Here is a 72,089-nt window from a genome sequence, read left to right on the forward strand (position 1 = left end):
CCAAAAACTGCCCACTTTGCGACAGTCTCCCCAGGTTTTAGAAGTGTATTTATAATTCATTGTTTATAATTAGTCAAAAGATACTAAGTTTAAAATCATTAGGAACCAAATCCTAAAGATGAAATTGAAAGCCTTTCCACTAGAGCAGTGTTTCCCAAACTTGGGACGCCGCTTGTTCAGGGAAAGCCCCTGGCGGGCCGGGCCGGTTTGCCCCAGGGACGCGGCAGGTAAACAAACCGGCCCGGCCCGCCAGGGGCTTTCCCTGAAGAAGCGGCGTCCCAAGTTTGGGAAACACTGCTGTATAAGAGTGACGCTCACAACACTGACATATCCCCTTCTACCTTTAATCCCTACCAACGAAAAAGATAAATTAATAAAATCTTTATATACCTACAGAGAGAGAGAGAGAAAGGGAGAGAAAGTAACATCCCCAAAGCAGAGTTTACGCAAAAAGGGAAACATGCCAGAGACTCCATGATGATCCCTCATGACCTTGCTATTGCTATTGATTCTATGTAGAAGGCACTCAGATGGTGGTGGCTGGCAACATAAAATGCTAACTCATAAAATGCTAACTCATAAAATCAAACCCAACTTTTTGTAAATAAATAAAAATAAAACTTGTTCCTGTGTTTTATTCATTCAAATATATAATATTTAATGTCTAAAACCCCGTTCCAGTGCATGGAGTCTTAATGAGACCTAGCAACATTGGGAGTGCTGAGAGCACTCGCCCTTCAGCCTCATGCCTCCAAACGCTCTCGAGGCATGCATATATTTCATTATGACCGCACACCCTGTCATGTGTTATTCCTTACTTATTGACAATTTGTCACTGTCACCCTTGACATGTCACTCCACCGCAGAAGAATTGGACTTCAGTGTGAAATGTGACAGTCAGATGAGAGAATTTTGTAATCTGAACTGAAATACTGGACTGAGAGGGACTAATTTCATTCGAACACAAATCTAATGTAACATAAAGGGGAGAGATGTTTGCATTTAAAGAGGGTTTTTTAAAAGATTCTTCCCCCATCTAGTATTTATTCTTCAGCATAACGCTTTTATTTTTTGAAGGATGGAGCCTTGCATTTTAATACCATGCATTTTCAATTAAGTGCACTAAGATCCATGGATATAACTATTACTTAAACTGTAAGTAATGGTTACATGTAAAAATTAGGAAACATATTGTGCTTTAGATAAATTACATTCAAATTACTTCTTATTATAAATGGGATAGAAAATGGATTTTTAGCTCTAGCTGGCCAAAGAGGCAACATTTGTATCTACTTCATTTGTTTAAATATATTTCAAGCCAGATTGAAATCCATATTGCCTGACGTTAATTGAGTACTTGAAGCATCAGTATACTCAAGTTTCATAAACCACTGATGAGCAAGTTTTTACAGGCTCGATTTAAAAATATACCATCCCTTTTATATGAAAATCATATTCTGTTTATGGAATAATTCTTAAAACGCATTAAATGGTATAAAGCTTAATAATGAAATTAATGTAAATATAACATTTGTACTGTTGAGCTGACGTCTTGTTTGCTTAGAAAATTATATTTTCCCCACTTGATTTGTTTTCTAAAAAGATCTTTCTACACCATATTCTAAGCAAAAATTTTTTACTTCTCAATAGAGAGAACTAGTATCAGGAAATAATCAGCTATAATATTGAAGTTTTCCCATACAGTCTGTCTGCGTACTTCAGTCTGGATGTGATATTCCAGTCCTGGGCCCATCTTGAGCAGAGACTATCAATCATACCAAATTAGCTAGTAGTTTACTAGCTTTGTGGCACTGACAAATAATTATCCAGTCGTTTCACTAGTGATCTATAGAAAGCCAGGTCTGAACCTAAGTTCAGAGGTGAAAGGCCAGGACATTAACCCATCTTTTCATAACCGGATAATTCTTCTGACAAAAACAGAGAATTGAAAATCATTAATTGGACTAGAAAGCACTACATTAAAGTTAACATTCTGGCCTTAGTAACACTTGAAAGCAAAGAATTTGAAGGCCATGATTTTTGCCCCAAGCCTCATTAAATTTTCTAGCATAAAATAAATAAATAAATTTTAAAAAACAAACTAATCTCTCAGTCAAACAGCTTTTACTGGCTGAACTGAGCTGAATGTCCCATGGCTTTCTGCACATCATGTTCTATCTGAGGAGACTGACTATAGTTAGGCTAAAGCATTATGAAGTATCATCTGCACTGTGTCATTGGTTTATTGGACCAATAAAAGGTATTACCTCACCCACCTTGTCTCTCTAATAACCTGGGACCAACACAGCTACAACACCACTACATACAAGTTCTCCTATATGGCTTTTAACAGTACTAACATAACTGTCCGGATGTCATACAATGAACATCAGATAATTTGTACACTTGATTTTTTTTCTAGATTCTCCATGCTGTAATTTCTGAGGAGGGGAATGGTGGCTTTGCACTGTACAAGCCTTTTGCTGTTTTCTTATTGTATTTACTGAATTTTATTTAAAATCTGTAATGATAAAATTATGTTTAATAATAAAAGCCCTTCTCTGAGGGAAAGCAGCATATGTCGAATACCCAAGCCCTCTGAGAGGAAATCTGCATGATTGGATTCTTTGATGCCGAATTGTACCATTATTCTTTGATGCCTCATTAGCAGCTCCACTGGGGGTTCAAGAGTCAGGAGGAGCAACTTTTTCTGTTTATTGTTTGACTACAGGCATTCCTATTTATTGTTTGTATTACTGTAGCTCCCAGACAAAGGACGAGTCCAGTGTTTGAGTGCTAGCCTAGGGCTTGGAAGAGCTACGTTCAAGTCCCTGCTTTGTCACAGACTTCCCATGTGACCTTGGGTAAGTCACTTAGCCTGCCTGTCCATTCTCATGGGAGTGTTGTCAGGATAAATACATGAAAGACTGAGATGCTCAGATAATATAGTGAGGGGGGGCCCTGTAAATACCTTAGATGGAGGCCCCCAACCAAGATCAGCATTCAGCAGTTTAGTAAGAGAAGCTCACAATATAAACAAGACAGACAAAGGCAGTATTATCAAAGGTTAACATAACAGAGGGAGTAAGTGTGTAGGGTATCTCTCATTGCTAAAAACAAGAAAGCTCCTCTCCCCCATTGGGATAGCAGTGCTCCCACACAGCTTTCCCTCTTCAGTCAGTGTTTCAACCTATGCTAACAACTGAGTATTACTCCCATTTCATAGATAGGGAACCTAGGCACAGAGCACGTCTAGATTAAAGCACCCATGGGCCCTAGGAAACCCCTCCATGGCTCTTCCCCCCCCATGAGTTGGAATTTTCCAGCCACCTGCATGAGCCATTTTTTGGGTTGGTGGAGGAGCCACTACCACTTCTCATTGGTGAAGCTGTGCATTCCCCTCCCAGCCCCAGAACTACTTGTTTTCAGGCAGGCTGCACTTTGCACAGGGTCCCTGCTGACACCTCCCAGCAAAGCTGTAACCGGAGTGGTGACGTTGAGCCCCTGAGCGCTTTACTGGCATGCTGGCATCTCAGAGCCGTGGATTTCAGAGTTAACCCGTTCAGATGAATGGGGACAGTCACAGCTGAGAACTATTGTTTCAGGCTGTCTGCAGACTCAGGACGGCACCCTGCATCAAGTTATACTTGGGATGTGTTTTCAAGCTTTTTCTTCACCATGGTGGGATGTAAAAACAGATATACACCCCACACATAGATTCTGAAGTCACCATATGTCTCCAGGAGCAGAGCCCTGTGCACAATAGTACCACATACTGCCAATTCCTTAAACTTGCCCTGGCAAAGAGAGATTGAGTGACTTGCCCAAAATCGCACAGGAAGCTTGTGGAATTGACCTGAGATCTCCTGAGTCCTAGGCTAGTGCCTCAGCCAGAATGCCATTCTTCCCCTCTCCTTAATGTAGGACAGGTAGAGCTAATCAAACATTTTTTGCCTAAAAATCTCTCTAACCAAATCAAAAATTTGGTTTAATTTTTTGACTAAAGTATTCTACACGAAACACATGTTCATTTTCTCTAAAATGTTTAATGGGAACTAATTTGGATTTTTCAAGCGGTTCTAACAATGGGTGAAATGCCAATTTCTCTGTGCAGTGGGACCTGCTAGGGTGATCTTAGAGGCACAGCTGCAGAGGCTGTGTCTCTTCCCTGGCTCTAGGATCACTGTGATATGTGATCAGTGATAGCGCTGAATTTGCTGGTCCCCCATGTACTTAGCTTTCATATGGGACTTTTCAAACGTTTCCTGAGGAAGGGAGTTCTCATTATCATTTTACAAATGGGGAAGTTGAGGCACAGAGCAGTAATGGGGCTACCCCAACATCACACACCATTGCAGTGGCAGGGCTGGGATTAGAAGGCATTGAGGAAACTGACTTATCCTAGTCCATGGGATCTTGAATCTGATCCCAATCAACATTTTTCAGCACTCTGTCCTGCGGGGAAAATCCATATGCAGTGCTCTCCAAAGCCAGTAAATCACTGCATGACATCTCCTTTACAGGCAATTCTGGCTGCAAGGGAGGGCTTTCTACTTCTGCGCTCCCCTGCACGTGTGGTCCATGTTCCATCCATAGACTAGTCCCATATGTGGAGTTAGGTCTGTGTATGTGTGCTGCTGTGACAGGGGGCCATATTTCAATCAGCAAATGCAGACCTCACTTCTTTGTTCTTCGCTTTCTTCAGTACAGTTGGAACATGAGCCTATCTGGCAAAAACTGACTCTGTGACACACACGTGTGTGTGTGTTGGGCGGGGGGAGGGTTTAAATAATTGGTCTATAGGGATAGTCCAATATGAGGTGGATGATCTCATTCGAAAACAAACTCACCCTAATCATAGTCCCCCAATATTGAGTGGGAGACCCCCTTGCACAGTGGTAATGCTGCAAGGTGAGAATGGACAGTGAACTAGACATGAAGCTGCAATGCAAGAGGGCAGCAAATTTTGGTCTTTGTGTACAGAGGGATCATATCACAGAGCTGGGAACTAGTAATACTTATATATATGAGCCTGATATGGACACATCTCTGGTTCTGGGCACAGCATTGCACCAAAGATATTGAGAAATTAGTGAAAATTCAAAAAAGAAGAAAAGTAACTGGGAAGCTGGAGGAATTTGATTTCTGAGGAGAGATGAAAAGAGCCAAATATACTTTGATTGAATGACTTAAAGGGCTGACCAAATGTGGTTTTAAAATAGTTTCGAGGGGAGAATCTGTATGAATGTAGCAGGCCGAAAATGCTCCTTTGGGGCTTTACCACCATCCCTTTTGGAAATCCCCTGGGGTGGCACAAATGTGTTGTGCAAGCTTCAGAAATTCCTTTCTTGAACATGAAAACATGTCAGTGCCATCTCTCCGCACTGCAGCTGAGATAAGAGAATTTATCATCTGCTTATCTCGCAGCCACCCTACAGACTCATGGGAAGAGCTGTACTCTGTTACTATTGCAATGGCTCAAACTTCATAAGAACTCGTGTATTCTCTTTAAAATTGCCAATAATATGAACTCCGTGATACAATCAAGGTCAATTTCAGTATCCTAATGCCTTGAAACTGATACTTGTGGGTATAGAAATCTGTTAGCCTGGTCACAGCAGTGCATAAAGTCAACTATTAGTATTACATGCAAGCTGGTCTTTGCATATGGACATATTTGCATTAGGGGACAATTAAATCATATCAGTTTAGACCAGGGACCTTCCTAAGGAGATAGCCTTTAAAGCTATCATGCCACTATGTTTTTTAAACATCAGGTTAATTGAGGACTGCTGTATATTTAATAGGGGGAGCCTCTGGGACAAGACTACAAGGACTCTTTGTTGTTCAGCAGTCCATTAGGCAGTAACTGCAGTGCTGAAATGGTCATATAAATCCCAGGAGATGCAATCGTTAATGGGACACTAAGCTCCAATTAAGGACATGGCCCAAAAGACCAAGGTGAAAAACATGGTCCTTAGCACCTATCCCAGGGGATCTTTCTAATCCAGTTGCTTGATTTCAGCTTCAGAAACACACCTGCAAACAACAAAATATTTACTCTGGAAAATCCTATTCCTTGTTGTCCAAAATGTAAATAGGAAAACAAATCACACCCAAGCTATTGAGGGGGTAAAAAACAACTTGTTCTCCTTTTAAATTAATTTTATCCTCTTCCAAAAACACCAACAAAAAACCTCCTGAGTGCCTTAGCGGCATTTCCCAGTTCCTTTCCACATATTTAAGAGTGAGGATTTCATATGCACATGTTGTCCGCTCCCTCCAAACCTGAGATTAAGGTTGTATAATGCTAAACTATGCAGTGGAGAACTGCCATCATCCCACCTTTATGTTCTCAGGATGCAAAAGCCTTTTTACTATGAATCCCTTAATGTTATGACCCTATTCTTTCTATTCAGAGTTTCATGACTCAAAGGTTTACCCAAGGCTGTTTAATACACTGAACTATTGTGATATTTGTTTTCTAAATCATCTAGCAGCTAAATAAATTATTTTTGGTTGTATAATGGCAAAAGTTCTGCTGTTCTCCATCAAGCTAAAATTACATAGACAACCCTGGAAGTTCTAGGAGCTTAACATCTCAGAAAACTGGGTGTTAAATGTCTCAAGCTGGGCACCCAAACTTTGTGGAGACTTTTGGAAATTCTAGCTTTTAACTTTGAAGAGACTGGGATTCTAGGAGATAAATTGGCAAATGATTTGCTACAGCATTTAAGTATACTCTATTCTCCTTCTTTGCTTGTGATATAATACTTTCTATCATGCTCTCAGATATAACTTCACTGTCTCCCAACTACATAACCCTCAGGGCGGACAGTGAATTCCAGTGTGTCATATTAATATTATGTTTAGTGAGGAGGCACCAGAAAAAGAAAATTAATTTCACTCATTGACAAGTTTGTCAATTTACTGATATTGACTTTTTGATGCCTATAGTGCACATGACAAAGTTCATATGCCATAAAATACACCATTATTATTAGTTCAATATATATATTGGCTCTAAAAGAGGGCTGTTTAATTTTTGAATAAAATGACATTCCTTAAGTGTATAAAAAAGCAAAATTATGTAAGTGGCTTTCATTGTTACTTTTAAAACAGTATCATTTTACTTGTCTTTAGTAGTGGTTTTCAACCAGTGAGTTATTCCTAAGCAGTAGAAGCTAGCGGGATGTTGGATCAATCTGAAAATGCAATTTCTTGTCTTGACAAAGTTAAATGGAAGAAAAGCTGGCTAAGCCACCCTTAACAAACTTGGCCTTGATCTTGCAATTGGATACATGTAGATGGACCCTTGTGTGAAGCTAGGACTCTGGCCCTGGGTCCACTGGCATGGATCTGATTGCAGGATCAGGGCCCTTGAATAAAAATTTTTGCTCATAGCTAGTGTTAAACTCTCTGCAATCTTCATCTTTAATGCTGTGGTATTAAATAAACAAGCAGGCCACTGTTTAAAAAACACAGACTAATTCACACAGTGCCGACTCAAAATAGTGTTAGAGATGGGCCTAGAAATCTGTGTTGTGTTTTGTTTTCAGGTTTTGCTGTGCCCTGCTTTATCAAAAATGCTGAAGTTTGTGGTTCGGCTAAAAGGTTCTGATTTTGGTCTTTCTTTACATAGCACACAGTGCAATAAAAGTCCACATTTGGATTCATTCCTTGAGTTTCTTGCTTTTTAAATGCAATACTCTCATATTCCCACCTGAGGTCATTAGCCACAAGGTAGGTTTAAAAAAAACAAACAAAGCATTTACCTCCATCCTTCAATTGTGCAAAAAATCTCATCAAATCCTCATTACTGTTTAGGCTAATTATTTTGATATCTAGCATGTTACCTTGTTAAATAATTCTCAGTTCTACAGAATGTAATGTTGACTTGTTTACAGCTTGCAGATAAAGCCCTTATACTGAGGGCAGCCTGTGATGCTTGGTAAGGAAAGCATATCTTTCTGATGAGGTTTAATCACTGTGAACTTTAACGTACAACACAGATATCAGCAGCTGAATTATTTTTTTTGGAACCCTATTGTTTTAAAGTCAGTAATATGCACAGCCACATCTCGGACAGACGTAATATATAGAAGAAGAGTCCATTAAAGAAGTGGATTCTAAATATCAAAGACTAAACAAGAAGTTTTTTCCAACATGAAATATTTGACTGAATTGATAAACATAGGCAGATACAATTAGGTGCTAATTAGAGCTGTTCACAAAACAGAATTTTTATCCTGGAGTAAAAGTGGGAGAGCGTCTCCCGCCGACAAAGTGCTGTCTACACCGGTGCTTTTTGTCAGTATAATTTTTGTCGGTCGGGGTGTGTTTTTCACACCCCTGACCAACAAAAGTTTCATGGACAAAAGTGCAGTGTAGACATAGCCTTAGTTTTTCCATTTTACTTATGGAGAAACTGAAATAGAGAGGTGAAGTGAATTGTGTAGAGAGTGTCAGCACTAGGATCAGAACTGGAGTTTCTGCTCTTCATATGGGTGTCTACTAATCTGTCCTTAAACATTGTATGACAACCTTTTAGAGTGACAAAAGACTATATTTTGTGGTCCTTTTCTGCACTAACAACAAAATAAAATGAAAAGACTGAAATGTGGTGAAATTCTATGTTACCCCAGCCATAAATAAAAGTAGACTTTGGCCATAATGTCTAGATGATGCTTTAAAAATGTTAATTTTATTATCAAGATCTGTGCTCCATTGTGCTAAGTACTGTATTAACACAAGGGCATAGTCCTCATCCTGGACAGCTTTTCAGTCTCAGACCTCAATATACTGCAAGTGGCTCCTCAGAGATGGATCCATGTGCAGCCCCAATGAAGTTTGCACCAAGTAGCTTGCAGGATCGGGGCCTAAGGTGACTGACATAAGAAAGGGGAAGGGATGGAAAGGGATGCAATCAGATATAGACCACATATATATGTGCAATTGTTTGATAGTAATTATAAATATTGAAAGTTAGTGCTAGCTACCCCATTTGCCTTCCAGCTATTATTACATATTGCCATAAAATAAAGAAAAATCTGGTCATCTAGCCCACTCTGACGCAATGGCATTGTGCAGTTATCAGGGAATGAAGGACTTCCTAAAAGCACATGTTCAATACATGGTGCTTTGTCAGAGGGTTTTTGTACTGTAGCAAGGATTTTTTTTTTAAAAGGAGCATTAAATTAATTTTGTGCCAGTGCATATTATATATGGACAAGGGATTAGATGAAATGATTAGAATAATAGCCTAAGAAAAGATCACATCTCCCTACTGTGCTAATGTATTTGACTACATATAGCAACCCTTTTAGGCCACTGTTCACAGTGAATTGTAACAACTTCCTGCAAAGATCTAAGTTCTGCATCTTTTGAATGGCAAATTATTAGAACTAGGTCAGGTCTAAGAAGAAATAACCATTTGAAAGCCACTTTTGGTAGTTCACATTAATAAAGCTCTGCAAGTAATATATATATTCCCTGGTTCTAATTACAAACCCACAACAAAGGCATAACACATCCTATTCCATTGCCTAATATTACAGGTAAACTAGCTCCTGGCCTTAGGAAGTCTCCCAGGGATTTTCTCAAAGGCTCTTCATTAATTCTACACTTTGAACTGAGCAAAGGAAAGTACAAAATCCCGAACTAAACCAGAACATTTCACAACGTTTACATAGCAATTTTCACATGTAAACCTCAAAGAATTTTGCAAAGGAGGGTGGTAAGTATCATCGTGACAAGATAGGGCAACTGAGACAGAGATTAAGTGCCTGATTCAGCTCCCATTACAGTCCCACAGGAGTCTGTCTGTCCGTTGACTTCAATGGGAGTGGGATCAGGCAGTACAGGACTTGCCCCAGATTATAAAGCTGGCTAATGGCAGAGTCAGGACTAGCATGCAGGTCTCCTGGCTCAAAGGCCTGTTCCCTGACCACTGGACCACACTGGCTTCCTGGTATCTTTCACTTTTTAATTACCTTTCTATAGTACTGTTAATCCCTAAGGACCTGAAAGCAATGTGTAAACTATGGGACTAGTCCTGAGAGGCACCGTATATTGGCCTTGTTGGTTTTTAAAGCTCCTAAACATTTTAGGCTATGGCTACATTTTGACATCACCACCTTTTCCTTCTCCTACTGGGTATTGGTCCTTGGATGCCTCTAGCATTTAGAGATTGGGTTGCAACCTTTACGCTGCTCTGTATTACATTTTAGTTCAGAAGTGCTTTTGCTGTCATGAGCATTGGGGAGCAGGCCTCATGCTTAACATCCATCTCAGCTCACCAAGGGATTTTTATTTCAGGGTTTATTATAGTGATCTCATTTATTACTTTTTCCGCTTCCCTCCCCCACCAAATACTTTCCCTTCTGTTTCTCCCGGATTGCCTTTATATGGATAAGTGTGGAGTGAGTTGTCACCCACTCTGCCTGAGCTGTACAATCTGAGTGCCTTGGTTGGGGCGTGCTTGATTAGGAAAAACTACAATTTTCAAAGGAGCCTGAGAAAATGAGAGGCTCAACTCTCATTGCATTTCAATGGGCTCTGCGTGCCTAACTCCCTTAGACACCTTTGAAAATCCAAGCCAACATTATTATTAGTGCCTTCAGAAGGTCAGTCTGTGTTCTATGCAATTCATACTATTTGAAAGGCTGCCTACCATATTTTGGCTCCCAGCTACAAGAGTGTCTGCTGTAACTCATTGTCCTTTGTAAAATGCCAGTGCTGTTGGAAACTTGCAGTAGCTTCCTTGTTAGAGCTATGATGAAACACAGTGTAAATGCACTGAATTCTTTGCGGGTTATGTGGAATTCTATGAATAACCGATCCAACTAACCTTTTTATAAGATTGCCTATCTCTCTGGTATCTGATCAGTGGCAAAAGACTGAGCTGCGTATCTAAATAGTCAAATGTTTTTGTTTTAGACAAGGAGGGAATAGTCTTCTACTATACATGAATGGAGAGAGCAGCTGTAGCAGCAAAATGGGTAGGAAATACTTGTATATTCACTTAGACTCTCCAGCCAAACGGAGGAGTCAAACTGTATTGAGGTACAGTAAATATACATACACCAAAAAAAAGATTTTTGTTTCAAAATAATCTTCATTACATGAGGATTATCATAATTGTCGTTTCAATTATGACTTATTCTAGTCTTTTAAAGGGGGTATAATAGCATTCACTGTCTGCGACTGAATTACTGTCATTATGTTAAAGTTGCACTTTATCACTTAGCTTTCCTCCTTCATAAATGCTCCTAGATGCACGCCATTTTTTTCGCCATTACAAAATTTTAAAACCTAACGTGACAAAGTTTTGTATCCAGACTCCTTGTCACTAAAACTGTTCAGAGCAAAGGACTACAGAAGACAATCTACCATTGCTAATCCTGCTCTTTAGCAAAAGCAAGAGAAGATATTACGCGATTGCAAATCCCTATATTCCAATGGAGGAGCGCACATTGTGGCCACCAAAAAGGTAATTTTGGATAATTTTGAAAAGATGTGAGCTATTATGTGATTGTTAGTAATTACAACAAGGTTTAAAAGAGGCAGAGATTGTAGTTACCAAACAATGCAAAATCATTTCAGGTAGAAATAGTTCTCCACACAACAGCACAAATGAGGGAAGTGGTCGTTCCAAACTAATGATGTGGGTAAAAATCTGGAACTCTTCTTGATAAAAATCAATGAGTGTTTGGATAACATTTGGATAACATTTTGTTCTATATTTTAAAGCATGTTATAAGCATTAGTTAATTAGACACTCAATACCTCTGGGAGGTCAATAGATGTTGGGTCCATTTTACTAATTGGAAAGTATAGGCACAGAGGGATCAATTCTGATACCTTTACACAGTATAGCACCTTACTCCAGAAGTCCCACTGACATCAGTGCGACTACACCTGGAGTAAGGTGCTATAAAACATGAATAAGGATATCAGAATCTGGCGCAGAGATATTGAGACCAATATTTTCAAAAGGGGCTAAAGTTTTCGGGCTCACAATTAGAGAATTTAAAGAGGTCTGGTTTTCAGAGGATGGGTCCTCAGTACTTTCTGAAAGGCAGGCCCCATTAAGGTATCTAGTGCTGGGCACCTAAAATACTGAGGCACTTAAAACCACTTTTGAAAATCTCATCCGAAGTGACTTGTCCAAAGGCAAAGCAGGGAATGGAACCTCTGAGTGCTGATTCTTAGTCTACTGCTCTAATCTTGACAGGATTATAGAGCCATTTTTTCAAAAGCTATTCCCTAGTGATTTTGAATATCTCAGTTTTTGAGTGTCCAACTTTGAGATAAGTTAAAACGCCAGATTTTGAGGCCGTAATGAGCACCTACCTCTGAAAATGAGGCACCATAGGGTGCTTCAGCAACAAAAATGGCTATTCACTTCTGAAAATCAAAGCCTAGATTATCCCACTCCATTCAGAGGTATTTTTATTCTTGTTTATTTCCTCCTCCTCCTCCTAAATCTCAATTACCACCACCAAGTTTTTTAAGCCTGAAAGATTAGTAAGAGGCCGCCTCATGCCAGCACCACTGCACTTTGGCCAGGCAACCAGCAGCAACTCGGATTGTGTGTGTGTTGACTTCTTCCCTTGTTTGCACATAGAGAAGTCCTTAAGAAACCTAAGGATGGGCTCAGATCTAGTTTAATCACTGATTCATGGACTGATGAGTAGATTCTGGGCTAGACAGATTTATTGCACAAAGATTTTGGAGATTCCCCTATTTCATTAATTTTTTTAATCAAAGGACCTAAATTAGAATATTACAAGAATTAATGGGCGCTTTGAAATATTCATCTCATAAAAAGAGTTTGTGGCATAATATGAAATGTTTCTCCAGTGATCTTTTTTTTTTTTTAATGCTTCATAATGGGACCGTAAAAATGCCAACAGCCAAAATCAATAGTTTCCCCTTATAGAAGGCTCTCAGAAAAAGACTACAGTGGGTGTTGGGCTCACAGGTAGTCAGTTCTGTCTGAATGCAAATGAATGAAATAGAGAAATGATGTCATTGATTCGGCATTGTTTCCATCATTCCATGGTGTACCCCAGCACAACACATTTAACTCATCTAAACTTAAGCCAACTTTGCAAGGTGTGGAGTTAGTTCAGTTCAGATGGATATCTAAGGGTTGGGATGCTGAACTAATCTATCTGTACTCCCTGAACCTGAAAAAGTGGACTCATTTCACAAGAACAGACTTTCTCCTGTGTAATTTTTGACATTTTCAGTTCTGGGTAGAAATTCTGTAAACACAATCTGTTTTGTGGTATTTGGGCATTTCTGGTGCTAGTCCTAGAAATAATGGGGGATGAGAGAGAACCTTCAAACAACCTTCTCATTTCTCTGACAATTTTGAGGCTCCAGGAGAAGATTTTATTCAAGTTCCGTTATTAAAGGTCCAATGGTTCATGGGGATTCTCATTTAATCTAAATCAGTTCCTCTATCCCCAGTCTGGAACTCTAACAGCTTTATTCAAGAATCTTGTTTTGGTGATGTAAGAATGGCCAAATCCTCTTTGTGTTTGCTTCTAACAAGTCGAATTCCACTTTAAGGGTGAAATCCTGCCCTTTTTTCTCAGTTCTTCTGTTCTTACTCAGGGAAAATACACATTGACTTAAAATAAGTAAGTACTTGGATTCTTGACCCTAAATGTGGGCCTATGTGTAGTATGAAAATTATGGGAATGTGAGAGCACATCTGGTAATTGAAAAGATGAAAAAAGGTAATAATAAAATGCTCATTCTGAGGCAACAGTGATGAAGATAATGGATGATAGCTAAGCAAGCCATATGCACTTGGCTAACAGAATTAATCATGGACTGTACAATGCAAAACAAGAAAGAGAAGAACAATAAAACATTTAAAGACAAGAATGGATTTTAATTTTAGGAGGAGTATAAAACAATATGATAATGATGATAGCCAAGTTAGCCCTGTGCATGTATAATCCAAACAGGACACAAATTAAAGCTATAAATAATATTTAATTTGCAATACCAGTATAGTCTAAAAAGTAATATTGACTAAAAAAAATTATCAGAATGAATCAAATGAAGAACCCTACATGTCTGGAATATTCAGAAGGGTTGAGGCAAAGCTGAAAAAAATCTCTCTGATAGGAGGGCAGGGGTGGGAAATTGGAATAGCATGTTGTGATTTCCCAACCTGTGTTTAACAAAGGAAACCTTTGAAAACACTTACAGAGCCACTTAGCTGGATTGGAACTAATAAGGTAGGACTTAGACTTGTGATGAACGGCACAAAATTCTTGTAAAGTGGGTTTGTAAATACTCCATCTTGAAGACATTTTGCAGTATCATCTGCCATTAAGCTTCTAGCTATGGTACCTAAGGGATCTTCTTTGCTGTCTCTCACTGTCATATTTATTTGCTTTGTTTTTATAGCCTTGTATTTTAAATATACAGTTGGTGTACATTGTGCCCAACACTAAAGCATTCACTTTGTCTGCTCTGGAATTTCATGCAGCTCCCCAAAGTTGTGAGCAGGCCAGGCTAGCAAATGGATGTATTTGTCCAACGGCATTAGGGCCTGGTTGGTTCACTGAGTTTTTTCTGACTATTTCTGTGGCTTTGAGGAAGCGGGGGCTGGAGGCTTGGTTACTCTGACTCTTGAAGTTTAACATTACATATACTGTACTTAAGGACTGGTGAGATCATCGGTTGTGCTGCTTTGGAGCCTGATGCTGTGAAATGCTACGCGCTCACAAATCACATTAAAATCACTAGGAGTTCTGGGCGTTCAGCACATCACAAGACTGGGCCCTTTAACACAACAGCTTGAAACAAAACTTGAGAGGCCGTGTGTATATTGAAGGATAGGCTGATGCTAGCTTGATAGAGCAAACATTCCTGTGGGTTCTGTGTTGAATCAAAGTGGTGTGAATCTTGCCTTAGGCCAAGTTATCCAGTGAGTTACAGAGTGACCTCTGTTCCCACTGTATCAATGGTACTCTTCGGCCTTTATGGAGACTAACGAGTTCTACAGAGTAACTAGAGAATTCTCTGTTGGGAAGACTAAATGCTGAAAGCCTTTTTGTATTGGGTTGGCAAGGTTTGTTACATTGGCAATAAAAGGTGCAAAAGAAGTAATAATCACAAGTGAGTGACTATTAATTTGAACAATATTAGGTATGATTATGGCTATATTCTGAGCAGTCACATGCATTTATAAAGGAGACTGAATGCATAAATGTAAGAACAAAGAAATCACAAAAAAGTGAAAGTGGAGAGTAATTACTGATTTGAATAAAAATAATAACAAAAAGTAATAACCCTAAATAATGGAGGGGGAGGATGACAGTCAAGTTAAATCAATGTGCTTGCATGACAGGGTAACACCATTTCAGATGTAAGAACAAGGAGGGAACACAAGTGCTTCTAAAAATATTGTTTTCTGTCTCTACAAACGGAATAATACTGTACTTAATACAATGGTGGAATATGACAGTACAAAAGGTACTTCTGTTCTGAGTGCTTTCTTTGCCTTAAAGCTTTGTCTAATCACACTGTGCACAAACATCGCCAAAAGCTACAGCTTAACAACCTGCATTTTGCAAGCATGAAGGGTCATAATAAAAATGTTATATATTCTTATCTTTTTCTGGGGGGTGGGGATGAGGGTGGGGAGAACATTTAGCAAGATTTACATTAAATAGTGGTAGTGGTTTTTTTTTTTAATGGACAAGTTTGTTGTAGTTTATTTTTAATTTGATATGGCCAACTTACTTTTGTATTCCTAACTATTTCCTTTGCTTGCAGTAGCATCTCCTGATCATGGTAAGGGCAAAGCAGATCAGCTGGAGATAGCTCATAGTTGAACTTGGGCAATAAGCCAGCCATGTTGCCAGCAGATGTTTCATGGTATGTGGGTCACTGGGAATATTATTAGCCATTTTCCCCCTCTTCAGCACAGTCGAAACTCTCAAGCTGACAATTTGATACTTGGAGCACAACTCTTCCACCCGAAAACTATTTGTTATAAAAATATACTTAATTGTTTGGTTCCCTTGGGATTGATGTAGCAGACTGAGTGAGCCACTGTTTTGTTGGAAAGGTGCACATCGTATATTTTCCTCTAGCGTTCCCTTGCTAGCACACTGACCTGGATTGAAACCATGTTTATGCTTCTGTGAGAGAGGCTGATTTATATCAAACAAAGTGGTAACACATTTACATGGAACTGAAACCTTCACTTGAGATCTCATGATCACAACCCATAATACTGGGGAAAGGACACCGTTTGGAACAAGTCATTTGTTCTACAAGAGCTATTGCAATTGTTTGCAAATGGGAGACAAGTGAGGTGATGCCAGAATTTTAACCACCACCCCCTCCAAAATTATCCACCTCAGTCAGATATGTGACATTCTCTGGGTAAGACGATTGCTTATACAACCACTAGTTGTGGTGGCTGGAAGATGCGAGAGAGGACCTCCCTGTGCAGCTGCTGCCTCAGGCTGTGGTTCAGGAAGTGCTTAAGTCCATTCCTATATAAGGCCACTTCTGCTCCCCTCCCTCACCCGATGAGCTAAAAGCACAAGCTGCTTCAGCAAGCTGCAATAACTCATATCCTCTGTGGATCGGCACAGAGGCGAACCACACAGTCACCAGTGGGTTACTCAAGCAGTTTGCCCAGGAAGCGCTGTGGCCGGAGGCATTAGGTACTGTCTTGGAGGCAACCTATGTTCTTCTCAAATGGTACCCTACTTTTCCTCTATGCAAAGGGGGCTGTGCTGCAGTTTCCTTGTGCTGACTGAGTAGCTCAGCCATCTGGGTAAACCAAAAACTGCCCTTTCTGGAGTAAACAAAAGTCCAAGTCCTTTATCCAGTCTCTTCCCTGGTCACAGCCCTCCCTCAAGGATCTGTCGGTTTCTGCCCCCTGCTGGTCTCTTGGAGTTAGATGGGAGCTCCAGCCTGGAAGTCTTAAAGTCTGTCTACACTGCATTTTAAAACCTAGGGCAGCAATTCCCAGAGCCTGAGTATACAGAATTGGGCTCACACTATGGTGCTAAAAACAGCCATGTAGACATTGTGGCTCAGGGTCTGAAACCCACATCCTTCCTCGGCTTTAGAGCATCTACAATGTTGTGGGCCCTAAGATTCCCTGCTGCAGGTTTTAAAATGTAGTGTAGATGTACTCTTCGACAAGAAAGCCACCATCGTTCTGATCAACAACTTTCCCTGTTTCTCTTCCACTAAGACTACTTCCTGTGCTCTGTCAAAGTCCACTGATTTCCCCTCTTGGAACCTGGCTCTCTCTCTAGCAAAAGCAACATCCCCTCTTTGGACTCCTTTATCCAGCCATCTGACTCTCTTTTTAGGCCTCTTTCTAGGCCCTTTCTCTGGCTTCTTTAAAAGCTTTCCCAGGTTTTCTGAGGTCCTTGTCCTGAAGAGTCCCAGAGCTCTTATCCTTTTTCTTAGCCCTGCTGCCTCTCTCTGTTCTGATGGAATAGCTGCTTGTATACCCTGGCAGTCTTTCTCAGCGTCCCTTGCTGAAAGGCCTTCCACGCCCATCAGTCTGGGGAACTACACCTCCCAGAATTCCCCTGTTCTGAATTGAAACCTGGAACAGAGCCATGCTAGGTTAATGCCTCTCTTAAAGGATCAGAATATCCTGTTCAGCAAGTCACTTAACACCCCCACTCTGTTTCTTCATCTGTAAAATTCAGCAGCTGCAATTGTCCTACTTAAAAACTAATTAATGAACATAAGTACCAAGCAGCATTAGGGCCAGCCAGAGCTTAGGATCTCCTGGCTCCTAACGTTATTCACTTTCCTCATCTAGTGTAGCATTTTGGAGAACCCACCTGTCTCTCCTCAACTCCCTCTCAAGTTTGATATTTTTTTCAATAGAAGGGCTTTTCAAGTTGCAGCAAGCGATCTGCTACTTTGAAATTTTGTACAAATTGCTTTCCTTTTGCAGCTGTTCCCCCACCTCTAGGACAGGTACACTGAGTCTAGCACCATCCTCCACAATTTTCATAGTGGATTTGCTCAGCTCTGCTTATAGCTCCCCATTTTCCCGTTCACCAAGATAAGAAAAATAAATGAAAAAGATGAGGTTTAAAGTGGTAATGGTTACATGCAGGACAGGTGCCTGTGACTGGGGGAGGGGAAATAATTTCCATCTGATGGAGAGAGGACTGTGCAATATCCACTGAAATAATCTTGTAAGGTAGGGAAACCTACCTTGAAGGCAATCTGACTTCTTGCAGGGTTTTTCACAGGCTCCTCCCTTGCACAGCATTATTCCGACTGCAGTTTTATCACCATAAACTGTTTAGACTGATACTGTGGGCATTTAGCTGAGAAACAGGCTTTAGTGTCAACAGTAGCATGATCCCATATATCCTGTACCTTGAAATAGATGGGAGATGGCAGCAGGTTCAGCAGCATCATGCTATCAAAGCGCAGGGATCAGGCGAGCTTCCCCAACACTTACATGACTCAGCCCGAGGTGGTAACACTTATTAAGCGGACTGCGAAACACTCGTGTGCAGGTTTCTGTGGTAACCATGGTGCTCTGTGTACAAAACTTGCCTTGGCAATAGAAAGAGTTGAAAATTAAACTCCCCTATTGCCATGAAAAAAAGGAGAGAGAGAGAATTTACTTCCTTAAGAACTTTGGATAACACTCCATTACTTCTCCTTCCCACCTCACCTCTTCTCAGTGGATCCTCCTCCTAATGCCCCATACCTCCAAACAGGTGTAAAGCTGAATTATCAGCAGGCTCTGCCAAATTTAACAAGTTCAGACCGAGACAGCACTTCCCTGACTGGGTCAAATTCTATTCTTTGTTTAACTCCAGGGAAATTCTATTTGACTTCAGAGTTTGATCCACTTTATTTCTTACCAAAAAATGCCACTTTTTATTCTGTTGTGTTGCAGATCTAGCCATTTTCTGTTTGGGGAATGTGGAATCTATTTGGGTCATGGAAGATGGGGTGGGAGGAATACTCGGACATACCTGTTTCAGCACAATCTTGTTTCTTGGCCATGATAACATGAGAGAGATGTTGTTGAACACTGGCTGCTCACGGTGCATTCCTTCCTGGTTGTTTTTCTTATTAAGTGGGAGTTGTGCTGAGTTACAGAAGCCTGGCCTACATCTAAAATTTAGGTCAACCTAGCTAAGTTGCTTAAGGTTATAAAAAATTTCCCACCCTGAGCACTGTAGTTAGGTCAGCCTAACTGCTGGTGTAGATGTGGGTAGGTAGATGGAAGGATTGTTCCATTGACCTAGATTCTGCCTCCGAGAGAGGTGGGTTACTTGCTTCAATGGAAATACCCCTTCTGTCAACGTAGGAAGTGTTACAACAGTGCTACAGCAGCCCAGCTGCCATGTTGTTGGTGTGCTGCTTTAGTGGTTGTAGTGTAGATGTACCCTCAGAGGACCCTGGATAAGGGGAAGGGAGAAAGAAGGGGCTGGCTCGGGAGTGGTGGCCTCTTTGCTTAAGGTGGTAGAGGGTGCTAGTGTAGGGATCAGCACTGGATATGAAGATGAAGGTTCTGGGTTGCATTTTATTTCTTGTGTTTGCTCATTTCTTCTCACCTCGACCTACTATCACAGTGAGAATTAATCTCAGGGAAGGTGATACAGGAGCAGGCAAGCTGCTCCCCGTTCTGCATAAAAAATAAAACCCAGAGATGAATGATCTGGAGATGTAGCATTTTTATCAGAGTTAAAGGTGTTTCTCCCCCCACCTCTTCCCCTTTTAGTGTGTGCGCAGGCTGTAAGAATAAAAATTTCAAATGTTATGGTGCTGTGTAGCCTCTGTGTATGTAGAAAAATTGGAGAATTAGGGGAGAGAATGAGGGAGTGGTGAAGCCTTGTATAAAAATGACAGATGCCCTGGTTTAAAAGGTGACAATTTACCTATGCAGTGAAATGGTTCTGTCAAGGCATCAGGAAATTTGGGGACTTGAATTCAGAAGGGATGCATTTGAAAATGCCGGCTGCCTTGAGCTCCTGAAGTAGCCTCCGAGCTCCAGAACTGACGTTTTATAATTTTGCCTTATCTGCTTGGGTTTATCATGGTGGTAATAGGGATAATGACAGAGAGTCAGTCATTTCCACTTAGATGCCAGTTTTTAAGTAATAATAAGCTCACAGCGGGTTCGATTTGGTCTGCGCTGAGAGTACCTGGGGTTATTTTCCCTTTGCTTTCTTATGGTAAATTATCTCAGCCCACCAGGGCCAAGCTGATTTTCTAGCTGTAAAAACAGAGGAGACGAGCATGCAGCACCGCACTGCACACTTAGCTACTTCCCCCTTTGTTGTTTTCTATATGATATTTAGGAAGAGAAAATTCCCTAAACTGTCCATTGCAGTTGGAAGCCAGGTCATAACAGAAAATGTAAACTCATAGTGGACTATCTCCCCCATACCCTTACCCCACACAGCCCTCCTCTGTAGTGCAGTCCCTAATGGGGACATTTAAAACCAGTGCTTATGATAATGCCCTTGTTCCCATGGACACCACAGCACTGCAGAACCAAGATTAATGGAGGACCATTGAGACCGGTCCTAAAAGATTGTCCCTCTTGTGTATTATGGTCTGTCATGCTGCATCCATTAGCAGAGGAGCAGAGGGGTCCTCATCGTGTTGGTATCTCTGGGACCAAATCGAGCTACTGCAAGATGGCATTTCCGTAGCACATCAACAGATCATTTCACCACTGCTTAAGGCATCGTAAATTGGACTTATAGCTCAGCTGTTGGCATAAATAAGTCCCTTTGATAATTAGTGGAAGACGTTATGACACTCCAGGGTACAGGAGGGGACATTGGTACTGTCATTTTTTTCTCCAGCCCTGGCACCCTGGTGCCTCTGATCTTTCTGAAGATTCAGGGCACGCGCTCTTCATTACGGTTTGGGCACCAGGGACTTGTTTTTTTTGCAAGATTAATGAGCGCCACGGAAATTCTCCAGCGCATCTCGATAATTAAGTCTTTGTTTATCAAAAAACAAGTTATATTAGGAGCAGAAAATTCGCAGTAATTATTCATAATTCTAACAATTCAAGTATAGCTACCTCATTTGCCTGGGTAATTCTGCTTTTTAATTTCTTGCATACATTTGCATATTAATTTTGCCCGTCGGCTGCAGCAGGCTTTGACAGTTTGTTACTATGTGATGGTTTTCGCAGGGGTGCGACTCAGTTGGGTGGCATTTCGACTGGGTGCAATGATAAATTATGAATTTTCTAATTTGCTGCATAATGAAGTAACCCTTTCCAACCCAATTAAAAATAAAAAAGCAAAGACAGTATCTTTTAAAAAATATTTCCCAGGTATTTCATCTCTCCTTTTGTTGTTGTTGTTCTGAAGGCTGCTGCTGCTTTTTTTTTTTTTTTTTTTTTTTACTTAAAAAGCAGATGACTGCATTTGCAGCCTTTCAGAATGACTGTGCCTTTCCATACATCAAACATGATTCATGATTCATGTATCCCCAGACTGTATGCATGCTTTAAATTGGCCACTCCTCAACCCACAGGGCAATCAGGGATGATAGGAAAGAAGTCCACGCTTCTTTTCTGAAGTCCAATTTGGGCTGGAGTGATCTGTGTCTGTGTGTCTGTCTGTGTGTCAGGGAAGAGGGATTTCAAATGAGGGAAATAAATGCTGTGTATTTCTATTACATACTTACTCAAGAGGCTATGCTCCTATAAATTAACTGCTGAACTATAGTGTGGGCTCCTTCCGCATTTCTTAAAATGGTTATTGAAATAAAAGATATATATTTATTACCTCAGCATTGTAAAAAAGAAAACAATCTGTAGTGTCTTAATTTGTGGGTGAGAGGTAAGAGATTTTAGTTCACTGTTGGTAAGTGCATCAGTACATTTGGTAATTTTATGCCCCTAATGCGGTACTTAGAAAAACACAAGTATTGCTGGGTAGAATTTGTGGTGTTTCATTATACAACTGGAGACATGCAAAACGGTTTAGAAATACCATAGGCCTGATGCCATCCCGACTTTAAAGAATGTGAAATAACCCAGCCAATCTGTTTAGCATGATGCAAATACTGTAATTATACAATTATGCTGTATTTTTAATGTAAAGATTCCTATATATTTTGCTGTTCTTTTAAAATTCTACATTATGAAGGGATGAAGCTGTCATTGTATCAGAGGCTACACCACAACCATACAGCAACAGATCACAAAAGATTTTGACACTAATACACCACAACCAAAAGTAGAGAGCCCACAACACTAATGCAAAATAACAACAAAAGTGCAGATCACATTGCATTAATTCAGTACATTCACGCAGCACATAACCATACGCAATACAAACATAGTCGTCTGTGCTCTTACAGCAAGCCTGGCAACACGTCACACAAGAAACTGACACCACATTGCACTAATATAATAAACAGCACAGCTACTCAAGCGCAATTTAGACAACATTACTATAATACACAGCACACAATATAAATCCAGCACAACCTCTCAACACAGAGTGCACAATGATATAACATTAGCATACCAGCTGAAACCAGACAACATTAATGTAACACATCCCTACACTACAGCGCAAATGACAATAATAATGAACAACTCTACAGCACAGTCACAAAAATATGCCAAACCACTATTGTACAGTGGTGCACAATACATTTATACAACACCGTATCCTGCCCAGTGTTCTCACAGTACATTTCATAGCTGTACAGAACAAAGGCTACAATGTTAATACAACTTACCATGATCACACAAAATTAATACAGCCCAAACACCTACAATAAAGCTAACACAGCAAAATGCAGACCATCGCACAGAGTGCACACCCTTACTATGCAATGCAGGCCAACAGTACACAATGGTGGTAATGAGTGAATAAGTGCACAGCACACAAAATCAGCATCATACAACCACAATGTGTTGAGCGGTACAACAGCAAAATCACACAACATGTTGCCACAACAGTTCACTAAAAGGAATAAATTGCAACACAAATGTGAGCACACAGTGTTGATATGTACAATTTACTAGAACTGGTCAAAAATGTTCCGGTGGATCCTTTTTCCATTGGAAAATGCTGTTTTATCAAAATCTAAATCTTCCATGTGTCAATTTCAATGAACCTTTGTGTGTTAAAAAAAACCAAAATGAATAAAATTGAATGGAACATTTTGATATTACATAGCGAAATTATTTTTGTTTAGACATATATTTTATATTATAAAGAAATTAAAAAGTCAACATTGCAAGAAAACTTAGATTTTATTGAAACAAAGCATTTTAATAGATCTGAAATATTTTTTTTGCAGAAAATTTCAAAATTTTGGGTTTTTTTCCCTGATTTGGAATATTTTTTTTTAAATGTTGGAGTTTCCCATGGCACAGAAGTTCCAATTTCTGACAAGATCTTCTAATTACACTGCAAAAGGCCAGACACAGTAATGCAGCACAACCCATGCTACAGCACCAGCAAAAATAATAAAGTACATCAACACAGCAAAGAATGCATGGTACTAATACAGCCCATCACAGCCTGCCCATTGCTAACACCACTCAGAGCTCGGAACAGTAAACTACAGACTTATGCAGCAGAGCACTACTACGTAAGAGTTGTACTCCATAATATAGCTATGCCAATATTCACAGCAGAAAATGTAACAATATTAATAAGGTAAAAATGTAGTAATAGTGAGTATAGCATACCGAACATAGTAATGATAGACAGAGGAGCATATCCAGCATAGATAGCACAGCTGCACTTCAGTGGGGAGACACGAATATTGAGGGGTGCTGCAGCGTGGCGCACACCACGTTAATATATAATGGTTCCATGTTGCACACAGTATACAATCCCACCACACTGAAGAGCTGATGCCAAAGTGCATGAGGTGTACAGCAATAATGCTGCACCACTGGGTGCCATACGCAGAAGCCTTCAGAGACATGACAATCACACTATACAAACTAGACACCTGGTGAAACAAGATAACAACCATATAAAGTAAGGTGAATGAGCACCAAATGCATGCTAATAATGTGAGCTTGAGACCGAAAACATCACTATAACCTGGTAAAGAGCACGCTTAGTTCAGGACATTAATATTAATTTAAGCTGATGCATGTTAGGGTTTTCTTTAGTGCCCATCACAGTAGAATCTAAAGTGCTGCTCAGGTACCATAGGTGTGCATAGCAAGGTACCCTAGCAGATTTCAGTGAGTTGTCTCTATTTCCCTGGTTTTACAAAGTTCTGCTATTTATTATTCAAATGAATATAACACTAAACAAAGGAGAACTCATCCCAATCCATGGACAAACTCTTAAAAACACATCTCCTATAATAAACAGACTCCAGCAATTACTCACAGGAAAACTATCTCAGCAGCCCCGAGACTAAACCCAAATTTAATAGACTCCACTAACAAAATCACCACCACAGTCCCTACCTCACCCATTGTCCTGCGGGCTAGAGAGAAGATGTGCCTTGCAGCAAGCTTTAAAGATTGTCATGCACCAAAAGAGGAAGTGAATGTCAAAGGTACAAGGCCCAAATTGAGGAACCCCTGCCATAGCCCTTTCTTTTTTATATTAATGGGGCTCTAGCTGAGGGGACTGCAGGCTGCAACAGTGCCAGCATCACATTGGGGAAAGGGGTGGGTGGGTCTTTGTCTTTGCTGCAAGGTTAACTTGAGTTATAACTCAGTTGTTGTCCCTAACTTGAACCCTGACCACCCTTAATTTGGGTGTGGTGGTACATTTAACTCAAGTTGGCTGGCTCCTCAGAAGTATAGGCTAATGCTCAAGTGAGCACAATTTGTTAGCTGCTAATGTTACTGCTCTGTGGTATGGATGCAGACTAGTCCTTCAGTGCCTTCCCATAATTTCTCTCATGTATGCCAAAAAGACAGACTGGTTTTCCCATGATTCACTGGGAAAGAATTCATAGAGAGGCTCATCTTAATCCATCTCAAAGAACCATGAGCTGTACCCTGTGAATTCTTAGCGCCAAACATGAGTGAATATAGTCCCAGTGTGGAGGCAGCAGCTCAAATGTTATTTTGTAGCATGGTCACACTCTCACTTGCACTAGACTAACTCAAGAGAAATAACTTGAGTGTAGATAACCTGAGTTAACTCTGCAGTGAAGACATGCCCTGTGAAGCACTAGTCGCATGCCACCTAGGATCAAACCAGCAGACAGGGTGGCGCTTTTCCCCACCCCCATCTATGGATAACCAAGAAGTTGCAATAATTTCTTTCAGGTGAGGCCCTTACACCTATTCCTTTGTCACCTTGAGGTTAGATTGCTACAACAGTCTTTACGTGGAGTTATTTCAACACTTGACTCGGTGCTTCCTTGTTTGGAAAGCCTTTCACCCACCTAATTCCCTGCCTCTCTGTCTGTACTACAGCTGGGCAAAATTTTCTGTCCAAAACATTTTTGGCAAAATATGCAGATTCAATGACACTTTGTGACTTCTTGTCAGTTTTCAGCTAATTGTTTCAGCTGGAAAAAAACAAAACAAATAAAAAAAAATGAAAAACCAAAACCAAAAAAACTCTGAAAACGCTGAAACATTTCATTTTGATACTTTTGAAACAAAATGTTCCGATTTTTGGGGGGGCCCAGAATGACTTTGTTTATAAATTTCCTTCAATTTTATTTTTTTTAATAGAAACATCACTAACCCCCCACCCCAGGATTGAAATCAGACTAAAACATTTTTTGGGGGGTCAAACTAAACATAGCCCCAAACTATTTTTTCAACTTTTTGATTTACCAAAATCTGGAAAAATTTAATTTTCTGGTTGACCTAAAATATTTTTTTCCCAATTTTGTGGAAATGCCAGAGAACCAAATAATAATAATAATAAATAATAAAAATCTGCTATTTGAAGAGCTCTAATCTTGATTGCTATAGCAGCTTCTCTGCTCTGTGAATCAATGTGTGTGTTTCAAAGAAGCTAAGTACATCATATTCCATTCATTTGAGAGAAAACTGTAACTTCTTTTGTCATTTGTCTGTTACCTCAATGTGCCTGTGTTTTACCTTATATAAGAACTACATTTTAAAGTTTCATACTGGAGTCAAAACAAATAAGCTCTAGAGATGCAGCTGAAAAAAAAGCTGGCAAGAGCTTGTGTGTGCGTAAACTGAGGCATAGCATTGAAATGACTTGCCCAAGGTTGCCCAGAAAGACTGTGACAGAGCCAGGATTAGACTACAGGTCTCCTAACTCTTTCTTTCCTCCTCTAACCACAGTATGCTTGGCTTGATTCTTAACCACAAGACCATATTTCTCCTCTGGAGGGTGGGCAGTCAGTAATTATTTTCTGGCCATTCAGCAATTCACTGAAGGGGCTAGAAGGATTGAGTTGCTCACCTATCAGAGTGAGCAATGGTGAGGTTTCTGATATTTTCAAATCAAGCTTTTTCCCTGTAAAATTGCCTAGGTACATCTTAAAAATTAAAATAAATCTTTCTTTAAAGGAAAGAATCCATTTCTTGTCTAGGGAGAGGGAGATCTGCCCATAACAGTCCAGGGATCTGCATGTAAGACTTCAAATCAGACATAGTCACAAGTTCTTCTCCTAACTCTCTATGGGTAAGTTCCTGAGGGCTTAGCCCTTGAGATGCTGAGTGCCTCCTGCCAAATGCTGAGCATCTTTGATGTCCACTGATTTCAATTAGAGGTGAAGTTTCCATGCAAGAGGAGCCCACCATCTTGCCCATGTGGGCATTTCACCTTCTGTCTCAGTTTAGACATCAGTAAAAGGGGGGAAATACTCACCTTTCAGGGCTGTGGTAAGGGTTAGTTAAGCAAACCCGACGAGATAATTTGTGACACAAATGAAATTTTTTGTGGTCAAAATTTTTGGGGGGGTTGCTGAAAAACCAAGAATTCTTTTTTATGAAAAGAGATTTTTTTCACAAAAAAATCCATTCAGTTAAAAAAAGCCATTTTCCCATCAAAAAAACATTTTGATAGAAAATTTTCCACCAGCTCTATTAACTAGAGTGTGTGTTTGTAAAGCAATTTCAATATGACAAGCAATGCATACATATTAATTATTATTAATAAAAGTATCAATCCTATGAGATCATTTCAAAATGATCAGGTGAAAAATATATGAGATGGTAAGAAGTTCAGAACTTAAAGCTACAAATATGCAAAGAAATATTTATTATTTAACATGGACCAGTTATTTTTCACTATTTAGTATTAGAGCTGCAGATTTTACATCTCAAATCTAGAATTTCTTTAGAGCTTTGGCAGTATATTGATAAAAATGGTCACTTCTACATGTTATGAAAGAGATTGTACTGGGTTTTATAGGAAATAAGGTCGTGCATGTTACCTGTGATGTTTTTCACTTTTTGACTAGCTCTGTTTCCATAAGGAAAAAGATGGTCTGTTTTCCTTATTTGATAAAGACAAACTGCATTTAATTTTCTATAATGATCTGCAAAGACTGGCAACACTCAGTAAAGTTTGTCAAAAGGATAATATGTGTTGACTTAACCCCCCTGTTAACAGGCTCAAGCCAGTTAATATGTTTGTGACATGGATGAAAATAATCATTTTATGCTGTTTAGGGGATCCATGAATAAAATATAGGGTACACAGTTAAAGGAATCAAGGAGAGGGACTGGGAAAAAAAAAATCAAATCTGGTGTTTAAATAATTTCAGACTGAAAGCAAAGGGATTTGACTGCAGCTTCCCACTTCCCCAGCCGTATTTGTATATTGTGGTTCAAAGTTTAAGATTCAGATAACACTCAGTATTCAAATTTGTCTTAAGCCATATGTGCAGGTGAGAAATTACAACATTTTGCACTAGTTAACATTCATTTTATTTGAAACTTCAAAAGCAGAACTGGTCTGCTAACATTCTGATCTTCACTTGACTCTTTAATAATATTACTTGAGATATTTTGAGTGGAGCTGATTTTAAAGTACAGGTAGTTAACCAGATTTTAGACACCTTCCGAAACTAAACAAAACTTGTGTCACCCTCATGCCAAAGTCAGTCATGGTTAGGTTCTTTTTGCGGCATCCAGAGATCTTGTGTGTAGGAACAACATTAATTTTTATTACACTGGTAATTAGAATGCAATACAAATAATTGAATAGCAAGTAGGAAATATGATGTTCTAAATGTATCTGTAACAATGCCCTGCTATGGTGATCAGATTTTGTTGATGTATTAGTGTATAAAAAGAATTGAGCACAAGGCTAGAAATAGACAATCCTATTATGCCATTTTTATATAAGATATAAACCTGAGCCTATGTACTAGCATCATGGGGCTAGCTTATTTCATGGCCTTATATTCTCAATGACCAATTCTGGAGGTAGTTATAAACCAGGGGAGTTATGTATTGAAGTTAAAGCTCAATAGGAATCTGAGCCGTTGGGAACTAGACATCCCCACGCTGTGTAACTTCAGTATATTATCTTTCTTTCCCACCCAGTTTGCTAAAAGTTTTGGAAGCCTATTGTTTCCTAGCCACTGATGATGTATTTTGAAGTAACCCTGTAATTTAGTACCCTGTCTTTATCAGCCCACAGTGCTTTTTGTTCTCTGCAAAAGCAAACTAGTGTTACTTGTTCACTAACCTAAAAGTAGTGGCAATATTGAGAGGAGAAACCAAGACAAACAAAACTGATTAGGGAGAGACTTGCTTTCAGGAAACCTTTTCCTGTCACAGGGGGATGGATAACTAAAATAATGTTTCAATAATTTATGCAGTGTGCACATGAAAAAACATTGGAATTGTGAAATGAAGACAACGTATAAAGAGCAACTGAAGTTGATAACTGCTTTAATCAGTTCAGATGATAATTCTAAAATAAATTGGGAAATCACTCTTTCTCTCAGCTCATGAATGGCGATGGGACTTGAATGTATGTTCTTATATTGTTCCCCAGAATTTCACTTCAGCTCCTGTCCTGGTGAGATTAAACCCACTGATGTTGGTGCTGGCTTTCTTTGGGGGGAAAAGTAGCCTGCAGAACTGGCTATATAAAGACACTTATCACCAGGAATCTATGTGGTCTAGTGGTTAAAATGGAGTTTGAGGAGTCTTGTGTCCCATTCCCAGCTCTGCTACTGACTATGGGTAAGTCATTTAACCTTTCTGTGCCTCAGTTTACACATCTATAAAATGGGAATATTTAGCCAGTTCACAAGAATGTCATGTGACATAAAGTGAATGTGTGTAAAGCACTTTAAAATCTTTGGATGAAAACTGCTACATACCGTTAAATGACTTTTCAGACTTAAAGCATCAGCACCTTCTGTATCATGCTATTCTCTCTCATATTCCCATTTCATCTGAATATGAAAACAAATATATTCTGTAACAAGGTAATAAAATATTGATTCTGTCCTAGGCGGCACTCGGGGGAGGGGGGAGAGAGGAACAGAGCAGGGTCACTTAAGGGCTGGCTAATTTCCAGAGTCTTTTGTGTGGGAGGCTTGCTGTGCTGGGGGCAAGAGGCTGTTGGGACTTTTGAAACTGCAGTGTCTCTAATCCTCTCTTCAAGGGTTAAATTACAGACTGTTTCTGTCTCTGGAGTTCTCTCTTCAATGCAAACTCAGGGCTCCAAGATCTTGCAGGACTAATATCTGGGTCAAGAAGTGCAGTTCTATTTTTTTTTTTTTTTTTTTTTTTAGAAATTCTGTTCTGGCTTCTCTGTTCTGTGGTCCTGCTACGGGCAGGGGCACATCTTCTGTGTCTCGTTCCCAGTGCTTTGAAGAGATCCCAGAGCAGCAGCAGCAGGCTCTGGGCATGTTGTGGGCTTGGGGAAGACGGGGCCCCAAAGCACAGGGCCCATGGAGGTGCATGTTCTCCACTATTCATAGATATTTAGGTCAGAAGGGACCATTATGATCATCTAGTCTGACCTCCTGCACAACGCAGGCCACAGAATTTCACCCACCACTCCCACAAAAAAACCTCACACCTATATCTGTGCTATTGAAGTCCTCAAATTGTAGTTTAAAGACCTCAAGGAGCAGAGAATCCTCCAGCAAGTGATCCGTGCCCCTATCTTAGAGACTGCAGAGGAAGTTGAAGCTTTTCTGTTTCTCTCCTCTCTCCCTGTCCTCTTCTCTTTGCTCCCTCCCCCTCCACCAGCCCCTTTGTCGACACTTGATCATTTACATCAAGTTGACATTCGCAGAGTTTACTCAGGGGTCTGTAATTGTATTCTTTCACCGGTTCTGCATTACCAACCATGAAAATGGAATCTTATCATCCCTGACCAATTTTTAATGTACAAAATGATTTGGCCGAGGTTCAAAGGGAGTCACAATTGAAATCAGGTGAATGATACATGTAGGGTTTTTTTCAGTTTCTCTGTGCCTTGATTTGATTTTTCTCGTATGGCATACAGGGAGAAGTAGCTTATTTTTTTTGTCTCTGCAAGCTATATAAATGTGTATATATACTGTGTGCATTATCTATCTATCTATCTATCTAATCATTTAAATTTACTTATTCACTGTGCGATGGATGACAGTGAAGTTTCCTATAATCTCTAAAAAGCAGTCAAACAATTGGAACAAAAAGCCTGCTGATAGTGCTCTGGGATTAAGAGGACATTATTAAATGAACCTCCTTTGCCACATGAAAAGGGACCTCTAAGACAAAAATAAAAAATCAGGGCAGAGTAAATCACCAAGTTGGCACCATAAGAAATGGGGGTTGGGGGTGGCAGGGAACAATAGGGAATCCTCCTTACTGAAATACATACCATCGCCAAAGGAACAGAGCCCTCCTGCTATGAAGAGATGAAAGGGGAGTTCCTGATATCACATGTTGTTTGAATTTTTTTTTATCCTTTGGAAGTTTAGTGTTGTGAATAATATGGACACCAATAACTCAGTCATGCCCCTTCTTTTAAGAATAGTTACTGAAGATGAGGGAATCTGTGTCCTTGTGTAGCTCCTATAGCTGTATTATTGAAGTGCCTCACGAATGAATGAATTTATGCTTGTGACACCTGTCTGAGGTAGGGGAGTATTGTTGTCCCTATTTTATGGATTGCAATAGAGTGACAGAAAGATGAAAGATGAAATTTTCAGACGTGGCCACTGATTTTGAGTGTTTGAGGTGAGAAACCTTGGGCCTCTCTTTTTTGCAGGTGCTGCTCACCCACTGCTCCTGTTGGGTACAATTGGATTTGTGAGTACTCAGAACTTCTGAAAATCAAGCCCAAGAGAAGTCAAGTTCCACTTCCAGTACCAGTGTTCACTTTTGGACCAAGTGACTTGTCCAAGTGCATTCAAGGAGTCTGTGGTCATGCTGGGAGTTGAACCTAGATCTTCCCAGTCAAATACTTTGCTAGAAGGCCATCTTTCCTACCAAGTCAGAGAATGCCAAATGGTGTAATAAAATGACTATATGCTTTGTGCGTGTGTATATGTTTGATGGGAACACCTATAGGACAGGGTGCCATAAAGGGGGATTTTTTCCTTAATATTCAGGGCAGATTGATGGAGGGCTGATGTCTTACCCTCAGTGAGAGTATGGGGTGGGGGGGGGGGGGGGAAGAGGAGATTTCTAATGGGGGTCACACTAATCTTGAAGTGGTTTAGGTTTTTTTTTGGATGCGGGGAAGGAATCACTAAGGGATGCTCTCTAACTATGCTAGTGCAAAGGGGCTCAAGGTGTCCCCTTTGAATAAGCCTTTCCTGGGGTGAGAGTGGTGTAAACAGCAAGATGCCATATCTGGTGCTGTCCATTTAATAAAAGGAAAAAAGGGATGTAGGATTAGAAGGTTCTGAGGCTGTTGGGAGAACAGTCCTTCTAAGATACCCTTAAGGTATCTTGGGAATCCAAGCCAAAGACAGAATAAAGAGAAATGCTCTCCAGGACCTGGTTTCCCTAGAGGCTCTGATGAGCAGGCAAAAGACTCTGAGCTAGGTTTGGTGTTGTCTCCTACAGCATAGCCCAGGAGGAGCGGAGGCAGTTTTACACCTTATTTGTGCTGCCCAGATTCTGGTTGGCTGCAGGGCCTGAAACAAGGCTGCTCTATCTTGCAGTGACCTTACTTGTGCCCTGTGTGAACTGCTCTGCAGCTCAGAATTCCCAGAGTGCCAAGAACAGCAAACGCATCTATATACTAGGAGCTGCGAAGGTGCAGCATTGGGCTGCTTACATTGTCCCAGTCACTGGCTTACGCTCCCATGTCTGTTGCTGCCTCCATACAGCTCTGATATGCCACTGCAGTTGCATATAGGGTCAGGAGCAGGGGCCAGAATGTGATCCACTGAGCGGAGAGAAGTGCAAATATGTCACAGGAGCATCCTTGGGGTCTGTCAGAGTTAGGATTTATCCTGGGGCAAGATGTGAAAAGTCACAGGCAGAAACAGCTCTGAGTAAACCAACTTGGCATTACCTGAGCCAGCCAATCAGAAATCAAATAAATAAAAATGCCGGACTGCCCCAGTCCCCAAAAATGTACTCTCTTTAAAAAATGAAAGTTGAGACTCAACCCTAATCACTTGCCTCCAGGGGCTGGAGCTTTATAAAAATATCAAATATTGCAAGGCTTGCAATAAAATTGTGCAGATTGTGAACGCTGAAATGTATACAATGAATGCCAAAAAATAATTGCTGGGAATGCAACATTAAAAGCCAGAACAAAAACCACCACCTCAGCTACATTCCTCAAAACTCTGAGGGGCAACGGGAGAGTGAGACTCCTGTGTAGCGATATCTTCAAAGAAGCAGAATTCCGGGTAAATAATTTCCCTCCTTTGAGCTACCAGATACCATCATCACAGGATTCCCACTTTTGGAGAGTAAGTAGCTTGAGGGATATCCTAAAATAAGAAGTAATGAGAGCTCAGAGTAAAGACAGTGGCAAACATCAGTTAAAGTGCAGTTGATGGAGCTAAGAGAGATAATTTCTACCCAAGCGGTTCAATATGTGAACGGAATTTCATTGTTTGACTCCTGTATGTGTGGCTGTAGAACATATTATAGCTGAGTAGAGCCAGCATAGGAGGGAATGGTATCTGTTTATTAGAGCTGATAAGAAACAGAATTTCTTTCCTGCAACATCCAAATTGGGATAAAAGAAATATCATTTGTGTGTGTGTGTGTGTAATAAAAATTCAGAAAAATTGTATTTTGAAATGTTGAAATGTTTCATTTTGGGTCAGTTCAGCATTAATTTGTCTGCCTGAAATGCCCCATTACAGAGAGACAAGGCAGGTGAGGTGATATCTTTTACTGGACCAGCTTCAGTTGGCAAAAGAGACAGGCTTTCCAGCTTACACAGAGCTCTTCTTCAGGTCTCATGGGAATGGTAGTTTGGGTGCTTCGTGACCCCATTCAGCCTTGTGGGCACACTACTTCTTCCCCCACACTGTCAGAGGGGCCTGGTCAGAACCCTGACTGGCTCTCAGCTCCCAAACAATCAGCCAGCGGGGAGGTAGTAACTGGCACTGAATGGCATGAGGTGGAATCGGAGCCTGTGTTGAGGGGAAGTGGAGTGGCGCGGTATGAGGCAGCAGCATCTTTACTAAAAGACTGCCCCCCGGCCAGTGACCGGGCTTATTCTTTAATTTTTTTTTCTGGGGGTGTGACCTTGGGGCTCAGATTTGGGTGGGCCTAGGTGCCAACCCACCCAGTCCCATCCATGGCTCCGCCCTTAGGGGGAGAGAGATTTGGGGGGCTGAGCCCCCACTAGCCCTAGCCACCCTGTCACATATCTATATAACCAGATGACGTCAGTTAGTTTTGCACAGGTGTCATTGACTGGAATTTAGTAAACAACTCCGCTGATAATGTAAAAGAAGGAATAGAATCTCACTCTCCTAGATGTGTTGACTATGCAGTACTAAGAGGAATAAAAAACAACAAAAATTTAATTTTGTCAGGAAAGTAGGCAGATGTGACACTAATTACACACTGGGAGATGATCTGCTTAAGAGGCTGCTAGTCATACACAGTCACTTTTCAGTCTAGAACCACACGTTAATCATGCGCTGTGTAATGGTGTCTGAGGAATGGCATGGAAGAAAGTGCATGGTGGCACTCAACTTCCAGGTTCCAGTCAGGTTTGTGTCTGCACGCCAAGAATAGAATTCATTATTGCTTTTTAATCTTACTCCTTATGTGAGACACTGTCAATTCAATTTAAGATCAGAATATAGAATTTTGTAAATCAACTTTATATAATGAAATTGAAAAGCTTCCATGATGTTTAAAAAATTGTCCATGGGAAGCTTAATTTTAAAGGAACAGCATTTCCCTGCATTGTTTGTAGTCCAAACATTGCAGCATCCTGCTAATGTATGAGAAACTGAGTAGAAGCAGGCAATAAATACAAATGAAATTGACTCCTCTCTCTTTCATTCTCTGCCTGATGTGCAAAAAGTAAACAAACTACGTATGTGGTGTTGAGTGTCTTTGTTGTGACAATCTAGTGTGTTTTTAGTATAACTAGATATAATATTTTTCAATGAAATCAGCCACTTGAAGAGTTCACCAAGCTTTATTGTACCAGCATTTTCTATTAATATATCATTTCTCTATCATGTATTCCTATATCATTTCCCCAGTCCTTGCATTTTTGAAACTGAAAAGTAACTTTTAATCTGAAATTCTTGCAAATATTTGATATGAGGGAGGCATGGAAGGAGGCAGTGATGGTGCCCTGTACAGGCCACTTATTTAGAGGACAGAGCAGAAAGTTGGTAGCTAGGAACCCCTGAGTTCTGTTTCTACCTTTCCGAGTGAATGACCTTAGTAACACTTTGCAGTTTATAGATAATGTTTAGTTAGCTAAACTTCATGTGAAATTAGGGGCATGCATGTAGGGCCGTGGTTTTGGACAGACCTATGCCATCCATTTAAAAACAATGATCTCAGTAAATCTCCATATGCAGGTCCAATGTTCCCTCTAATTTTTGACAGGCCGTGTGAGCAAAAAATTTCTTCTGTGCAAATTGTGCTTCTGTGCAAATTTTTGTGCACACGGTGTTGCACTGTGTGCATGGGGTTTAGGATCTGTGTGTGCGCGCACATGCACACAGCTTAGAGGGAACAGTGTGCAGGTCCATTTATTACAGCAAATGGGTTTTAAAGGGATAGTTGATGGCCTCTAGAGAGATATTTATAAAATCAGAGACAGTCTTTGTATGGATTCCTCATCAAGCACAAATAGACAAGTCACAACAAATTTTGTTTGCTTTTCCAAACTTATAGCAACCTTTTGAGATTTCCCCTCCCTCAAACCTTCCTCTCTCTCCTAGCTCCATCTTCCTCTTTCCATTGCCTTTCTCACTCTCCCATTCTTTTAATAGGACTACTTACTTCTCACGTCTATCTCCCTTGCCCCAACTCCTTTACCATGATCCCTAACTCACTCTTTCCAACAGTTTTCTCATCATTGCTGGTGTTTCTACTGGTCTGGCCATCTAGGTCCTAATGGACCTAGAAGGAGGCTGCATTCAAATTTAGGTTTCTCTGAGACCTTCCCATATCAGAAGCATCTCATGTCTGTTTCAGGGGAACCTTCTGAGAACATGAGCTACGCCATGAAGAAAGACCACTGATTGGAGATTGGAGGGAAGACTATTTGAACCTACTTAAAGTAATAGCTTGGGATGAGATTATGGTAAATCTTTATTTTTGAAACAACTTTGCTCAGCACTATTTTGATATCTACTGCTCAAGCCAAGATGGGAAAAACTAGGTTTGCAGAAACACAAGAGTCAAATATTTTTGGCTCTAGGTTCTAATTTATCTGGCCCCCATGTTTGGGGCAGCTTGAGTATGGGCAGGTAAATGGTTCTGGTGTTTTTCCCATCTTGAGAGAATACCATCCTGTTTACCCAGAAAATGCAGACAGCCAAACAAGAAATTATAGGGTTTGAACGCTCTTAAATAAATTCTTCCTGTTAGCAAATACTGGTGACATCAGACTGTTGTACCATGTTTAATTGAAAGTGGCAAGCAAACACTACACTACTGCTTCTAAACTGCCTGAAAGCTGTTGAAAGCTTTAGCATGTTAAAAGGAAAATGGCTAGATTCCATCTCCCTTTCTTTTAAATAGTAATAATAATAACCTTCCTATGGCTCTATAATTCCACGTTGTATTTATCAGCCTGTGCTTCAGAATACCTTGATTTTTGATCAACTGTATTTCTACTGATAATCCCTATGTGAGGCGATTAGCAAAACATTCAACTACTTGCTAAATGAAAATATGACAATGAGTTTGTTCAGGTGTAATTTATTTTTAATTGATTATAAGAATTCAAGTGTGTCTGTGTTATAAAATAATATGCTATGTGAGAAATACAGGCAATAACCTGGGCGTTACAACAGATTTAGGAAAGGGTACTCCTTGGTCTATATGCTGAGAGCTAAATGGCAGTCTGGTGCCAACAGTAGGGGATGACATTTGTAGAGTCTAATAGTTGCAAACCCTTCAGATAAGTCACCCTTACTTTTCCCTGGTCGGAGTCCTTCTGGAAAGGAAGATCACCTTTAAGGGAATGAGATTCCATAGAATAGGTTCAAAACTGATTGATTCTTTTCATATTGAGTCAATACGAGCTCCATAGTTTCTAAATACTATTTAACTATATTTGAATAACATGTTTTTAACTGGCTGGTACATTTTTTCTCTTATCCACATGAACTTGCACTTTTGCCAGTTAAAATTCATTGATATCATCTCTACTGTATGTCAAGTCTCCTAACACAAGCTGAGGGCTTACCCAACAGTTGATTAAATCTATTAAGAGAACTGTACTTGTTTAGCTAACTATTGCGGTTTTAGAATTCCATGATGAGCCTGTAATTAATCCTGTGCTGCAATTTCCAGAACATCATTCCACATGGGAAAAGGTGGCAAGGTTACTGTGTGGCACCAAAGACTACTGATTTAAATACTTTTAGCACTTCTATATGGTAGGGCTTATAGCTCCATTTCATACATAAATGACATAGCTAAATATTCCATTAGCCCCATTAACATCAAATTAAAGCTTTTTTCCTAGGAGATAATTAGTCAATACCCCATTGAAGTTCTTAATTTATTTCCTCAGAAAAGCCTATAATTGGACATTGTTCCCACCCAATACAGAAGAAATCATATGCGGAAGTGGTTGTTTTTATCCAGGCCCAGCTAGGCTCTTCCTAATGTGAGTCTGCTTTTACTGTAAGGCAGTCTGATTTCTGTTTATTATGTTGAACCCATGGCCTGTATGCGCAGAGGCATCCAGTCATGGACCAGAGGTGAGAGCTCAACTACAATACTACAAACTGTTCTAGGAGCTTCCGTGCCACAACAGAGGTCAGTAAGCTGAAGGGAGTGCAGAGAAGAATAACAGAGATGGAGAGAAGGATGGGGCTGGAAGAATTACTGAAAAGAAAAGAGCAAAATTATCTACAATAATTTGGGGATCTTAGTACTAAACAGTTGGTTAGGTTGCTCCAAGAGGGTATTATTGGGAGTGACCTGGAAGAAAATTTTAATTAGCTATCGGGAGAGACTTCCTAAAGTTGAAATCTATTATGGACTGACCCCACAACCCTATGCTCAGGTGAGTAGTTTCATTGGAGACAATTAGACTATTTGTTTGAACAAGGCCTGATCATGTGGTAAGAATTTGCAGGATCAGGCCTCTTACACTGTGAAACAGTCTTGCAAGAAAAGTGGTAGGGGTCTGTAACTTAAGTTATTTAAAACTAGAATGGACGAAGCCCTGGAGAATAAACTGTAGAAGAGACAATTTTGATGGTGGAAGAATGGCTTAGATTTCTTTTTCCCCAGCTGTAACTGTCTATGAGTAGAACATGTGGGAATCTCAGATCAAACATGGCTAAAAGCTATAAATGACAGTAATGGTTATTTAATTTCATAGAAAGTAGGTTACCTTTAACATGGAATTCTAAACTTGTGAAATATTAGTGACCAATAAGAGCCCTCATTTCATTTTTATCAGGAGAAAATTCTGTTATTACTCAGTTTTGAAAAACTTTAATTTTTTTTTATTTTTTGGGTGGGCAGGACATAGGGAGAATTGAATTTTTTGCTTCCTAAATGTATTTGTAAGTTCTTTAAGAAGTTAGGTTTAGTGGGAGGTAAATGACAAAGCAGGCAAATGCACTAACCGTTCATCTTTGTAGACCAAATTTCAACTCCCAAGTGAAATGCATTGGATGTCTCATTCCGGTTACCTATGCACATTTGTCTGCACCACAAAACTGTCACAGAGTTGGTTTGTCTGTGCTGTGGAAAAGCCAAGGACTTGAAAAACTGAGGTGCTGTGAGTCAGGATTGAAATGCATTATCAGAGCTGTGTTCAGAAACCATCCTGCTCTCTTCCTTTAGCCAGTGCAATCAGTCCCTCAAAGACCTGTGTATGGGATTAATATTTCATGCATGAAATGTTTCATGTACAGTAGTGACATAATAAGAAGAGGCAGTTTATTAGTTTGTGCATGCAAGAAGAATGGATTACAGAACAGGAAGTGTGTAAGCACTTGCCTTAAGATGCCATTTTTATTAACACCTAAGTTCATCATTCTATAGCAAACATGGTTCTGCTTTTCAGTTTTTTATTTTATTTTGCCAAACACTGTCTAAATGGGTAGCACCTCATTTTATTGTGTTTTTCATGCATATCTTGCACAGAAAGCAGCCCATGTGGAAAGACAGTGAACAGATAGCTACAGCTGTTGCCACTTATGCTCCAGAGCACAATTTTAGGAATTAATGGCTTCTAATCCTGAAAATAATATAGATACAGAATGGTGTTAGATTCCAAGCTGCCAAGCTGAAGTCCCTTGCTCTTATTTTATAAATATGTTTATAAGAGTCTGCCTTAATCTCTCAGCTGCAAGGAAAGCTTTAGAGATCCCTCTCAATGTTTGAAGCTAAAATTGTTGACCTTTGGCAACTCATCAGTAGCCAGGAAAATACACTGAGGTATCTCTTTGCTGAAATATTTAAGACAATTGCAAAGCACCAGAGCTATCAATAGATAAAGATTCCTTCTGGTCCTGCCATCTACTTCAGTGACTGAAAATAAATACAAGTGATTTCGGCACTTTTGGGCTATTGTTGAAGTGAGGGAATACACTGTGCTTGTTTTACAATTTCAGGTTATTAAAAACCACTAAACTGATAGGTTTCAGAGGGGTAGCTCTTTTAGTCTGTATCAGTAAAAACAACGAGGAGTCCCTGTGGCACCTTAGAGACTAACAAATTTATTTGGGCATAAGCTTTCGTGGGCTAGAACCTACTTCATCAGATGCATGGAGTGGAAAATACAGTTAGCAGGTATAAATATATAGCACATGAGAAGATGGGAGTTCCTTTACCAATTAGGGTGGATGTGGCCCACTCCCAACAATTGACAAGAAAAAGTGAATATAGCTCTACAAAAATAATTTTCCCTCTGTTGATATTCACCCCTTCTTGTCAACTGTTGGGAATGGGCCACATCCACCCTAATTGAATTGCCTCATTAGCACTGACCCCTCACTTGGTTAAGGCAACTTCCACGAAAGCTTATGCTCAAATAAATTGGTTAGTCTCGAAGGTACCACAAAAACTCCTTGTTTTTTTCACTAAATTGATAGTCCTGAAGTAATTTATGTAAGTCTCTATCTTGTTAGAATCAGCAAAAAATATTTTTTTCAGTCTGAGGTTGTTCTACTAAACTATAGAATATTAAAAATAATCACATACAAAGTGTTGCCAACCCCAATTTTTAAAAAAGAAAAAGCCCCCCAAAATCATGAGATTGGCTTAAGATCATGAGATTTCAAATAATAAATATTGGGTCTTTTTATTTGTCTTCTGGTTTCTGAGTCTTTAGAGGTTCATATCTTCAGGCTTTTCTCTGCTACTATGGTGATTTGAAATTTACTTATTTTTAAATGAAATCCAAAATACTCACCTAATAACATGCTAAGAAGTTGGGGTTATAAGAAAAATACCCAATAACATGAGATTCATAATAAAATCATGAAAATTGGAAAGATTGTTACATCTCTATATACTTTTTATTCCAATGGATCCCAAAGCATTTAACAAATACACACATTGACAACACTTTCCAAACCTGAGTACCTAAACAAAAGTGGTCTGATTTTCAAACATGTTGAGCACCCACAATTTCAGGTGACACCTCTGACAATCAGGCAATTGTTAATTTTAGGTAACATCTCCAAATCGAGGTGATAGTGACAGGTTATCGACAAATAAATTGCATTCTTATCTGTCTTTTTCTTCATGCTACGTTAGCAGTACTCTCATCAATAAATGTATTATTAAAAATAAAAGTGACTTCCAGGATGATAAAGTAACAGCCACCATGGGGAGCTTGACATTGCCAGGGTTAGTTTTGAAAGCCTTCATGCCAGTCCAGCTGTCTATGATTTACTTATATCTTCTTTGTGTCTTTCGTGTGAATTTCTAAAGTGGCCCTTATTTTTAAGGCTTTTGTCAGTTCCACGTGCTGACAGTTTAGATGAACTCAAATGACAGAACTTTTCCTGTCTTACCTTTCTCTCCTGTCTGATTAATCATTGTTATTGAATGCCTTCTGGAAGTAAGTACTATCCAGATTGGATGTTGGTGGTACTTTTGTCCCCGACTGTGAAAGCGTACAGTCATGTTACCCATCCACATCTATTAACAAAGCCTTTTGTAAAGGAGGGATGATCCAGTGGTTAGGCTCTTAGTCTGAGGCTCAGGAGGACCTGGGTTCAATTCTCAGCTCAGCCAGAAACTTGCTGTGTGATCTTTTTGGACAGGTATTTAGGTGTGTAAATAGGCACATAGTGGGATTTTCAAAAGTACTTTAAAGCCTAACTCCCAATGATTTCAATGTGGGTAACCCACTAGGCATCTACTAAATATCTGTAATAAATCGGGTCCTTGTGTCTTTGTCCATAAAATGGAGCTTTCTTTGTCTATGGAGTTGGGTGCCTCAGTCCCATTGACTTTCATAGGCTCCTTTGAGAATCCCAGCCCTATCTTGTGAATGCTTCACAATACGGCCTGTCTCACAGTGTGTACATAAAGTACCTAGCAAAATGAGGCATGGATCTTGGTTGGGACCTTTAGGTACTTCTATAATACAAATAATAATGAACAATTAAAAGATAAGCCTGGTTTGAGCACAAGATTGAGAGCTAGGAACTCTGGAGTGGGACTCTATATTTGGCAGGTTACTTGCCTTTTCTGTTCCCTAGCTGGAAAATGGGTATGACACTGCCTTTCAGAAGTGTTCTGAGGGTTAATAGTTACATATACCTCTGAAGATAGAATGCATGATGCAAATGCTAAGTATTTAGCTGATGAAGAAAATGTATCTCCATGAAGTCATGGAGATATTGATGTCAAACGCAGACAGTAGTACAGGGCCCAAAGCCGCAACAAGTTATGTTGGAAGAGATGTTACAATAGGTTTAGAAGAAGACAGGTTGATGGAATGTACTAATAATGTGAATTATGCATAGATATGACTTACATGAAAAGAATCCAGTAGGTTGCACAGATAATAACATGAGGAACAATGTGGTTGATGTTGTTCTGACTGATTAGGCCAAATTTAGCAAGATATTACTATGTTCAGCCCGTTAAAGGAAGACAGTACAGGATGGTGAAATATAGGAGCCATGTAAACATTGAGCTGGAGAGAGCAAAGTTAATTAGCAAAGATAATGATAGTCTTATGAAAAAAGAACTTGTGAAAAGCAGAAATTGTTTCCAATGCACCACAGATTTCAAGTTCTATCAGCAAAAGCATAAAGAAAGTTATCAAGTATAAAAATTAGATAAAAAATGCATGTAATAATAGAAATCACTGAAAGAATGAGGGGATTAATAATACAGTAAGATAAACAAAAGAAGCAAAAAGAAGCTCATGGAAAAGAACATTGACAGTAATGGGATAAGAACAACAAGGCAAGTGAACATAAATGATATATGGAGAAAAAAGGAGATTGAGGACAAATCATAGGACCCAAAGTTCAGACCATATGAGGGTAGAGATTACAATGGACAATGACTGTGAAAATAATCGCACCCACCAGCGTGTAAGCATGAAATGATTTTTCAGCATTTGCTTGTCATAATGAGAAAGGTTTCCACTGATTGTCATACAGTGTGTCTCATAGTAAAGTTCCAGCGTTCAACATTGAGGTCTTGTCTACACTATGCAATTAAGTCGACCTATGTTAAGTCAACTTACAGCCACTGCAGTAATTACTGCAGTTTTTCATGTAGAATCATAGACTATCAGGGTTGGAAGGGACCTCAGAAGGTCATCTAGTCCAAACCCCTGCTCAAAGCAGGACCAATCCCAATTTTTGCCCCAGATCCCTAACTACCCTCCTTCTCCTGGTGTGCGCATCCTCACCAGAAGTGCTTCCACCGACTTAAGTGGGGCAGTGGGGAGGGGGGTATGACAGCCCGAGCTGTCAGCCCTGTCCGGGGTTCCCAGCTGATGGCCTGGGGTCTCCATGCCCAGCAGCAGGGCTCCCAGATGGGAGCTCTGCATGGAGTTGATAGCACGGGCTATTAGCGCCAGGCACTGCGGTGCTGACAGACAATGTAAGTAACGCAGTGTCTACACAGACACTGCACCATCCTAACTACATTGACCTAAGCGCTACGCCTCTCGTGGAGATGGGAGTTATTAGGTCAGTATAGTGGGGGGCTTACATCGGCAGGAACGACGCCATAGTGTAGACACAGAGTTAGTTCGACGTAAGCTGCCTTATGTCGACCTAACTCTGTAGTGTAGGTCTGGCCTGAGCGTGGCTTAGAAAATTTGTCCTAGTGATACTCCTGACCTTGTTACCTCTCAGTCAAGCTTACATTTGGCTGGGATTCATTACTTCATGTTTCAGCTGTTTCTCAGAACAGGGCAGATCTGTGCGAAGATGTTGACTTGTCAAGAGTTAGGCAAGTTCTCTGTAGATGTGTTCCAATACTTAAGCAGACTGAGGTTCAGTAGGGATTTTTGCCATTGTCCTTGGCTTTGTCCAGCATGTGTTTTGCAGTTTGGACTGTTTTCTGAGCAAGACAGTTGCTTTATGGCTTAATAACATGGACATGCTATGACATGGGGCTGTCAAGCCTTTTTAACTATAATTAAAACCATCCCCCAAGGAACATTTTAAATCAGAATGCATTATAATCAATGTGGACTTTGTATCTGTGTAGTAACTTCATATTCTTTTGCATTAGCTCATCAGATATTAGTTTTCCCTAACATTAGTGTTCCACTCTAGGAACTCTTATCTGCATAAACTTTTCTTGATGCAACCCCATTCCATACTATAATTTCATATATCTTTATTCAATTTCATGTCATATTTTCCCAGAGCAGCATCTTTTGCTGAGCAATGAGCTATCGAGATCTCCAGTGCCAAGGAAAAACGGCAAAGAGTCCTGTGGCACCTTATAGACTAACAGACTTATTGGAGCATAAGCTTTCATGGGTGAATACCCACTTTTACAGATCCAGACTAACACAGCTACCCTTCTGATACTTCGTGCCAAGGAAGGTCATTGTGATAATTTGTAGATATAAAGATTTTTAAGGCCAGAAAGAACCATTATGATCAACTAATCTGACCTCCTGCATAACACAGGCCAGAGAATTTAATTCCTGTCATTCCTGCATCACGCTTAGAACTTCTGGTTGAGCTAGGGGATAACTTTTAGAAAGACTGATTGGATAATTTTGATTTGAAGACTTCAAGTGATAGAGTATACTCACGTCCCTGGGTAAATTGTTCCAGTGGTTAATTATCCTTATTATTAAAATTTTTTACTTTATTTCTAGACTAGCTTCAGCTTCCAGCCACTGGATTGTGCAATGCCTTTGTCTGCTAAATTCAAGAACTCTCTGCTATCAGAAATCCTATTTCCATGTATGTAATTATAAACTGACGTAAGTCACATATTAACCTTCTCTTGGATAAACTAAAGATTGAGCTTCTTTATGCTCTGGGTGTAAGGCAGGTTTTCCAGGCTATGAATCTGGACACTGAACTGGATATAGTGCTTTGAAATCTATGGATGAAAAGTGCTATATAAGAGCTAGGTAGTATTATTTATTTATTTATTTATTATTTTATTTAATAATAATAATGGAGGTAAATGGAGTTCTCTGTTAAATGTGAAAAAATATGATGAAATAATTAATTATTTGCCTATGTTAATTATGCAGCTCTGTTCCTGTGGCATGTCCTTTCAAAAGTGCTGAGGGAACCAGTCCCCAGCTAATTCCAAGGGTCTTATCAGCATAAAGTTAACATTCCTTATAGGGAGTGGATCCCATGCTGGAGGTTAAACATGGGCTAGGCACTTAAGCAACCTTTATACTGGGGGGTTCTCAAACTGGTGGTCGGGACCCCAAGAGGGGTCACGAGGTTATTACATGGGGGGTTGCGAGCTGTCAGCCCCACCCCAAACCCCGCTTTGCCTCCAGCAGTTATAATGGTGTTAAATATACAAAAATGTGCTCTTAATTTATAAGGGGAGTCACACGCAGTATGTGAAAGGGGTCACCAGTATAAAAGGTTGAGAACCACTGCGTTATACTGTCAGATGAGAAAAACTGAATGCATCTGATGAAGTGAGTTGTAGGTCACGAAAGCTTATGCTCAAATAAATTTGTTAGTCTCTAAGGTGCCACAAGTCCTCCTTTTCTTTTTGTGAATACAGGCTAACACGGCTGCTACTCTGAAACCTGAAACTCTTTGATGTATGGCCTGGTATAGGTGCCAAGTGCACCCTATTGGTGGCAAAAGAAGCCCAGACTTCTGTACGGACAGCAAATATAATGAAAGAGGAATTAAGCAAGATCAGTTTTGTTCAAAGAGCTACTTATTCCCCTGCTAGAGCATGTATTTTTTTCTGAGTACAACGCTTGCATTTTTCTAGCAGAATTCCTTATACTTTATCTGAGCACTCAAAATCTACATCCGACTGCTGGGTGGAGTGAGCCTGAAGCAGGATGAAAGACCTATCGGTGTTTGAGACAAAAGATCTGGAGATAATGGCAGGAGGAACAGATGTTCCAGTGCTCTGATGAAAAGACCTGAGCATCTGCACTGTTGAACTGGCATTGGGATGCTCAGGATGATGTGAGCTTTGGGCTATGTCTTGTGGGAAAATGAATACACATTAGCTATTCTGCCATAAAATCCTAGTGCAGACAAGACACTATAACTTTACTATGAGGTAGGTAGGCAGGCAAAGTCTCCCAGTGTGGCGTGGGGTATAGTGTTGGCTTCAACAGTGGAGTTTGCTTCCTCACATATGGTGTGAGTCTGTTGATCTTCAGAGCATGCTGCCAAGTTCACCTGGTTTCCAAAGATGAAGGGTGATTCAATGGCAGCTAACAGGCCCACTGAAACGGGGGGGTGCGAAGGGGCCAATTGCCCAGGCGGGCTGCAGGGCTCCTGGGTGCGCGAGACTGCTCCGGACCCCACGTGCCGGCGCGATTGTCAAGCATGGGCGGTCCCAGAAGTGACATATTCGTCATTTCTGCCCTGGGCCCCGCCCCCCTAGGTACGGCCCTGGCCCTGGGGCCCAGAATTTCTTTTGGTGGGCCTGGCAGCTAAACAGTTGTAGGGCAGGTCTAACATACAGGGTTAAGTTGACCTAATTTATGCAACTCTAGCTACGTGAATAACGTAGCTGGAGTCGACGTACCTTAGGTCGAGTTATTGCGGTGTCTACACCATGCTGGGTGGATGTGAGAAACTCTCCTGTCGACTTACCTTATGCTTCTCGTTTCAGTGGAGTACCAGAGGCGACGGGAGAGTGATTGGCAGTTGATTTAGTGAGTCTTCACTAGACCCACTAAATCAACTCCTGGTCGATTGACCACTGCAGCATCAATCCACAGTAAGTGGAGACAAGCCCTTAGTTGTCTTGGGCTGGCTGGGTGGGAAGGATGTTGTGATTCACATTGGCTATTGATACAGTCTGTGTTTAAATATTTCTAGCAAAAATTTTCATTGCTTTTCTGAGCCGAAGGTTGAATCTTACCCTGACATTTTTTAGTAGCAATGGCTTATTTTAACTGCGACTGAAGTGTTTCATGTCTTCAGCTCCCACAGGGTACCTTCCAGATCATGTTGCTGCTAGCGGGTTTGCTCTTTCTCACAGTCATTCATCTGCACCGTAGAAAGTCATCCAGCACTGGCCTTGTACTTCAAAAACTCTGACTAGCAGTTACTTTGTATAGCGATGCACAAGACAGAGAAGCAGCAATATAAATATCCTACCATTATAAGGCAGTTAGGTGTTTTGGTTCCATATTAATTGTCTGAGGAACAACTTGAATTTCAAGTAGGTGTTGCATTTCATTGTGAATATTTCACACACTTCTAGCTACAGCCAGAATCCGTAAAAGTCATATGCTATTGTTGATACTCTGTCATTTGTCACAAAACAGCCAGCTACGAAGATCCCCCTATGACAGACACTACCTGGCAGCTTGGATGGTTTTGGAGTAGGAAGTGAAGGAAGATCAGCACTAGGATGACACTGACACTGGCAAAATGTCAGAAGGCCTGCTCAGAGACATCACACTTCTAGCTGCTCTCCTATGTACCTACCCCCAAACCTCAAGAAGTTAATTTCCAACCATCATGTTATAAGACCTTGTGCAACTCAACAGCAGCATCAAATACAGCTGCTGCATCTCACATGTTAAAGTATACACCCATTGTCCACTGCACTGAAATCTCTCTTTTCCTGTACAATAACCATTTCTCTCATTTATTTCTCCCCTCCAACCCCTTTTGGTGGAAATGCTTTAGGTTTCAAGCAATAAAAAGAACATCTAAGAGGAAAAATAATCTTATGAACAAATGAAAATCATTCTAAGCCAGCCATAAAACCAAGGGGAGAGGAAAATAAATAAATAAAACCAAGCAAACTATGCGTCGTGCAGAACATTTTTCCTGAACAAGCAGCCAAAAGTGCACTTGACACATTATACTACCTGTGTGTGTTACAATAAGATGATGCTCTTTACCTTGGAGGCAACATAAATTCAGTGTGATAATACACAGGCTGCCAAGGCTAACGCTGCTTTTATTTAAATACTGGCCTAAAAGCAACATACAGCCAGTGTACGTTAATGGCATGTAAATCATTGCTGTGCTGTAGCTGCCACAACCTATTGCTTCCTACCATTTTCCAGCATTGTCAAAGTCTTGTTTTGTTCCCTTGAATAGATGCTGTTTTCTGTGCTGAGCTCCAAGCAACCCCTTTATTGCTAGTTCCAGTCCTTTGGTACCCAAAGTTAATCACCCTTTGGATACATATTGTTAGCTCTGATGTGTCTACTTAACTGTGGAGGGGGAAATTCCCCTGGTTTATACTGGGGGAAAAATTGCACAAGATTCCTGTGAAGGAAGAAGGGGGCAAGAGGTTGTCTTTGTGGGAAGAAGGGGAATACAGCTATTTTTTTATTAGTATTATAAAGAAATCCCATTCTACTCAGTGTACATGCTGCAGTGCTAGAGAATGTAACATTTCCTATGCTATCAAGACATTATTTAATGAACTCAGTTTCATTTTATCTGTGTTTATGTAGATAAAGAAACAAAGATGTAAAAATAGGAGTTTTTCAGTCATTTTTTGTGTGTGAGAAAAAATGACATAGTGGCCTTGACCACAGATATCACGGTCACATTGTCAGAATGGACAGCTCAGCCTGTCATTCGTTGCCCATGGCGGTGAATTGGAACAAGAGTTCTTGATATGACACTAAACAGAGAATTACATTTTTCTGCACTGTATGGAAAACATAGCTGTATTCTTGTTCACTGTGCCTCTGAACAGGAGAACAATGCTGATAGGAGCCCACTACTTTATATCATTGTTGGCTATTCACGACGTTGACAATAGAAAGCAGTTGTGAACAGGCAACAATTAAATAAATGTATAAAATATTGCCACTGCTGAAAATAACAGCAAACCATTTGGCATACATCTAGCAGAAAGCAGGGTTGTTTTATTCAAACATTGGCTGAATCCTTAAGCAGCTGCCAGATTTGACTTGGGGCTTTTGGAATTTTTTTTTTTTTTTTTGCATTTGATTTCAAATTTGTTATATCACTGAAACAGATCATACCACAGTCTTATTTTTACGTTTACAATTCCAACAGGGCAAGGTCCACTTATGAGGCAAATGTAAGTTTCAGTATGCACCACCCATTGGCTCAGCTAGTTAGCCATGAAAATGGGGGGAATTACACATGCAAATGACAACTTCCTTATAGGGTCTTATCCTACACTCTTCACCTACATGAACACTTACACAAAATTCTGACTACCCATTTGAATGCACACTTTCACAGGTTGAATGCACATATGCAGATATGCATGAAAATATGGATGCAATGCATTTGTTTGCATGCTCCCCATAAGGTTGAAAAACATGGCTCATAAGCTTCACAGAACAGTAAATTGCCTCCTTAAAAACAAAAGTCACATGTTAAGTAATATTTTTTTGCATTTATTTACATATTTTTATGTGTGTTAACTGGCTTGATTCACTCCTGTGGGTACAATGTGAGGAAAGTTGCACTTGCCCCTGACTCGGGAGTGTGTTTGTGGTAGGAAAGGCAAAGGTGGCGTGGCCTGTGAAAGGTTTGTTTGATAGTGTGTGGTAACTACAAACTGAAGATTGGAAAGGGGTTTTTAGAGGTGACTAGCTGAGTTCCTGTTTGAATGATTTTAATGTTTCTGGGATTTTTGTTATGAATTATGCGTTAGGGTGCCTAAAGCCTTGTACAGGCATCTTTTTTTAAAAAAATCCAGCTAGAATAAAATAAAGGTGACTTGCAAATAAAGAAAAGTGGGTTTTTGCCCTTTTTTCCCTTTCTTTATGACAGATGAAGCAGGGCTTAATTTCCCCCCCCCCCCTTATTTTTCACTTTAGAAATTTCAGGAATACTGAGTCTAATCTTCCTGTTTTCTGTTGGAGGACTCTTTAGATGACTCAAGGATGTGGATTTTGGAGCTTTCTCAGCACTTAAAGAGGAGGAGGTTTTGGATGCTTAGCAAAGAGAACTTTCCTCCCACAACTTTTTTAGACAAATATGTGTTAACAAAAAATAAGGGGCCAGCTCCTCAGCGGATGTATACCGGTGTAGCTCCTTTTATGTCAATGGATTTGTGTTGATTTATGCCAGCTGAGGATCTGGCCTTCCTCCCACCTCTTCTAGGGCTTGATTCTGCAAGCTGCTGACTCCCCTTAATTCCCACTGAAATAACTGTCTTTTTTCAATATTTGCTCCATAAACTGCAGGCCCCTAGTGTGGAAAGTCTGCTTGGAGTGGTGGTGTGTTAGCGCAAGCCACCTATTACCATGGCAGGTATGGGCTTCAGCACACCTTGCAGGATTGAGCCCTTAATCAGGTTTCACTTCTTGGTATCTGTCATCATAATTCTACAAGTTCTGTAGTTCTCCATAGAGTCTTCCAGGGTAGAAAAGACAAGAATTAAAAACAGAAAGGAAAATTCTCTTTTTCGTTTTGGAGGGATGATGGTGGGGGTAATCAGGTCTTCTTGCTATAGTGTAAAAAAGTAAAAAGTGCACAAACCCTGCTTCTTTGAAAGTCTCCTTTAAACTCTGGCTAGAGCTTTCTAGGAGACATGCTGAAACTGTGCATCTCACATCTCTCTCTAGGGCTGCCTGCCTCTGGCTCCCAACTCCATCCATATAGCCAAGGAGGTGGGTGGCTTGGAGCAGTGTGCCTCCATACCATGGAGACTTGCCATACTATTTTCAATGTAGGATTTATTTTTAAAGTAACTTCCTTGACACATGTAGTTTTGTAAGTTATAGACCTGATCCAAAGTCTATTTAAGTCTATTGGCTTCAATGAGCTCTGGATCAGGCCCCAAAAGGAGCATTAACTTTATTATTGAAGGGCTTTTTGGTCTGGGAATGGTGAGGGAGCAACAACAGCTGCACATATCACATGATGAAATGAAGACGACTTGTTTCCCTTTGTGCCAATAGACTTTTTTTCAAATGTATGAGAGTGACAGTGCTGGAAATTGAGTTGCTGTGTATCTTCTCAGTCACCTTATCACCCTGACCTGGTGTCTCCAGCCTTAACCAAAGCTAGGAGCTAATTCAGTCTACAGATAGTTCAGTCCCCAGAGCTGCTCTGAGGAGGCTGCCCATTATGCTGAATTGTGTTAATGTTCACTATGGATGAAGGGGACGAAATACAGTTGAGATCAGCTTAACTTCTTTTTACTAGAGTTCTGCTAGAAACAGAGAGTCTGGTGGTTTATAGCAATTGTGTTAAAATTAGTGGGAGATGAAAGGAAACCTGTAATTATATAGGCTAACAAGCCAAGCAATACCACTTTAATAATCAAAGCAAGGGCCATTATTTATTGTGCAGTTCATCAAAATTCAGCGTGGGTCAGCCTGTGACAGATGCAGTGGCCGCAGATTGTCTCACTCAACCACAATGCTGGGAGGCTTGTGTGCCTGGAACAAATGGAACCTATCTAAACGTGCAAGGAAAGGCTAAGGGTTTAGATAATATAATACACACATTGGCCTTTTGTTGTTCTCAGACTTTTCCTCTCTTTATGTTCCTATGGATAAATAAATCTTTGCTTTGAAGAGATTGTTCCGCGTCACTGCATTTTTACACTGATCTTAGACCTCCATAGGAAAGTCTAGAGCAGAGCCCAAAACCCAGCTGGATCTTCTGAGGAACCACAGATGCTGAACAGGGTGCTGCCATCTAGGGGCAGTGTGATGAAATTCAGGGTTCCACCTTGAGAGAAGAACACGCCTGGGCCTCTCATGGGGAAGAGATACCCTCAGGGATCAAAGGTAAAGCTCAATCTGGTACCCTAACTAAGGTTCAGCCTTTTTCTTGGGTTTCTATTTGAAATATTAAATGGCTGTTAAGTAAACAGTACCTGATATGGATTGATTCAAGAGAGATCCAACCCAAAACTTGGGGGAAGTCCAGCTCTGAACTTTGACTGAGATCTGAACTTTGTGCCTGTGGTTAACATATTGTAAGCGGGGTCTAAATGAGCATTCCCCTGACATCTAGTGAAGAACTTGGGGGGAAAGGCTTCAGGAGCAGAACGTATTTGCATAGACACACCTATTCTGCCTAGGTGTTCAGCAGACAGAATTGTTTTGCCAAAGTGATCAATTTGGGCTGATTTTGGGTTACAATTCACTTTAGTATTGAAACCAGGAGTAAAGAAATATTTTAACCTTACTGTATGAATAAAGGGCAGCAGAACTGTATTTAGCATGCCCTAACTGAGGGGATTACCCTAAACTGAACCTCACTTGCTAAGCAAGGGTTAGGGATGCCAAATTCAAGTGAAAGAGAAGAGGCTGGGGACAGGTGTTTCCACTTGATGGTGTGGACTCTGTATAAAGAGTCCTGGGCACCATTTGACCCTCCCTATTCCGGTATTTAAAGTCAGAGCTGATTGAACTCAGTTGGAAGTCCTTGTTTCTGTTCAGTGATTACTAGAGATGAAACCACTGATGAGCACATTTAGGGGCTAAAACTTAGACCTGGTGTAGGGATTGTTTGCAATGAAAGACAATGCAGAGACAGTGCTAGCAGAGAGATTCCCCACTACCCAGTGAAATCACTGAGATTCATGTGAACCCACTTGAACACACCCCTGAACTCTGGGTCTTCGCTGACCAAGGACAGCTGACTATGAGTGGGGTGCAGTGGAAGGAAAGGTAAGTGGCATGTTAAAAGAACATTTGTTTGTCAGACTTTCACACTGCAATATGGAACTGAGGCAAAGGGCACTGCCTGACATACTGTGAGGTGATTGGTTATGGTTACATGCTTTTGAATTGTGGTTGTATTTTCCCAAATTAATGCTGGGTTTCTTTCCCTTTTAATACATGTTTTCTTCTGTTAAACACAGACTCAGTGCTTATGAGTGGGGAAGTATTGCCAGTTAGAAGTGCCCAGTGGGCTCTGTTTTGTAATGTTAAGAACAACCCCTAGATATTGAACCCAGCCCTCATTGCTGCCAACATCACCTGGCAGAAGGATTACAGTACTGTTGTCCTTTTTAATGTGCATGTGCCCAATGACAATTGTAATGGGCTTGTTTTATAAATGTACAAGTCCCTGATTGTAAAAGATGGCCTCTGCTTGGGCCTAAAGGTAACTAGGTAAGATTCAATTTTCAACCATATTAAATATAGTGAGACAGATTAGATGAGGTAAAATAACAATGCAAAGCATGATTCATGCTTCTCAGAGTTCCTTATCCTCGCAACTATGTGGTGTGCTTCATGCCAATCTTTGTACTTCTTTAAAAAACACGCAAAATTGGTGAGAAAATGCATTGGCCCAGCAATTTTGCCCTCTAATTTTCTATGGCGCATGCAAGGGAGCAACTGTAACAGTTTAAAGAGAGTTATGTGCTGCTGTTATCAATCACGGATTCATCACAATGGCAGTGCATTAGACCGCGCTGTATTTTCAGAGACCGTCTGGGCCATTACTGAATCAGATGTTTTTCCAACTATCTCTAGCTGCAGTCCAGGAAAGGATAGTTTCCAAGTATTCCAGTGATACCAGATGGGTTGTGGAGGCTTTAGGCCACATTCCTGGTAGGAGCATTCTCTGCAGTAGCCCTCCAACCCTCCTTTGGGTGTGCCTTCTATTGGTACAATAGCAGTGTTTATTTCTGAGTTAGTCAGAGAATGGGGGGGGGGAACATTCTGAAAAGTTTCGAATTTTCTTCCTCCTTTGGTCCCAATTTCATTTTCACCATGCTTTTGCAGCCAGCTCTAGTTAATTGCCCTAATGCCATAGGTTCTCAATCTGGGACTCACATTGCTCAGGGAGGATGAACGTGACCTCCTGAAACTTTTTTTTTTTTTTTTTTTTTTATGGCTAGATGGGAGGGAAGCTGCTGGAACTTGTTTTTAATGTCATAACATGGGATCACAGTATGGAGAAGTTTGCCCTAATGGCATTAGAACTACTCTTAGTACAAATGCAGCAGCAGCCCAGTAAGCACAGGCTAGAGAAAATGTGCATTTATTTCTATATACTAAGATGAAAGGCACCTCATAAATAGAGTCATAGAGTTCAAAGCCAGAGAGGTCCACCAGACCATCTGTTTATCACAGACCACTAACCACCACCTATTTACTCTTGCACTGAGTCCTATAACCGGGAGTAGACTGTAATATTACAGCTTTCAGAAAAGTAAACTGTTGTGTGCCACAGCTAGAGACCAGGAGGGACTAGGGTGAACCGGTGCCTGAAGCCCCTGCAACGGCAGTGAAATGATTTAGTGATTTACCCAAGTACCTGAGCTAGATTCATAACATTATTCTGGGAGCTGGGCAAGGATGATTGGTGTAAGAGGTGTGTGGATTGTTTCCTTGATCAGACAATACAGACTTTTGAAAACATTTCTTTGATCAAAGTTGAGCATGAAACTCACCTACTGTCTGACAGAGAGGAAGGCTGAGGAGCCTGAGAAAAAGAAAATGACCAGAGCCCCTGAAGGCATTATAAATCAATCCACTTTCCAGTGCCCAAATAACATGGGATTTGAGAGAGCTCACATCAGTTGGACAACTTCTTGTGAGGTGATATTAATCTTAGAGGCTGAGCCTGTAGGTGAATATTTTTTTTATTATAGAAGTTTGGATTAAATTCAAATGTCCTCCTGGTGGTAAAAAGAAAAGGAGTACTTGTGGCACCTTAGAGACTGACCAATTTATTTGAGCATGAGCTTTCGTGAGCTACAGCTCACTTCATCGGATGCATTCAGTGGTAGTAACAATTGGACAGGCAAATAAGAAAGCCACTGAATCTCAATTTGGAAAGATTAATGTATTGCTTCCCATTGTACAATAACATACTACTGGAACTGGTCAGAAACTGGGGGAAATGCTTTGTGAAAATGTAGTAGAAAAATGTTTTTCATTGGAAAAAAAATGGATGGAGCTTTCCAACCAGATCTACCTATTAGTGATGTCTCATGTAAGATGCATATGTATATGCCCACATGTGCGTGCAGTTGCAATGTTGATTTGCTTTGCATTATTTGCAAAGGGGGGAAAATTAAGTTACTTTGAAAATCAAATCAAAGCTTTTAATATAAGATCAAGGGTAACAATGACCATATCCAAATACCAGTTTCATGAATTTGGGAATAATCTAAATTGACTGGAATGTTCAGATGCCTGTTTCACTTCTTTGTGATTGCACTATTGACACTCACTGGAATTTGCCAGTTTTAGTCAGTCCTTGAAACAGACGGTAATGAAGAGGATCTAGATAGATATAACTCCAGAAGGTTATAAAACCTTGAAGCCTGAAGGCTTTTCAACAATTTTTTTTTTGTTATGCAGCCTAATTGGGCTATGGTATTAAGACAGTATGTTTTTAAGTTTTCGTATGAAAGTATGAGCTTTAGTATGACAGGATATCAAAGTGAAAATTAATGTCCGCCACTTGTATATTGCCTAGACGTTACTTTAGAGAGAAAACAACAGGAGCGAGACGAAGCCATACATATGTTAAATTCACATCAGTAATAAAGATTAAGTAGAAGTTAATAGCATCCCAGTCATGCTTGTGGAGGTAATCTCCTTTCTGAAAATTCAAAATTAGATTTGGAGGATCGAAGCAAACAGGGGGTGAGACTTTGGCGTAATATTTTAATCAAATTGTCATGAATGAGTGGATACAATTAAGAATTCTGTCAGTCACAGTGCTGAGCCCCTTTTGTTAGTCAGCTGTTGTGAGGGATGCACTAGGGCATCGTGGGTAGAGATTAAACTTGACCTTTCCCAGGATCTTCATTTTTGACCCTCTGGCTAGGCTTTGCTTGTCAGATGGTCATTTCTTTTTAAAAGAGGGAGAAGCAGAGGTTGGAGGGACAGACAAAGACGCTCTCTCTCTCTTCTCTCCCCCATCCAAAACAGCGGACAATGCTCAGAATCAACTCCCTGTCAGCCGTAAAGTGTCCATCTAAACCAGTTTCCTTTAGTACTTTTCTGGTGTATATTGTATGTGTTTTTGGACAACATTTTCAGAGTATGAATCTGTGCCTAGGGTGACACAACTGAAGGAATAGGAAATAGTTTCCTGTTTAGTATGTTATGCTCTAACAACACTCCAGGAGGTTGCTTTTTGTTTTTAAGAGTATCTGATAACGAGTGCTTATTTGTACAAATTCTAATTGTATTTCTAATTGCTTTCGAATGGTTTTGGAATTTTTCATATTATTAAGAAATTGTGTTTGACATACAGAGCTCTAGAGAATGAAAATCTAACACTGTGTGGGCTTCCCCCTACCAAGTTAACCCTCATCATTTATATTTAATTTCTATTTATCTAAAAATGTCTCCATATACGTGCTTTGGGGCATTGATCTACATCGGAGGTGTATTTTATTTACAGCATGGTTGTGAATTCAGGATTTGCAGGCACCAGACTATATAGGTCTTTGAGTTTGTTTCTCATGGCGTTTTGGGGTTTTATTATTTATCTGTATTACGGTAGTACCTAGAACCTCCAAACAAGATCAGGATCCCACTGTGTTAGGCATTCAACATAAACACAGAAAGAGACAGAATCTGTCTCTTGGTGCTTTGGGGAGCCATTTATGAGCTCAAATAACTTAAGATCTCTTTTAAAATTTTCAAAAGTGCCTAAATCTCATTTCCAAAAGCAACTTCTGTACTTAGGATCCTAAAGCCTATTGACTTTCAATGAGTTTCAGGCTCCTAAGTGTCTGTGTGGGATATATTTTCACACACATATGGCAGCTAGGGCCCTAACTTGGACAGATTTGCAGTGGAACCAAGGTGCCCACTTGCTGTTTGTGCCTTTGAAAATCAACCCCCAAGTTGCTTATGACAATGGGACTCACCCTGTGTGACCTTAGGAACCTATGTCTATACAGCAAAGAAAAACCCATGGCTGGTCCATGCCGGTTGACTGGGCTCCCAGGGCTCAGGCTGTGGGGCTCTTTTACTGCTGTGTAAACTTTCAGGCTTGGGCTGGAACCCTCCCACCTCACAGGGTCCTAGATCCTGGGTTCCGGCCCAAGTCTGAAAATCTACACAGCAGTGAAACAGCCCCAGGAGTCCGGGTGAGCTGGCAGGGCCAGCCGTGGATTTTTCTTTGCTGTGCGGACATACCCTTAGGTGCTTTTGAACATGTGACTCCTGGTCTTTTCAGTGTGATATTTCCTCTGTCCAGGCACTGAAGTACTTTGTGTCCTCTCTATCCAGGAATTGAAAAATCGCATGTTTTTTCAACCCCATAAATGGCTCTCTGAAGCATTAAAATACATAAGCACAGCTACAAGAATGCAAATACTAGAAACCGGGCAGACCACTCATTTATAAGTGAGGATAAATCAGTTGCATGAAATAAACCAAGAGTAACCTGATGCCTGAAGCTTGTTCAGCATTAGAGGGTTCCACATGCATACATGTAGGTGGCTCTTTTTTTAAAATAACACTGCATTTATTATTTTAAGCTGATCCCAGATGATTCTTTTATCTTCCCCTTCTTTTTAGCTTCTCTGCCTTTTTATACAGCTTGTTTGGTAAATAGAAAGAAGTGCTTTAGACGTGGGGTGACAGTATGTAATCTACATCCCCACTGTTTGTTTTACCTTTTGTTACAGAAAGAATAAAGTCTGAGCAACTTGTGCTAGTACATCAGTTTCTTTGCACTCCTCTGTACTGTAGGACCTAATTATATTTTAACACTGCATTTACTCCATTTGCCTGGAGAATTATTTCAAATAAACTGACAGACCTATTGTGCTGTGACATCATAGCAACTCTCTTTTTTTTTCTTTCCCGGAGAAAACAAGCCCTTCTGTTAATTCAGCAATAGCGCAAGAAATTACATTAACAACATTTAACCAAAGTGTTGAAAACATACTGAAATAAACACTATTGCACTTCAGGGGTTGAAAGGAATATGCATCAAAACGCTTGGCATTTAATTTTTTTTTTCTTCGGGAATTTAGCCAGTGAAATATAGCTGCCAGTGTCTCAGGCCTGCGTGTGTTCTTCTGCAATATGCTCTCGATCAATCAGATTTGCATAACTAAACTGTCGGCAAGCCCGCTCTGCTGCCCAGGTGCAGGGACATTTGCATATAGAACAGTGAGGAGGTCCCAAGAGTCACTTCAGACTCCAGTGACTGCTGAGCCCGCAGTCCACATAGCACTGGAAATGAAATTGGAATGACAAAAACATGGTAGGGCTAGTCTGGAAGGGTGAAATATGCACTTGTGTTTCAAAGGTTATGTAGAGATCACAAGACAGCATTCAGACATGAAAATACACACCAGTCCACAGAAAAGCAAATGCCATTGTGTATATTTCCCCCCCATGATACTTTTTCTTAAACTGTAGAGCTGTGTATCATCAGCATTTCACTGGTTCTCCAAACCTCTAGTGGGAAGGGTTAGCCAATGTGTGTGCTTTAACCGTATATTTTTCTTACAGCTATGTCCCTTAGGTATAACATTAAAATTAATAAGGGAGCTTTCTACTTGAGTTTACTCCTGTATAGAAAATGTGTATTCGCTGCTCCTACATATATGAACATATGTGTATTTGCTGCTCCCTTGACTTTGTAGTGTACGACACATACAATTAGAAGGAATAGATGTTCAGGTAATTACCACAGTGTATTGGTACAATTGGCAAGAAACTCATGAAAGAAATGATTAACAATACTAGGGGCTTTGTGATCTTCATCTGAGGATCTCCATGAGCTTATCCCCATTTTACAGCTGGGGAAACTGAAACACAGAGAGGTGAAGTGATTTCCCTATAGTAAAGCAGTGCTTCAGAGGCAATCTGGAATAAAAGCCAGGGAACCTGACATGTTGTCCTCTGCTCTACCCATTAGGAGAGGTTGCCTATTCCCTCACCCCATTTTCTCTAAAATTAAAAAACTATCATGCTCGTCTCAGCATCATTTATTTAGAATCTATTGTCAACTGTAATTTTCCAGAGGGAATCCTAGAAGGACAAACCCTCCCCAGTGCATCCATATTCCCCCATAATATCATGCACTCAATTTCCAGGGAGGAAGGAATATAGCAGATTTGGCCCCGGTCAAATTGGTGGGGGAGGGGGAAAGAAATGGTGTCCCTATTGGTTTGAATGTCACTTGTTGTCAAGTTGGCATCCTGAGCAGTTTCCATGACAACAGCTTTTTTGTGCTGTGGGACGAGGTCATGCACCTGTGCTCCTGATGAAAAGGACAACAAGAGAACGTACATTATTTAAAGCTTTTATCTTTCAGTACGTGTTTGAGTATAACCTTGAAATTGGGTGAATAAAGGACAAAGTACATTGCTATGCATAGGACCGAGGCAGGCTAAATCAGTTAGGAAGAGCTCTGAGTGTAGGTTGGAGTATTTTACTCCATGACCGCTTTTCTAACCTGCCACAGATGGGTTATGTTGTTTGACTCCTTTCCATCCTTAATACCAGCAAAAGTTCTTCTCAAGTGAATGGAGTCACTCATTACAGTGGGACTCTGAAAGGAAGGGAGGAATAAGTAGTTTACTCATCAATCAGCTTTCCAAGCTGTCTGCTGCTATCTTCTCTGATAGCATCCCAGTCACTGTACAGCTCCACATGAGATGTGGGCATTATTATTATTATTAACTATTTGTATTGTGAGAGTGCCTAGAAGCCCCAAAGATAGCCCATGATGCCATTGTGCTAGGTGCTATGCAAAACAGCAACAAGACAGCTCCTGCCTCCAGGAGCTAATCATCTAAATGATTGGGCATATATCTGGATAATGAGAACAGCAACTTTAAACAAGGAAATAATTTGTTTTTGTTTTGGGGGTTATTTTTAGAAGCGATCAATACTCATGCTTCAGGGCACAAGCCAAACAGCTGTTGATAGGGGTTAGGAAGAAACTTCCACTATGGCTACGGTTGTCCACTATGGGATTTCTTTCATCTTCCTCTGGAATATCTGGTATTGGCCACTTTCAGAGACAAGATAGTGGACTAGATGGACCACTGATCTGATTGGGTATAGTAGCAAACCCTATGTTTCTAAAATGACCTAAATATAACAGGTACGTGGGTGAACTTAGGGAAGAATTTGTCATGGATTGGACTACAGGATTGGAGCGAACATCACATCTTCCCAATCCCAGTTTTACCTTTTTTATATAGTATATATCTACTGCTTGTGGTGTGAGACTTACAGACCCAACCTTTGTATCTTTTATCCCTCTCATGTGAATTCCCTGTCTTGCCCACAGTAGTTACATGGCTTCTCTGTTCTCCTCTATCTGTGCAAGTAGCATCTGTTTGTCTTCTCCTAAAGGTACAAGGTATGAATGAGAAGAAATGAATATTGAGTTGCCAGGTAAAGAGCCACTTGTGTATTGTGAAGTGAAGTGAAGAAGGACTTCTTTGATTATGTGTGTGTCCTTATATGCGTTATGTTCTATATCCCAGTGCATAAGCCACACCATCAAGGAAGGAGACATTTTGAGAGCAAATGAACATACAGAGCCAAATTAATCTCTGGGCATAATTCCACAGGCATCAGGTGGGAATTTGGCCTAGAATTTTCACAGATCATACCCCAAAGCGATACATAGTAGGTGTTTCTGTAAACTCAGTGCACTGAGACACACCATAAAGTTCATTGACTTTTAAAATTGCTGTTGGACCTGTGGATCAAGGGGACTGTAGAAAGGGAGAGGAGAGGAAACCCCACAAAATGGGGAAATGAAATGGGTAGGGTAGCAGGAGGGAATTACACAACCCCATAAAGCATTCAAAGTTTGTAAGAGACATGAGCCAGAGGTGGTCATGGAAGCAGCATGGGCTTATTCCCCCTTCGCTTCTGTGGTGTGTGGGAGAAAATCATCATTGAGCTACGGCCAGGTTTGCAAAGATTTTCCACAGCCTCCTCACAAGTTAATTCCTCTGGTGCTGCTCACCCCTTGCCTAGTGCAGAGCTGGGGGAGTGCATGGGGCATTATGCAGCAGGCTTGGATAGCGTGAAGGCAGGGCAGGGGTAGACTAGACAGGTTGGGGTGGGAGAAGGTGGGGCTGTGGTGGGGTTTATGGCAGCAGGGAGAACATAGAGCAGCTCCAGGTGTGCCCTCGCTTGCACTGGAGGCTGAAAGCAGCCTCTGCCCATCCAGAACAGGGAAGGCATAAATTGTCTCCTGATCAGTCAGTACCTGTGCTGGCGTCTGCACCAGTGCAATGATGAATCTAGACCTTGATGTTTATGCACCAAACTCCCCACAATCTTACTCTTTCGTGTGTGTGGGTGGCCGTCCATCATCTTCTACCCCCGGTGAATTAGCTTCTGCTCAGGGTGCTATTGCGCCCTTGCCTACACTACCACTTAAGTCGATGTAAGTTACGTCGCTCAGGGGTGTGAAAAAATCACACACCCCCGAGTGATGAAAGTTACATCAACTTAAAGCAGTGTCTACACCATGCTATGTTGGCGGGAGACACTATCCTGCTGACATAGCTTCTGCCTCTCCTTGAGGTGGAGTAATTACGTCGACGGGAGAGCGCTTTCCCATCGACATAATGCGTCTTCACCGGATACACAGAATCGGTGCCGCTGCATGGATGGCAGTGGTGCGGGTTTAGCACGGTAGTGAAGACCAGCCCTGAGCTAGCAGAGCAGTAAAAGCCACGCAGGATCATTGCTGGAGAGAGATCACTGTCATGGTGTATCTGCTATTTTCAGTTTAATTAGTACTCAGAACTTCATTTGTCACCTTAATCATTGCAGACAGACACCACAGAGATGGAAACCTGGGGGAGGGAGGGAAAGCTTTTTGTTGCTTTGGGCATGTTTTATTTGTTCCTCAGCTCAGTTCATGTCAGTGCATCACTTCTACTGAAATTTAGGCTAAAAGTCAGAGGGATGGGTGTGGAGGGGGTGGGATGGGAATCTGTAGTCCAGTGTTTAGAAGAATATGGGACTGGGATGCAAGGAATCTAGGGTCTGTTCCTTTCTTCTATTGATTTGTGACCTGGGCAAGCCCCTCAACATCTCTGCATCTCAGCTTTCCCCATCTGTAACACAGAGCTGATAATACTTATCCTGTGTTTGAACTGAGCGTACAGTTGTTTTTCCCATTCACTCACTGCAATTACTGCCAGACCGAATATCTGTTCAAACAAAATTAAAATGAAAAAAGTTGAAGAAATTTGGAGCTCACCAGCAAATACTTTTCTCATGGTATAACATAAACAGCTGGGATTTCACAAGAAATTTGCTTATTTTTTTGTTCAGGCATCGGGTAGGACTTTTTGGTGAATAAGACCCTAACTCAGCAAAGCACTTAAACTCATGCTTATCTTTAAGCACATGAGCAATCCCATCCCTATTCACCAAAGCATTTAAGCTTGTGCTTCAGTCCCACTGACTTCAATAGTTTCATTGACTTCAACACACACAGCGAATCCCTGGGGAGAGGGGGCAGTTTCCGTCTCCTTTATTCCAAGAATCTGGTTCTGTATTTCTCAGAGGTTCTAGTCTGGGTGTTGTTTCTGCAGCAAACAGGCCTCAGGAAAAGCAGAGGGCTGTTGTCACAGTGACATTGGCCAGCTTGTTTTGGTGGTAGTGATAGGTTTGCAGATACATGTAGGGGAGCCACGTGCATGTTTTTTGTGCTTTGAGAATTTTATTATTTTGTGAAAAGAAAAGGAGTATTTGTGGCACCTTAGAGACTAACAAATTTATTTGAGCATAAGCTTTTGTGAGCTACAGCTCACTTCATCGGATGCATTCAGTGGAAAATACAGTGGGAAGATTTATATATACACAGAACATGAAAAAATGGGTGTTACCATATACACTGTAACCAGAGTGATCACTTAAGGTGAGCTATTACCAGCAGGAGAGCCGGGGCTGGGGGACCTTTTGTAGTGATAATCAAGGTGGGCCATTTCCAGCAGTTGACAAGAACATCTGAGGAACTCTGTGTGTGGGGGGGGGGATAAACATGGGGAAATAGTTTTACTTTGTGTAATGACCCATCCACTCCCAGTCTCTATTCAAGCCTAAGTTAATTGTATCCAGTTTGCAAATTAATTCCAATTCAGCAGTCTCTCGTTGGAGTCTGTTTTTGAAGTGTTTTTGCTGAAGTATTGCCACTTTTAGGTTTGTAATCGCGTGACCAGAGAGATTGAAGTGTTCTCCGACTGGTTTTTGAATGTTATAATTCTTGACATCTGATTTGTGTCCATTTATTCGTTTACGTAGAGACTGTCCAGTTTGACCAATGTACGTGGCAGAGGGGCATTGCTGGCACATGATGGCATATATCACATTGGTAGATGTGCAGGTGAACGAGCCTCTGATGGTGTGGCTGATGTGCATCCGATGAAGAGAGCTGTAGCTCACGAAAGCTTATGCTCAAATAAATTGGTTAGTCTCTAAGGTGCCACAAGTACTCCTTTTCTTTTTGCGAATACAGGCTAACACGGCTGCTACTCTGAAACCTGTCATTATTTTGTGGTGTTCATTTGTTTCCAAATCCTACTGACTTTGGATGCTGCAGGGGCACTTGCAGACGGGGCCACAGGTTGTGATTTCTGTGCCAATAATGACTCATGTTTTAATCAATGTTTAGTCTTCACTGCCACTGCAGGAAGTACCTTTAGCCATATTGTGTGAATAAGAGGAAGAGTGTGGACACCTTGTTCTGGCTTCCCTCTCCGGTGTTATGTCTCATCCTTATAATTGAATACTGCTATGAGGCTTGTTGGCCTTTTCCCATCCCTTCTGCAATTCACAGTGAATAAAAAGCTAGACCTCCATTGCTCATCAGCCTCTGTTCTTTGTCCCCCCAGGTGGATCTCTTTTCAGTTCTGTGTTTTATAGTCACATTGCATGATAACCCCGTTAAGTTGTTTCTGTTGTGCAGCAATGGATAAAACACCTGGGCAGTGTCTCTTATCTGAGCTGGGGTCTTGGGCATGCTGTTTTCCATCTGCAATTCTCACAAAATGTGATGGGCTGTAAATAAATATCTGCACTATGGGCCAGCATGCTTTCCACATTTTCATGGAGGCATAAAAAGCCATAGATAGTTAAATTATTGAAGCCTGGGAAACATGGTACGCAAGGAAACGTGCAGCTCTTATTAGTATTTTCACCAGTGTCAGAGACACTATGGGAAGAGATCAACAGAGTTAGGGGCACAGGCCACTAAAGAGCTGATCCTGCATTTCTTATGCATCCCAAACTTTTGGATGATCAAAGGGTGAGGAATCGGCTCTCCTTAAGTCATCTTTTCACACAGCCATTCCAACACAATCATGCGGACTGGGAAATTGAAGTGGGTTGGAAAGAAAAACATAGAGGTGAGTGGCTGTTCACCCATGGCCAGCCCAGTCCAACTCTTAGTGGTGGGGAATTTCTCTGGCTTGCAGTGTTCTTCGAACCTGGAATACTGGTTATTTTCTTTTTAAAAAAGTGTAGTATTATTTGTACTACAACAGAGGTCGCAACTGAGTCAGAATTCCAGCCTGAAGAGAAGGATGAATAGACAAGACATGAGAGAGGCAAGAGAGGTAAAGTGACTTGACCAAGCTCACAAGCAGCTGTACAAATAAAATTTTTTTTGGTGCATTGACAATTCCAAAAAAATCAGTTTCAGGCCAGTTTGAACACACTGCCCCACTCTGGGGCAGGGAGCCCATCTGGAGCCAGGGCGCTCAGGTCTTCCAGACTCCCTGCCATGCAGCTAGAGGCCTGAGAGCTCCAGGTCAAGCTGGTGCTCCAGGGCTACCAGGCTCTTGGCTGCATGGCAAGGAGTCTAAGAAGCAGGACTGCTGAGTTTCTGGGCAGCTCAGGGAACTTCATCAACATCATTTCAAAAAGTTCAAACGAAAAGTCATTTTGAGTTTTTTTTAACCGAAATATCAGAATTCCTGCAGGAAATCTCAACATGTTGAGTTTTTTTTCTGTGCGGAATGATTATATGTTTTTATTGCTGAATTGTCCACAGAATGGGAATTTTGGGTTTTGACCAGCCCTATTATTATCATCCCTATTTTACATATTGGGAAACTGAAGCACAAAGAGATGAAGTGACTTGCTCATACAAGTCTGTGCAAGAGCCAGGAATAGAACACCGATAGCTTGCCCCCGCATCGTGTACTTTCACTAGTAGGACAGATTTATTCTTTTTTATCCTTACTTACATATCATTGTCTGTCACTATTTTATGTGTTTGTTCTCTTGAAAACTGGTGTAAATTTAGCATTTGGATGGTCAACTGTCACCCTGATTAGCACCAAATATTAAATATAATTTTCAAAAGGACTTGATCTTAGAAGAAATGCACCAGCATAAGGGAGGAGATTTGGCCCAGGCCATTGGCTACTAATCCCAGTTGTTAGCTTGATATTTTGGCTTTGGGAAAAGGGGCCCATTTCTTTGGTGCGTTCCAGTAATCTAATTGGAAGAGTGGAATTACCACTTAAAGGATGTGCAAGAACGATGGGAGAGAATATCTTTAAGTCATGAAGCTAAAATGAACTGTGAAGTTATATGCTGGAAAGTGCTGCCGTAGCTGCTGCAGAGAGAGGTTTTATTTGAAATTACAAGATGAAAATTACCGATCAATGCGGCCGGAATAGAATGATTGATATTTCAATTGCACTACTAGAAAATGTAACATAGCCTAAAGATACACTATTTACCTTCTTTTCAATTCCAAGTTTTTGCACATTATAACAATGTATATAAGTGTATAAATGGACATTTCTAGAATGTGGGTTGGAAGCAGAAATGAGGGAGTTGCAGTGTATATCCAACTTCAGGCAAGGCAGAACACCTGAGGCATTTACTTGTAGCAAAATTGTGACAGAATGGTCTTCCATCACAGAAGTCTCCTTATATTTGCAAAGGCCTAAGAGCCTGAAGACCCAGTTGTGCAAGGGGCTGAACATCACCTGCTGACTTCTATATCCCTCCATAACCCCTTTTCCCTATGCAACTACAGCAGGAGGCAGAAAGGGGTGAGCTGGCTGTTCAGAAGTACAGACCCCATTTACATAGATTCCTCTTTCTCCAAGTAGCTCTTGTACAGTAGGTCGGTGCCTCAGCCCTTCCAGATTGCTTCACCATTATTTTCCCGGGATAGGCCAGTACTCTCTGTAACCCCAATATGAGACTTTCTGGAACTTATGTGCTCTCGAAGTTACATGAGCCATAAGTCTATGTTCCGTCCTCCCCTCTACTAGGTTGAGCTCTCACTGACAAGGATGAAGTACAAAGAGAGGGCCTAAAAATTATCTCAAACTGTTTCCATTGCATTTAAACAAAATCCATGAAAACATTTTTTTTTTTTTTGGTCTTGCAAAAAGCTTATCTGTACAATACCTAAGTTTCTGGCCAAATCTGACCTGATGCTGTCTCTTCAAAGAAAAGAAGAGCCTCCTGGGAGGCTATGCAAATATTTTATTCAGAAGCTGCCTGTCTGGGTGGTTTTTTAGGAGCTGCCTGCATGGGTGTGGGTTTTTTCCTGCCAATTTTTAATCAGTTAATGATAGTTGTGGACATGGGTGGAAGCCACCAAATTTGGACCAGAATTATGAACATTCCAATGTTTGGGAGTGCTTGAATCCATGATTTTTAGCTGGGCTGGTCTCTAATAAAAAGAGACGGTCAAATTCTGCACTCAACTACTACTGCGTAAATGGAGAATAATTCAATTTTCTGCTATAGGGTAGCTCTAGATTTACAACGAGCACAGAATTTGGCCCCGAGTCTTTATTTCTTGAGTGCACCTGAGTGTGTACTGTTCCTTCCTCACCAGAATCCATAATTTTCAGTGACATCATAAATGGTTGCTATGGAAATGATTACAGAGTCACAAACATGATTATGACCTCACGTGAAGAATATGCAGAGGAATTCTTAGGCAACAGTAATTCTATTTTCATAGAAATGTTTCTAGGAACATGAATGAGAGGAAGAAAAATATAGAAAATAGAATAAATAACTAGAATTGCCTCTAAATGAAATGTTTTACCAAGTTTTCCATGAAGCGTCAGCAGCTCTTTAAACATGCTGGTGATGGCCCATCACAAAGCCAGATGTTACCATTTATCAAGTAAAGTAAAGAGCCACTCCTGCTTCCACAAATATGAACTGAATATGAAATCAAATGGGAAACTGCTGCACTAACACTGGAGAAGATATAATGTAACTTTTAAGCTATCCACATACTTGAGAGTAAAAGAAGCATCTGACAGAAACGAATGACTGTCGGCAGTATTACTTGATTCATTTCTCAAAGGCAAAATTGCAGCCATATGTATAGACTTAAATTACTTGATGGATGTCCTACAGGTTATGATTTTCTTCTCCTCTTTTTCTGTTACCTTCTCCTCCCTTTCCATATGTAGGTCAAGTACTTCTTAGGCAAAGGGCCCCTTTTGAAAAGAGCCCCTTTTGAAAAGAGCCTCTGGGCAAGTCTCATAAAGAACAAAAAGGCTGGCAAAAAAGGGACAAAAGACATGACAAAGTAACAGTGGCACCCGCTAGAGTGACGTGGGAAAAACAAACAAAACCAAACATGAAAACTCTTGAGGCTCTCTGTTAGACGGGGTAGAAAATTTTTGTTTGAAAAACATTTTTGATGAAAAATTGCCTCCTTCCTCATTGAAAATTTGTCCTGAAAATGTTTTTCTTTCACCACCCCTCCAACTTTCCAGTTCCTTGGCAAAATAATTGAGAGAGTAATGACAGACAAGCTTCCATAACCTGTGACATCTGCCAGCACCCTGGATGCCTTATAATTAGGCTTCAAACCAGGGTACAGTAAGGAAATAGCCCTAGTAGCACTAAAAGATGACCTCTTCTTGGGAGTTTAATAGAGGCCATGTCTCAGTGCCCATAATACAGGACCAAGAGAATGGTGATAGGTAATTGTTACTCTTCCCTGAAAGTTCTCCTTTATTGGGTCCATTTTGCCTCCCCTTCTCTTCCACATCTTCCTGAGACCACCTGGCGATGTAGTAAAATGTCATTGCTCTGGTGCCAAAATAAACTCCTGTGTGCATTTCACAGGAAAGGCTGGGTCATCAGAAGGATGTCACAGTGCCTACAAGATTAGTACCTGGATGAAGGTGTAGTTGGCTCAAATTCAGCTGGGCAAGTGGTAAATGCTCTGAAGAGCTAACTAAGTCATGGCCTTCCTATTCCAACAAACCTTCACCTTTATCAAAATGTTGCAAAATCTCAAAATCCCAATTAAATCTAGTTGCAGCATCAGTGGCAATAATGTGTTCTTCTGTCTTCAGTCTGCAGTTTGCTAAGAAATTTGTTCCTTCCTCTCAGATGAAAAGTTGGCTACAGTGATTATTTCCTTGCTGGATTCCTGTATGTCACTCAATCTAGGGCTGAATATAGAATCAATTCAAAAGCTCCAGCTTGTGCAATAGGCAGCCATCTGCCCCAGAACGTGATGGTTTAGCAAGGTGGGTCCCTTTGCTCTGGTTCCTGCTCCAGCTACCGATCTGCCTCTGCTGCCAGTTTAAACCCTGATCTTGATCTTTAAAGTAACTCATGAATCAAGTCTCAACTCCATCCAGGACCCACCAAGACTGCTGGGTTTCCTCTGGGAAAAGCAGCTCACAAAACCTATGATGAATTACATGAGAGTCTGGAGGCAAAGTGCCTTCTGTTGATGGCATATGGCTAAGGAACTAGACCAGATGAGATTAATCTAAGTGTGTGACCACAGTTAGGACATGCTATCAAAACTTCCTCTTTGATAAAGTTCTCCCACTGAAATTAAATTAATAAAGTATCCCAAGCAGAATCTTCCATAAACAGAGAGAAAAGTAGAAGTTTCTGTGGCGTCCACTAGCGACCTTGGAAGGCCAATCTAATTTACCTGTGTAATGCTTCAATACTATGGTGGTGATGGGTGGTAAAGGAAACCTTAAAACAGTTAAGCAGAACAATATGTTCTCAGAATGAGTTTAGACAATGTTTCATGGTGTGTGCCTTCCTCATCCTCTACTATGCAGAAGATAAAGATAGCAATTAGGAAGAGTGACCAAGCACTACCGAAGTGATATGAAGAACAAGTACTGTGGTGTGTAAGTCTGGCTACTGCTGTGCATATATCAAAACTACCCAAGTACCAAAAAGGAATGTATTAAGCCACTGAAGTTAAATTTGGATGGTTGGGTGGGTGCAAATCCCATTCTATTGAATTCTATCCTGCCACTCCTGGAACCACTGATGAATGCATATTTATAAATGTTTCTAAAAGCACTTAATAATCAGCCAGAAAAATGCAAGAAAAACAAAAGCAAAGTGACACAAATGCAACATGCAGCTTGGAATTCTAATACTAAAATGAACCCATTGTCTGTGTCCCAGTAACTACATGTTGTGGATCAGCTTGTTCGTGGCCAGCGTGCTGGTGTCCAAATGGAGAAGGGCACAAGAGGCCTTCCACCAATGTACCCCAAATACAACAGGCTTCTGCATGGAACATGGAGGGAGGAGCACAGACTGCAGGAGGTAGAGTTCAGAAGAGGCCCCAGCAAGCCAGTCTGTGTGCACGTGGCTGAAATGCTAGCTGCAGTTGCAGCATCTCTGTACATAGTTATCTTAATAACCAGCCAGTTTAGTTTTAGAGAATGGGAGTGTTTTCATATTACTATCCAGCATGTGGTACGTGTGACCCCAAGTACAACCAATCATTGTGCTCACCTTAGTGCAGGCAAGGACTATTCCTTCTAGTGCTTCCACAGTTGCTACCTACTCCAGGAAGGGTAGGCAGAGAAGAGGCATGGCTCTAGTTCTGCACCCGGCCCCTGCTACATTAGCTAGCAGAACTGGCTGGAAGAACAGAGGGGAGAATATTACACCCCCTGAAGCAGCAGGCACACTCCCACTAAGCAGTGAGACGTTCCAAGAGGTACTGCGCACAATTTCTCCCTCTCAGAGCTTCCCCTCAGTGTGGTGTCTATTGTGCATAACTGAGCCCAGTTTGTTCCAGGAGGGTTGTGGGGGGAGGGGAGTCTCTAAGTTATGGTTGCTGTGGGAACTATAACTTTGAATTTCTTGACATCAGTCCAATGACAACCTCAGCATTAACGTTGCATTAACATAGTTTTTTTGCATTTAATTAAAAAAGATGATGGTCTGGAATCTGTTAAGGAATTTAAAGCCAACATTTCAACTCTTTGCTGGGAGCAGAGATGTCAGAGCCTCTGCTCTTGAAAAGCTCATGTGTTCTTACTAAACATTCTGCCAATGTAAAGTATCCAACAGAGACTAAAAGAGAAAGCAAAATGTGCATGAGGCCATTGTCTGTCTCTCTATCTGCTTCTGACTACCCTCACCCATTCCTCCTGTCTGAATGGAGCCACTATGGCTGGGCTTGAAGCAACTTGAAAACTGTATAATCACTGCCAACTCCTCCATAAATCACCCCAGTATTTGGCCACTGACTCATTTGTGTGCAACTGCTGAGATTTTAGTAACTTCCATCCCCAACCTACACCGTCCTCCTCCAGGCTCTAAAGAGCTGCTTGCAGGAGTTCATTGTATGAGTCAAGATACAGACACAAAGTAGTTGTAAATGCCTACTTTCACCCCCTCCCCCGGTCCTGTTTGGGGCTCTAAAAATGATGTATTTGGGTTTCCCAGGACTATTCCAGTACTACTGCTAATTTGACTTTTCATTTTCATCGTTACAGCAGAAAGACCACTGACAGGTGTTTCACCTCCGAAGGTTTTGAGACACTGGGCTTTAAGAGCTCCCTTTTGTAATTTAGTGTTGTTTCAAAATAAGTTCAGCTATCAGACAAATAGACATATGGACTATGCTAAAGTTAGGTACTGTAGATAGGAGAAAGATGTTCATATGGCACCCATGTTATTTAGCCTTCTCTCATAACAGAATACCATACTGTTAAAATTGTCTATTTTTATGTAATTCTTCCACTTATATTGAGATATAAAATTATTAGTCTAAGGTTGGCTCACATCATCAGAGCTTTGGAATGTTGGCAGCTTCCCTACAGTCTGTTGCAGGCAGTAACTGCCAGGGAAGTTGCCTGAACACAAGCAAAAAATAGGTCTTCCAGCTGAGCCACCAACACAGCAATGTAAGGAAGAATTTAATACCTTGGTCTTAAGAAAGTTTACATGTTCTTCTCACAGTCGTGCCTTTGGTAGGGTGATGGATCATATAAAATTCCATAATTTCTGCAAGCCTCAAACAGTTGCGAAAGGCGACTTGGCAGTTGGTGGCTTTCTGTAAAAGATTTTTGCATATAAATTACAAATGCATAAGACATTTTAGCTCAACTTTACATGTGTTTTGGAGGCTGGATGCAATCTTGTCCCTGCCTGTCTGTCTGCTTTTGCCATTGCTGCATCAATATTAATCCTGCTAGTTTTTCCTCTGGTTGAACAGCGAGAGGGGAAATGATTGGTGCTTTTTGTCCTATAAATAAATACATCATTCCTAGTTTTTTTTTTTTAATGCGTGTTTTGAATTGTATTCAATTCACGCATACTTTATTTTTGCTTTCTGGAGTAAACTGTCCAGTATTACTGCTGGACTCAAGAGGTGGCTAGGGATTCTTTGTGATGAGACAGTATTTCTACACCGGATTTCTCTCCCCCTCTGCCTCTTTAAAGGGAAAGTGCCATACTATAAAAGTATTATTGTCTTCCCTTTTTGATTATATTGTATCCGAGAAATGTCGGCTTTGCTTTAACAAAGTGTTTGAATATCATATTTAAGAAATGCTTTCGACCTGAGCTCAGAGCTGGGCTGATGGTTTATAACTAAGTAGTTTGACAAATGTAGCCCTTTTTTCTATTTGTCATTTGCGTGTGAACAGACTGAATTTTTTTCCTTTTATTTGTTGTTCAGATGTTTTATGTGAGCATATTGAACCCTGTGAGTTTATTGTAAATGGTGGCCACGGTGAAAAATCAGTATTCGGAACTTGCTAACTGAGCTGTGATTGGACACCTAAGTCACATGGTATTTTTCCGTTCATTGATTGGATGTCTGAAACTTTTGTAACTAGGAGGGCTTGAACAAATAATGAGGCTTTTGCTTCTCCTATGGAGAGGCGCAGCAGAAGCAAGGTTACCAGGGGCAAGGGATTTTAGGACACACCAAACTTTTTTCCTTCAAGGGTCATCCAAAACTTGTTTAAATATATATTTTAATACTATTATTGTCTAAGGTCAGATTAAAGTAACAGGGAGTGTAGCTCCTCCCCCTCTGTTGAAGTTCCTCTTCTCTCCCTGGTTTAGGATAGCATTGCTCTCCCACAGTTCCTCTTTTCTTTGGCTGTGTAGTAAGAAATCCCTCCTCCTGTTTCAGTCTACTTTAACCACAGCAAGTAATCCCCACTGAAGTCATTAGGAATTACTTATCCCCTCTGGTGGAAGAATCAGGTTGCTCTGAAGGTGCTGTATCTCGACAACAATATATATATGGCAAATTGTAATTTACATATAACCCACATTCAATATCAGAACAGTTTGGGAAATTACTTTATTTTCCCATTAAAATTGTTGACAAAATTTATTTGATTTTTCATTTACAAAATTTTCTTTGAATTATTTTCTTATTGAAAATCCCCAAACTGATTTTTTTTTCAATTTTAATCAACTGAAAATGTTGAAGTTTAGAGACTTTAGTGCTTATATATATATTTTTTACAACCTCCAATTTTTGTTGGTGAAAATTTCCATTTAACCAAAAAGCCCATTTTCATTAGAAACTGATTTCAGGCAGCTTTTTGTGATGCACATGTGATTTTAAATGATACCTTGGGATTACAGTGAAGTCCACATCAACTGAAAATCACAGTTCAAGTTACTCACAACTTTTAGCTTGACTATCAAGCACAGAAGAGTTGAATAAGAGAGTCTAGTTGAACATAAGGGTGCTGATGACACATCAAAAGCTATGACATCTCTGCTCAA

General features: G+C 40.6%; 1 long non-coding RNA gene across 1 annotated transcript; it reads left to right on the forward strand.

The window, feature by feature from the left end:
• Positions 1-290: 290 nt before the first annotated feature.
• Positions 291-33,122, forward strand: LOC122466165. The gene is made up of 3 exons (XR_006291477.1): positions 291-2,864; positions 28,956-29,146; positions 31,176-33,122. It is a non-coding gene; the product is annotated as an uncharacterized LOC122466165 (long non-coding RNA).
• Positions 33,123-72,089: the final 38,967 nt, after the last annotated feature.

The sequence above is a fragment of the Chelonia mydas genome, chromosome 6 (genome assembly GCF_015237465.2).
Source record: "Chelonia mydas isolate rCheMyd1 chromosome 6, rCheMyd1.pri.v2, whole genome shotgun sequence".
Taxonomy (NCBI): Eukaryota; Metazoa; Chordata; order Testudines; family Cheloniidae; genus Chelonia; species Chelonia mydas.